Source organism: Lepidochelys kempii, chromosome 20, assembly GCF_965140265.1.
Source record: "Lepidochelys kempii isolate rLepKem1 chromosome 20, rLepKem1.hap2, whole genome shotgun sequence".
In the NCBI taxonomy this organism is placed as follows: Eukaryota; Metazoa; Chordata; order Testudines; family Cheloniidae; genus Lepidochelys; species Lepidochelys kempii.
The window spans coordinates 12,589,815-12,658,912 of NC_133275.1; the positions used below are offsets into that span (position 1 = coordinate 12,589,815).

At 56.7% G+C, this 69,098-nt stretch overlaps 2 protein-coding genes across 4 annotated transcripts; one reads left to right on the forward strand and one right to left on the reverse strand.

Moving 5' to 3' along the window:
* Positions 1-3,423: 3,423 nt before the first annotated feature.
* Positions 3,424-7,029, reverse strand: RETN (resistin). Its single transcript, XM_073318926.1, has 4 exons — positions 6,977-7,029; positions 5,545-5,682; positions 4,096-4,173; positions 3,424-3,673 (listed from the first exon to the last, which is right to left on the reverse strand). The coding sequence occupies exons 2-4, from the start codon at positions 5,660-5,662 to the stop codon at positions 3,543-3,545; spliced, it is 327 nt and encodes a 108-aa protein (XP_073175027.1). The 5' UTR covers positions 5,663-5,682; positions 6,977-7,029; the 3' UTR covers positions 3,424-3,542.
* Positions 7,030-18,120: 11,091 nt separating this feature from the next.
* Positions 18,121-55,510, forward strand: LOC140900625 (syntaxin-binding protein 2-like). 3 transcript variants are annotated; one of them, XM_073318137.1, is made up of 19 exons: positions 18,121-18,377; positions 37,380-37,429; positions 38,503-38,584; positions 39,183-39,259; positions 40,231-40,309; positions 42,056-42,159; positions 43,571-43,719; positions 44,000-44,084; positions 47,098-47,228; positions 47,372-47,479; positions 48,535-48,592; positions 49,112-49,177; positions 49,587-49,667; positions 49,918-50,056; positions 51,279-51,385; positions 51,921-52,010; positions 54,173-54,258; positions 54,642-54,799; positions 55,339-55,510. In XM_073318137.1, exons 1-19 carry the CDS (start codon positions 18,341-18,343, stop codon positions 55,416-55,418), a joined length of 1,767 nt encoding a protein of 588 aa, XP_073174238.1. In that variant the 5' UTR covers positions 18,121-18,340; the 3' UTR covers positions 55,419-55,510. The 3 variants fall into 3 exon arrangements, 2 of the variants coding, with proteins under 2 accessions (XP_073174238.1, XP_073174237.1); XR_012155684.1 differs by lacking the exons at positions 18,121-18,377; positions 55,339-55,510 and adding exons at positions 27,329-28,141; positions 51,816-51,834 and having other exon boundaries at positions 54,642-54,654; XM_073318136.1 differs by lacking the exon at positions 18,121-18,377 and adding an exon at positions 27,560-28,141.
* The last annotated feature ends 13,588 nt before the right edge of the window (positions 55,511-69,098 follow it).

A 69,098-nucleotide genomic window follows, 5' to 3' on the forward strand; every position in this document is an offset into this window, starting at 1 on the left:
AAAGGCTCTGCGGCGTCGGAGCTGGGAAGGGGGACGTCGGGAACAGACTCTATCGGCATATAGAGATAAGCCCGACTGGTGTGAAGGGCTTTGGAATATTCTTGCTTGGAAACTAACCCCAATAAGTATCACATTGTCTGAGCTTCGGACTTCTGGTCTTTCGCTGCTTGCTGTCTGCGTGACTAGAACCAGGGAAGTGGGAGGGTTGAGGGAAAGCCCTCTAATATCTTGGTGCCGTGACTGGGATGCATCACCCTGGACAGGTAAGTAGCAGCCACGTAAGACCCCCTCCCCAATTGTCCGCACAGCTGCTTGGAGGGGGCATGGCAGGCTCTCATGATGGTAGTTGCAGGTCTTTGGAAGCTGGGATAATGTCTTTTTGGGTAAGTGGATACAGAAGAATCAGGGCCTATTCCAGTCACGGGGGTCAACCTGGGATGAGATTAAGAAGGAAATGGGAGCAGACCCAGAGGGATGGGGGCTGGCTGAGGAGTCCACCCTCTTTGGTAAATGGGTAGCGGAAGGAGGTCCCTGTCAATGGGGACAAGATGCCTTCCAGGGAAAGGAGGCACTTCAGTCCGCTTGGAAGAGGTTTGAAGTAAAGGCAGCATTACGGGAAGCTGCCAATAATCAGGCTGCCAGGCTACTGGAGGATTGTAAATTAGAGTTGGGAGTGGTTACAGATGATTTGGCACAACAGGGTTTGGAGTCAAAAGCAGAGTTAGACCACCTTAATAGACAGTAGCTGGGACTTGGTGCTAGGGGAGTGGAGAGAAAAATGTTTCAAAATGAAGGCAGGGTTTGCAGGAGTGGGTAACAACCCCCACTTTTCTCCTAGAGCCAGGATAAAAACCTGGGTTAAGGGTCCCAGCTGTTTAAAGTTAGGGAGCCCTACCCTTTGCTCAGAGCTAACTATATCCTTTTCTTCTTCTTCTTCTTCTCCTCCTCCTCAGTTTACTCAATGTGGTTGGGAGCTGTGGAAATGTTAAAAGGTAACTGTTGTGAAGACGTTAAAGAGAAACAGTTGTGGTGCTGTAAGAAAGAAGGTTTTGATTCGATGATAAAACCCAGTTATGTAAATGTAATTATTTGTGCAACTCGGTACAGTCACATTGGGAGGAACCCTGGTAGTTAAACAAATTATACAAGGGGGTCTGGTGGCTACTACATGTTTTTGTCCCCAGGAGCCTTTATAGCTATTCTGAAGGAAAATGGGCCCTTTTCTCATAGAAATGGTCTGTAAAGAACTGCTGCAGGCAGCCAGATACTCTGATCTATATTATTTAACAATTGGACAAGTTAATCAAAATCACCAAAGGTAGGTGTCATAAATATAAAGGGAAGGGCTCTCCTTCCCCCATGTGTTCTGTGGGGAGTTCGTCAGCCCCTCAGCGCACCCTCTGGAATTGGGCCCCACACCCGCGAGGCCAGCAGCTGACCGCACAGCTGCTCTGGGTTGGTGGCTCACTAGGAGACAGGCACTGCCTTGCAGGCTTAGGCCTGGCCAACACTTCGAAGCTCAGCTGACACAGCCCTGGAGCTCAGGGGGTGAAACATTCATGCCCCAGAGCAGTGGTCCCTAACCTTTCTCGTGGGAATAGCATATTGCTACTCCCAGAAGACCGTGGCGGGCGCCAGACACCCCGTCGCCAAAATGCCGCCACAGAGAAGTGGTAGTGGCAATAAGCACGGCGGCCGAAATGCCGCTGAGAAATGGCCACGCTTCTCGGCAGCATTTTGGCTGCAGGGCATCCTGTGGGCGCACAAAAATGCCCTGGCGGGCGCCATGGCACCCACGAGCACCACATTGGGGACCCCTACCCCAGAGCAACCCAGTTAAGCCGACCTAACTCCCAGCCTAGCCGGCTGCTGTCCTCACTCAGGGAGGAGCAGTTCCTGCAGCGAGGGAAACAGCCCTGCCGCCCACCAGGAAGTGTCCACACCATGAGCTCCTCCACCACTGTGCCTGCAGTGTAGACGTGGCCCTGGGCCCTGACCTCCGGGTAAGGGGCGGGGCTTAGCACACAGCCTTCTCGTTGGCATTTCCCATTGGCTGGCTCCCGCCTAGCTCGCTAGCTCTTGTTACTCCCATTCTCAGGCACCTCTCTCCCCCCTCCATCCAGGGGGCAGCCTGGGCACCTGACTCAGGCCTCGGGGACGACCTCGTTTTTCCAGCAAATGTCTAGGCCCTACAACGCTCAGCGTCCTCACCCCCAGTGCTTGAGCTGGGCCTCAGTTCCCCTCTGTGCACCGGAGCCAACAGCCCTCCCTCGGCTCCTGTCCCGAGCGCAGCCTGTCCCAGCACCACCCAGCGTGCTCTACGGGGGCAGGTGGGTTCTGAACCGTGTCAGGGCAGAGCCTGTGCCTGCCCGGCATGAATGCTGCTGGTCCGCATGGGCTCTCTGGGGCTGGGCTCCTTTTGGTTACCTGCTTCGCTGGGGTCTGTACAGCACCTGGCGTAATGGGGGCCTAGCCCACGACTGGGGCTCCTGGGTGCTACCATAATACCATTCATAACGTCCCCTCTTGATTGAAAGACCTCAACTGATGTCTCTAAACCCAGACATGTGTCGTTCCAGAGGCCCAGATCCTACTGGCCTCTGCCCTAAATCAGATACCTGCATGTGCAAATGGGCCAAATCCTGAGGGTTGTTAATTCGGGATGATCCTCTGTTCTACTACAAATACCCTAGCCACTAGACTGGCTCCCGGGGGGTTGTCTGGGAAAGGGGGTGGCCTGGCCACGAAGGCACCTGGTTGAGGTCTGGGATCACCAGGGGAGACTGAGGCAGGTGATAGCAGGGCTGCAAGGTTACAAAGGGCCGGAGCTGATCTATTTCCGGTCTTTGTACATTTTCACCAGCTAAAGAGGAGGGGCACCCCAGAGCTCCCCCACCCCCAGTCGCTGCAGCATCCCAATGTGGTGAGGAGGAACTCTGCGACCTGAACTCAGACAGACCCCGAAGGACCCCCCAGGGACAGGTGGGCTTAGGAGCAGTGCTGCGGTCGGGGGATGGTTGTTTCCTTTATGATCTGGGCTCTGTTAAGTGAGGAGCAATGGGGCTAGAACCCTGCACGCGGTGTCTGTGTGCTCCGTGCTACGCTGACCACCCAGCCCCTGGAAGAGGGATCCCAGCTGTCCCACACCTTCAGAGGGAATTCTGGCAGACTCCAACACTGCAGCCTGCTGAGACCACGGGAAGCTCAGAGCACCCTGAGGGGCGGGGGATGTTCAGTGTCTGGACCTCCGTAGGGATCTGGAGAGCTGCCAGCAGGGGCAGCCCAACCGATTTGGGACAGGGGCCTTTCTGGGGGAAATAGGAGGGAGGCAGAGTTGTGGCCCCTGCCCATGCTCTGGCCCTAGGTACCAGAGCCCTGGAGTCAGGGGAAGAACTGAGCCAGAGAAGCATCAGCAGATCCAGATCCAAGTTTATTCATTGCACTGGGCACAAGAGGCCCAGCATGGTTCTGTGCCAGGGCCCACGGCAGGGGCAGCAGGCCAGGTGGGGCTCTCCGGTGCCCCAGGCTGGGGCTGGGCATCACTACACCCCTATCTTGCAGCAGCGTGCGGCCGTCCAGTCGATGCCGGCGCACTGGCAGTGGCAGGTGGAGTCGGTGCGAATGTCCCAGGAGCCGCAGCCCATTCCGCAGGCGCAGCCCGTGGGCTTGTACCCTGTGGGGGGATGGGGGATGGGGGGTTAGGGAAGCAGCTTCTGGCAGGATGGGAATCTTGGGCAGCAGTGAGGTGCGCTGCTGTCTCCTCCTCCCCAGCCCCCAGGACATGGCCCTGTGGCTCCCTTGCAGCCAGGCCACTGCCCAAGCAAGGGAGGTCAGGGAGACATCCCAGGGGTCTGATCCAGGGGCCCACACTGGTCCCAGCTCCACAGCATCCAGTGCCCCCAGGGACTCGGGAGTGGTGCGAATGCCATTGCTCCAGGCACCTGGCAGCGTAAGTGCAGGGAGGCCCCAGTCAGGCTGGTGGTCCATCGCTGCCCCAGCTCAACACCCCCCCAAGGACTGCAGAGAGGGTGGGGTCTGGGCCCCAACGGCCCCTCCCTCCTTGGGCCTGCGGGGCACTCGGGAAAGTTCTCTCACCTGCTGGGCAGGAGACAAGTGCCCCACGCGCCGAGACGTCCTGGCAGAGTAGCTTGGCTTTGGCCAGGGTGGCGGACACTGCAAGGCAAGAGGCAGAGTTGTAGCCAGCAGGACCCTGGGTGCAGAAAGGCTGCCCCTCCCCCCTGCTCAGGTGGAGAGACGCTGCCTCTGCCCCAGCTGTTACCTGCACAGGTGGAACCCACCCAGCCCCACTCCATGTGGCGCTCTGCTCCCCCGAGTGGTGGCTGGGCTACATACAGCCGCAGCGCCAGACCAATAGAGGCTCCTGGCCTGAGATCTGGAGGTCTCATGTTCGATGCCGGTTGCCCACAGCCCCCCAGAAGAGTGTTACCTGGAGGAAGCTGCTGGGCATTCAGCAAGACCCCCCCGGGCTGTGAACAAAGGGCAGGGATGGAGGTAGCAGAAATAATTCCTGGCTGCTTCCCACAGCCAAGGCACCCCTAGGTGCTGGAACTGGGGGCGCTACCGTACTCCCTGGCTTGAAGAGGTTTCCATCATATACAGTTTGGTTCTCAGCTCCCCCACTATACAAATACTTCCAGCCCCGCTGAATGCAGCCATATCTGGGTGAGCAGCAGCCAGCTGAGAGAGATGGGCAGAGCCAGCCCTGAGAGACCCCAACCAGCCCCACTCAGCCCCTGGGGTGAGGTGGTGCTCGCTGTGCAGATGGCACCTCCTGGACCCGGTCTCCAGAAACTCCCATGGGGTGACTGACCAATCCAGTGGATCTGTGGCTAAGGTATTGGGCTGGGCTGGGCTGCAGGAGATGTGGGTTTAATTCCTGCCTCTGCCACTGACTCCCTGTGTGACCTTGGGTGAGTCACTTAGTCCCTCTGGGCTTCGGTTCCCCTCTGTGCAATGGGGGTGATGATCCGTCTCTTGGCAGCTCTTTGGGGCAGGGAGCGTCTCACCATGGCCTGTGCAGCGCCTGGCATGACGGGGCTCAGAGTGCAGCCACTGGAACAGAACTAACACAAACGCCGGCTCCGTGCTGTGCTCAAGACGGAACCGACACGGAGGAACAGCAGGGAGTCCCAAGGGTTCCAGCTCCCCCTCGCCCTGTTTACACACTGAACGGGGCTGGCTGGGAGCAGAGCTGGGACGGGCAGTCAGAGAGCTGCACCCGGTGGGTTCGCAGGAGCAGGAATCGAACCTGGGACCCCTGGAGTCTCTGTTGCATAAGTCAAAGCCCCAGGCCTAGCGGCTCAGAATCACTAGCAGAAACTATGTGGGCCAACCACTAGGGGACGATAGAGAGCCACAGTGTGAGATACAGATAATGTTGCTCTTGTATGTGGGCTGGTTCCACATCCCCCTCATTTACACGCTGTATTGTACCTGTCTGACCTGCCCCCCCCCCCGCTACAACCACGCAGAATCTGACACACACACCCCCATCTCTGGGGGAGGCGCCTCCGGGTCGGTTACCTATGGAAGTAATCGCTGCCTGCACCTTCAGATCAACCACATTGTCAATGGTGCACTGAGCCTCTGTGTGGCACGCGGGCAACAGGAGGGCGAGCAGCAGGGACACGGCAGCCTTCATCCCGCTGGGTGCTGAGCTACCTGCGGGGGAGAGACCCGGCCAACACGTCAGACCCCAGGACAGGAGCCCTCTGGAACCCGTGGTAGGAGCTGAGGTGCACACAAGGCAGCGCAGTGGGGCACAGGCAAGAGGGAAAGCCACATTGCCAGGGAAGGGGATGAGGGTCAAAGCGGGAACAGGTGAGCCCATGGGTGCAGGGGATGTGGGGAGGAGAATGTGGGCAGCTGGAAGGGATACTGAGGGGTGGGGGAATGTAACGGCAGCAGATGGGGGAAAGGGAGGAAGGATTTGGAGCAGGAGACTGGGAGCGGTGGGTGGGTGGGGAGGCAGCAGGATGGTAATGAGGGGGTTATTGGGGAGGGCTGGAATGGCACCTCCATCCTAGGGGCTAGCAGAGCAGGACTGCCTCCATGCTGCCAGTGGGGACCATGTTCACTGGTGGTTGCATTTTCAGGCTGAAATCCACACACACACACACACACGTACATGGGGGAAGGGGGTTCCCATTAAAGGTTTGAGCCCTTAGAATTAGCTCCTTAGTGAACTGATTCCCCCCCCCACCAACCCCTCCCCAAAGCAAAATTAAAAAGCACCCACAAAAAGAGCCTCATCTCTCTGCTCCAAGCTGCACCTGTTTCACTCAGGGCATGACTGTAAACCAGTTTGGTGAAAGCCGTGCGAGTTGCAGTATGGATGCTCTTACTCCAATGGAATCGCCATTTGGTAAGGGATCGACTTAAGCTAAACTGAGAGACGCCTGGTGTGGATCAGGTTAGGGCTGGGCTACATTGTTACCATACATTAGTGTGTATGGTAACAACCATTGTTTCACATTCTCTGTGTATATAAAAGCTCCCCACTGTGTTTTCCACTGTATGCATCCGATGAAGTGAGCTGTAGCTCACAAAAGCTTTTGCTGAAATAAATGTGTTAGTCTCTAAGGTGCCACAAGTCCTCCTGTTCTTTTAAAGGTATTTAGGTGCCTAATGATGCACATAGGCACCTAAGTCACTTTTGAAAATAGAACACTGGCTCCTAAACTCCTTAGCTGCTTTTCAAATCTTTATCCCAAGTCGATCCCTTGCTAAATGGAGAGAAGCTCAGTTCACATTAGATTAAGAGAGTCCCCACTGTGCCTGGAACCAGATTAAATCCATCAAATTAAATCCATTAAATCCATCAAATCCTGAAAGCCATTGAAAGTTACACCACCGCCAAGGCCCCAGGGAGCTGGGCACACACAGGAGCTGTGCCCCAAATCCTGCCCCAAGGCTGAGTCTGGAGAATCCCGCCCAACCAACGGTACAAACTCACCTTCTGGCACAATCTTGCAAGATGCTGCTCCCCAATTCACAAGCTGCCCTTTAAATAGGAGCCAGCTGGAGCAGAGGTGGCAAAATCTCCCATCAAATTGGCCACTTGACAATTGAGTCTCCCATTACACAAGTGTGGGGAAACCCCAGGGCTGTTCCTAACAAAGAATGTTTGTTTTGCAACTTCCTTGTTTGCTCAACCCCTGCCCAGCTCTTCAGTGCCAGGGCCAAATTCTCCCCTGGTGGAACTCCATTATATTGGTGGCGTTACAACAGCGTAGGCTTTGGCTCTGAGGGTCTGGACAGCCCAGGGGCTCCCCCTCTGTGGGAATTTCCTGGGTATGTGAGGGGGTTGCTGGAAGGCAGGGCCACTCTAGGTTTGGCACCAGCTACCTGCAGATTGGAGACTAAGGGGCGGGCTGCGCTGCAGCCTGGAGGTGTAATTAACTTTGCTGGAGCTAGCGAAGTGAAAATAGCAGTGTAGCCTGGGTGGTGCAGGAGGTGGGATGGGCCAGCTGCCCCGTGCATGCACCCTGGGTCCCGGACAGGATCATACTCTGCGTGGCCAGCCCATCCCGCCTCCCGTGCAGCCATGACTACACAGCTGCTCTAGCCCGCTAGCTCAGTCGGTTCCTGAGCTGGAAATTACACCTCTGGCTACCGCGTAGAGGCAAGTGCCAGAGATGGGCTGGAAATGCACCGGCAGGAATTGTAGCCCAGCACGGGGCTGGGCAGAGAAGGCAGATATGCAATCAGAGCCCAGCTTTCTGACCTCTCTAGTTGCTAGTGTGAGCCCCGTCTCACAGAGCTTCAGCCAGGAGGGACCATCAGAGCAGCCAGTCTGTGTAGCACAGGCCATTGCACCTCACCCACGTGTCCCTAATACTGAGCCCAGTGACTCCTGTTAGACAAAAGCATTTCAGCCCTCGGGTAACTCAACTGGTGCAGAAAACAGGACAGATCGAGGCTCTGCCAACAACAGGGAATTGATTAGGGGAGGCGCCCAGCTGCTCCCAGCAGGCGATCCACGCGACATGCTGCAGTACAAGCAAAACCACTCCAAGATCCCTGCCAATCTGACCTGGGGGAATTGTCCTGAATAACCCCAAACCTGGGCTCAGCGTGACCTTGAGCATGAAAGCAAGAGCCACCAGCCAAAGACCCGAGTGCCATCCTCCCAGCCCTGGAGTGACGGGCACCTCTATGCACCACTGCACAAATCACAGCCATTTCCACATAGCGCTGGGCCGCTGGCACACAAAGCCACTAGCCTGAGCTCTCATGGTCTAATGCACTGTACTGGCCTGTGTGCAGACACGGAAGGAGAGACAGTCCCTGCCTCAGAGAGCTCACAGTCTAAAGAGACAAAAGCCTGGGACAGGAAACTGAGGTAAAGAAAGGAGAAGTGACTGACACAAGGTCACCCAGCAGGGCAGTGTCAGAACAAAGAAGAGAACACAAATCGCCAGAGTCTCAGCCTGGTGCTCTAGCCATGAGACCACAGGGCCTCTAAACATAGAGAAATGAATGATGAGGTAGAGATCTTCCAAAGGTCACACAGTGCAACTCAGGGAGACAACACCGGCATAGGGGTGCACAGCACATTTCATTAGGGTGTGCACCGAGGGGATTTTATTTATTTATTTATTTTTAAGGTGAACATTTATTGAATACTCAATCATAAAGGATATTATTTGTATTAATCAAACAAACTAAAGAAACTAAAACTGAACTAAACTTATTTTTTTTTAAATTAACAACTAAACTTTACTTTAAAAATGAGACACAAAACACTAAATTTTTGCTGTTGTGATAACCAGGTGTATACAAAGATACAGTCAATTTTCATGATCTTTATCTTTAACCACATAACGAGCTAACCCAAGTTGACCAAAACAGATTAAGGTTTCTTCATCTTCCTGTCCTAGAGAATGAGACGTCGCTTACCAGGTGTTATGGACTTAAATTCCTCAATCACATCATTGTAATTAACTGATGAAGCCAATTCTTGTTCAATGTACAAAATCATGAGCGAGTCGAGGCGCTGTTGAGACATTGTACTTCTTCATTTGTTTTTTACATGTGCTAGTTTCAAAAAGGCTCTTTCACATGAACAGCTTGTCTGCTCCTTTTCTTATCTTAACAACGAACCGATCCATATTTTAAAATTAAAAGGGGGTACCGTACAACTGAATTAAAATGTAAAGCCATGGGCTTGTTATTCTAACCCCCGTTCTGCGTCCCCTGACTGTCCCCGGGATTCCCTGCCCCAACGTCCCTGGAGCTCAGGCAGGCCGGGCAGGACGAGCTTGCCCACCCCTGCATTAGGGTGTGCTTGGGCATACCCAGCACACCCCGTACGCACGCCTATGATCACCGGCCTGACAAGCCGGACAGATGGTGTCTAGTGACTGCCATTCTCGCTAAACAAGTACCTCAGAGGTAATATAGAAGTGTTGTAATAGTGAGCTTGCAGCAAAGCAGGAAATAGAACCCAGGGGTCCTTACTCCCTGCCCCACCTAACAGACCCCACTTTTCTCCCAAAGGGGGAAATAGAACCCAGGAGTCCTGACACCCTGCCCCCCTGCTCTAAACCTGTAAAAAAGGGGAATTTTCTGTAATATTTTTATATTTCCTAGGCAAGCCTCAGTTTCCCTCAGTACTTTGCATTGCTCCCCAGTGAGTGCAGAAGGGTTAAATCTGCTCTTGGGGCCGAGCAGAAGCCATGAGGTGATGGGTCACGGAGCTGTCTGGGGTGGAATGAGTGGGACGTTAAAGGACTGGCTGAAACTGACCGTATCAATGGAGGATCCAGAAACACAATGGGACCCCAAAGCCAGAACAACTGACACCACTCTGCAGGCAGAACATGTGAACTCAGCATGGGCCTGGGGGAGGAGGAGAATGGACTGAGGGGTGGCAGGAGGTGCCAAGCCTAGAGTGGCCCTGCCTTCCAGCAGCTCCCTTACATACCCGGGAAATTCCCACAGAGGGGGAACCCCTAGGCTGTCCAGACCCTCAGAGCCAAAGCCTATGCTGTTGTAACACCACAAATATAATGGAGTACCACCAGGGGAGAATTTGGCCCTGGCAAGGAAGAGCTAAGGAGATGCAGAGCTCTCACCTGGGACTGACAAGGAGAGAGGGCCAAAAGTGGATTGGCTGGGTGGCTAGCTGGCATGGCCGGGATGGACGGTGTCTTGGCCTTTGCTTCTCTGAGCTAACCTGGGGATTTCTTGGGCTGGGTTCTAGCTAATAAACCTGACGGGTTGTAAAGGCTCCTTGTGTCACTGCAAATCCTTGCCGAGGTGCGTTGGGGCCTGAGGAGTGGACAAGAGTCTAACCAGGTGTCTGTCTCAGCTGGATTCACTCCAGCCCCAGAGGCTCAGTCGCAGAGGCATTGAGGATTCGTGGCCTATGCTTGAGGAAGAGCCTGCAGGACCCCTTGGGGGACTGGCCCACTGCAGGGATTCCTTTGAGGGATTGTTTAAAAGCTGGGGCATAGCACAGATCCTGTGGACCAGTGACAGATCCCCACTCCTCACACAGAGCTGGGAATGGAACCACAGGGCACTGACTACCATCCTCTCCAGTGCACAGCTGCCCTGAACCTTGGCACAGGGGAAATCCCAGGAGCAGAAGCCTGCCAGGATTGACACAATAAGCAGATCCCCCTTCACCCAATCCACAATGTCCTTCCTGAGAGCAGTGGGTGTGTGCAGGGGAAGCTCCTGCATGGAGCTGGGGTGGGGTGGGGGGGCAGAGGGCAGGGGGAAGGTAGGTTCCCCAGGGCCCCCCTTCACTAGTGCTGAATTCACACATCTCATTGACACTGACGGGGCTCCTGCTGGGCGCGCCCAGCCCCTCTTGGCAAGGCACAATCCTTCCATTGTCCCCAGCCCCAGGGCAGCTGCTCACCCAGCCCCGCTCCCTCAGCAAACAGACTTCACCCACATCAGAGCAGCCACGGACTGGTTGGTGCAGACTTGGCACTGTTTCTGCTAAGAGCCAGGGTCAACCAGCCAGGGGACCGTGTTAAAACTGACACACGCCAGGCTCCCCCAGGGACCTGGGAAAACTGAACATTTCCCCTGGACCCCCCAGTCAGCAATTGTTCCTCACCCACAGCACTGAGTCCGTGTGAAAAACACTGAAAACTTCATTAAGGGGGCCAGGGACAGAGCTGGCACCCGGGAAAGCAGCAACCACAACTCATCTCAATACGTGCACTCCTCCTCCTCCCCGTCCCCTGCTCTGCGGACCGTGCGGGGCCTTGGCTCTCTCACAATTTGCCCCATACAAAGGACGTCTATAACTAAAAACTAAACCACCCACCCCTGCAGTGCCTTTGGCAGTGCCCTTCCCTGCAGGGGTTAATGTCCAATTAACCCCCATTCTGCTTTACACCATCCCAGAGCCCTGGAAAACACTGGGCCAGCCCCCTTCCAGCTGCCAGGGGAACCTGCCTGCTCCCACACAGAGACCCACAGGCTGGCCCAGCGATAGTGATTTCAGCTATGCTGGTGCTGGCAGGGGGTGTTGCCTCGAACCACACCACCATCGCCACAATGCCACCTCTGTACACCAGCTACAGAGCCAGCTAGAGCAATTACAGTGCCAGTGGCACTGGGGAAAGGGGCCCTTATCAGAGTCACTCAGCGCGGTCAGTGCTCTCAGCAGCTTCAGCAAACAGCTACCAGGGATGGGGGCCCATTAGCAGATAAAATACCCATGCACAGAATCCATGTCACCACACTCTCACACCCCCCCGTCCCCCGCCTTAAAATGAATCTGGGTGGTTTGTGCCCATGCTCTACTCAACTGTGCAAGACGAAGGCTCTGGTTATGGTGACTCCTCACTCAGGGTTTGCTGATGCACTTCTGCTGCAGTCTTGTCGTACAACAAGGAGCCCCACCTTTCATCAGCCCTGAGCCCACAACGTAAATGAATGTTAAACCAAATGGCCAAAATGGTCCCAGTGGGCAACAAACATGCAAATAAGGTCCAGCTCATTCTGTCTCTTCCTCCAGTTTACCACTAGATGGCGGCAGAGAGCCCCTCTCCTCTACATTTTAGACCACAGGGCTTATTGAGGTGCCCTGTGTACATTGGGCAGGGAGGGGGGTTGACTGGGTTGAGGCCACAGGGCTGGTGCTGTGTTTGCTGCTTTGTTGTTGCCCTAGAGGGGTTCTCACAATAAACGTTTTTGGTGGCCTCAGAGTGTGGCCACCAACTCTCACTGGTGCCTGCTCTGACACTTTTTCCTAAAATACTTAATTAACTTTAGGAAAAACAATTAAATGTGCACAGATTCACATCCAAATCAGTGTGATTTATATTTGTAGGGTTTTTTGGCAGACTCAATAACAAAAATAATGCTGCCTCCCCTTCCCCTCCCTCCCCCCACCAATCCAGGGCTTAAGTGAAAAGTGATATTTGTATATTTGTTAATATCACAGCACACTTAGTAGCTACCTGGGAGGCTATGGAAAGTGATAAGTGATATTAACAAACCTACAGGCATCACTTTTCCATAGATAGCTAGTAAGTCTGCTGTGAAAAGTGACACTTGCATGTTTGTTAATATCACTTTTCTCAGCAAGCCCCAGGACCCATTAAGCCCTGGATGGGGGCGGTCGGGGGGGGGGGGGGAGGAGGGCGGAGGCAAAGGGAAGGCAGCAGGGGCCAGAGGCAATGGTGGGATGGATGCAAGGCCTGGGGAAGCAGCAGGGGCTGGGGGAATGGATGCGAAGCAAGGAAGGCAGCTGTGTCCTGGCGGGGTGAGGGGGTATGGCCAAAGGGCTGTGGAAGGCAGCGGGGGCCCAGGGCAATGGGGTTGTGTGATGAGCTTCACTGTCTCATAGCCAGAGCCAGGGCCTGATGTCTACTGCCATGCGGCCAGGACCAGGGGAACTCAGTGCCCCTGGCTAGAACCTGGAGCCAGGGATTGCAGCCTGCTGCCATGCAGCCGGAGCTGTGGGTCAGTGCCTGGGGCCAGTGACTCCTGCTGCATGGCCAGAGCCTGGAGCTGGATGCTGGAGCCCAGGGGTGCAGGGCTGGAGCCAGGAGTCAGCGCCTGCCTCTGCATGGCTTAAGCTAACACTCGCTGCTATACAGCCAGGACCAGGGGTCAGCATCTGGAGCCAGCTCCCACCACTGCATGGTGGGACCCTGGGGACAGAGCTGTAGGTCGGCACCTGCTGCTATGCAGGTGGGGAAGGGGATCAGCACCAGGGGCTGGGGCCACATGGCTGGAGCCCAGGGCCAGTGCCTGCCACCACACAGCTGGAACTGGGGGCCAGAGGCTGACTTAAGCTCCTTGGCCGGAGCCAGGGGTCAGCACCAGAGCCAGAGGTTGGTGCCCAAAGCCCTGTGCTTGGAGCCCGCTGCCCTGTGGCTGAGGCTGGGGGTCAGTGCCTGTGGCCAGCGCCTGCCACTGCGTGGTCGGAGCCTGGGACTAGAGCCAGGAGCCAGCGCCTACTGCCACCCAGGTGGAACCAGGGGCAGGAGGCTGAAGCCCTGCAGCTGGACGCCAGGGTTGCATGGCCAGAGCCAGGGGGATGGTTCAGTACCTGCTGCCCTGTGGTCAGAGCCCTGGGCCACATTGCCAGGTCCCTGAAGTCCCGCCACTGGATCCTGCCGCCCAACCCTCCCGGGTTAAGAACTCAGCTGGCTCCTGCAGCGTTGTGCCCCACCTCTCTCCAGAGGCGGTGCAGGGCGGTGCATCCAGGAGCAACAAGGAAAAAGGGGGCAGGGCGGAGACTTCCCCCTGCCCCCCGCCCCAGCCCATCACTGCCTAGGAGGCTGTCAAGGCCTCACGAAAAGCCTCTGGTGGCCTCATTTGAGAAACGTTGCCCTAGAGTACAAGGCAGAATATACTGCTCTGTTCCTGTCAATGTGGGGCTAGGTATGCTGGTTTGTTATTGTAGGGTCACACAGGAGTGCTGGGGACTGCATACACTCGTCATTATAGGGTTGCTCAGTAGAGCAGGGAGCTGCATACACTGGTTTGTTATTGCAGGGTTGCTCCTGAGTGCAAGGTGGAACCACCTTCCCCGCCCCCAAGTCTGGGGCCTCATAGGCTTTCCCATCGGCCACTTGATTTCACCAGCATCAGTGGGGGATAAAGCCCAGAGTCTGAGCTATTCTGACTGTAGCCAGCAGGGGAAAGCAGAGGACTGCAGATCCCCTGCCTCCTCATGACCATACGGACACTGGCAATAAGATTTTGAACGGCTCCTAAGGTTGGGTGCCCACGTTGAGACACCTGGGGCCTAGATTTCAGAGGTGCTAAACACCCGCAGCTCCCAGCGGGGCTCGTGGGCACTTAGGGTGTGTCTACACTGCAGTTACGTGCCCACAGCTGGCCCAGGCCAGCTGACTCCGGCTCACAGGGCTCGAGCTGAGCAGCTGTTTACTTGCAGTGCAGATGTTCTGGCTTGGGCTGGAGCCCGAGCTCTGGGAACCTCCCACCTCGCAGGGTCCTAGAGCCAAAGCTCCAGCCTGAGCCCCAAAGGCTACACCGCAGTTAAACAGCCCCTTAGCCCGAGGCCCGGGAGCTGGAGTCAGCTGGCCTGGGCCAGCCGCAGGTGTGTAATTGAAAATCAGCCCCCAACCGTCTCTCGGTGGGCACCAAAACCTGAAGCATCCAGTGCTGGCCATTTACTCCCTACTGAATCCCTGGATCTGAACTCCGTGGGTGAGGCCACCTTGCCTGGCCTGCATTTGGCTCTAGGCTGCATCTACTGGGAGCTGAACAGGTTCTCTAGGTTTCATGTATCGTGAGGGCAGCACCTGGCTGTGGGAAGGCTCAGTAATTGGATGAGTCTGTTCAATTACACGGATCTGCTTCTAGCCAGGCCAGCATGAAGCGGTTGCCGGTTGCATTTTGCTTGGGTCTGTAAAACAAAATGAAGTCAAAGTGGCTGTTGGAAGCAGCACAATGAACGTTTAAAAAGAATCAGTGGCAGAGCTAATAGCGGGCCGGGGGGCAACCGTCCCCTTCGGCAGCCATTAGATATTCGTGTGGTGCCTTTTCAAGCCAATAGGTATAACTGAAGGTGGAACCACCAATGACCCAGCTGCCTCCTGGTTCCACCACGGCTCAAAATGTAGCTCCGCTGATGCTAAGAATCCAGAGTCTATTGAGCAGGAACATGGGACAGACAGCACCCTTGCTTGGAGAACCCATGCTTTGCAAAATGAGACATGGGCTTTCATTCACCCTGCGCTGAATTGCAGCCACTTCTGGGGTGGAGCACAACAGCTGCATAACAACACACAGCAACACTGCTCAGGGATTGCTCACCCAGCACTGAAATGCAGATACCTCTGGGGTGGAGCGCAGCAGCTGTTGAACAGCCACAGAGCGACACTACTCACAGTTTAGAGCAGGATGTGAAGAAGACTCTCCACTTCCATTCAAAAGCTCTGGGGGAGTTCACAGAAACAGACCATGCTGTTAACCTGAGCTGAACAGCAGCCAGGACACAATAGATTGGGTCTGCACTGCAGGTAACCAGACAACAGCTCCTGCCATGAGGGCATTTGTTCTGATTGACTAAGGGAGGGATGGGGCAGGGAGGCAGTCAAGCCTGGGGAACAAATTCCTTCTCCAGGACGCTTTGCTCCAGGATTTTGCAGCCCAGGCTCTACGGCCATTAATTACTGCACCACCCAGCAGGAAAGGAAGGGCTGAGGCAAGCCTCTGTGCTCCACATGTCACAAGCGGACAAGGCAGAATGAACCATATCACAGAATGCATCAATTGCATAGCCTGGAATAAAACTCAGGAATCCTAACTGCCAGCTCTCTGCTCTAACCGTTAGACCCCCACTCCACTTGCAGTCAGGATAAAACCCAGGAGTCCTGATTCCTAGACCCCCCCACCCAGTTTGTCTAACCTAGTGGTTCTCAACTAGGGTTACGTGTGTCTTTGGGGGTACGCAGAGGTCTTCCAGGGGGTACACCAACAGGAGACATAAAAAGCATTAGCAAAGTCAGGACAAACTAAAATTTCATACAGACAATGACTTGTTTATACTGCTCTATTTACCATACACTGAAATGAAAGTACAATAGTCATATTCCAATTGATTTATTTTATAATTATATGGTAAAAATGAGAGAAAGCAATTTGTCAGTAATACTGTACTGGGGTACAGTAGTCTGGAAAGGTTGAGAGCCACATCTCTAACCCACTAGGCCTCCCACTGCACCCACAGCTCCGGATAGAACCCAGGAGTCCTGACACCCAGCTCCCTGCTCTAACCATTAGACCCCACTCCTTTCCAGAAGCTGGTGATAGAATCCTGGAATCCAGACTCACAGCTCTGTACGTTGTGTGGAGGTGATGTGTAATTGGACAGAGATACTTTGCAGTGTGCAGCTTTGCTTGGCTCATGGGGCCTTAATGGAGAAATTCTGTAGCCACTGGGTGCCATCTGGTGGCTGGAGGTGGCTCAGTGGGACTTAGACGTACAGTCCGTGCTGTGATAGCCAGTGCTGGTGGAGGCCCTTACTCAGGCAGAGCTCGCTCAGGGCAGCTGGACAGCCAGCCTCAAGGGCACACCCTGTGCCCGCGGAAGGTGAGCTGCGGACTCTGGTCATCGGGATTGGGTGCCTACAGGGAAAGGTGACCAGGAGTTAATGAGGCTGGGAGTGACCTTAGCTCCAGAAGCATCCCCTCTCCTGCTGCTAATGAGCAGCAGCAAGGGGCAAGACTAACAACTGAGCCACGTGTGGATCAAACCTACGGCCTTCAGCTGCTGAGACCCAGGCCTCTCTCTTGAGCCAAAGGAGGAGATCCCTTGGCTGGAATCAGTAGCAGGTTGTTATCCTTAAATTGGCCACTAGGGGGACACATGCACCAAGCCAGAGCAGCCTTAGGCCAGCCCAGGGTAGAGGTCCATGTAGGATTTGCCCCAACCCCGGTAGAGTTGCATCAGGGGCTGCCATGTAGCTGCCAGCTCCCAGTAGCCATGATGCCCAGCAAGGCACTGGGCAGTGCATTGCTAGTGCCCTTTGCAGCTGTTCACTAGGCTATTGGGGAGGGAGGGAAGGGTGAGGACGAGTCCCGCACCAGGGGAAGTGCTGGGCCAGCTGGAGGGGCCTGGTTGGTGAAGTTCTGGTTGAAATGATTGATGGTTTCAATTCTCCTGGGATTTTCTCGGATTAGAAATGATGGCCCAGGTGCCTGGAGCCTCATTACGGGAGGCTCCCACACAGTGGATGTGACCAGAATCCATAGAGCTCGGATCAGAGTGAGGCGAGCAAGGGCCCTGGCTTGGGGGCTGGAGTTAGAGGGTGAGCAGCCTGGGGGTGGGGAGCTAGTTGGAGTTGGGGACGAGGGGCCTGGCGAGGGCAGTGAGAGTTGGCCAAAAAGGGGCGGGGGGGGGGGTGTAAGAGACCTAGGAAAGGTCTGCTGGTTAGAGTGGTGGGGGTGAGGGGCCCGGGTGATGGGGCAAGGGGACCAGCGAGGGTGCGAGGGGAGGCTGGCTGGAGGTGGGGGGCCAGAGGCCTGGCAGCGGGAGAGGGGAGGTTCGTTGGAGGTGGGGGGCAAGGGGCCCAGCTGAGGGAGTGGGGAAGCTGGTTGGAGGTGGGGGGCAAATCGCCTGGCAGGGGGAGGGGAGGCTGGGTGGAGTTGGGGGGCAAGGGGCCCTGTTGAGGGGGGTGGGTGGAGGTGGGGGGCGAGGGACACTGCTGAGGGGGAGATGCTGGTTGGAGGGGGGACTTGCAGCTCACTGGGGGGCCCTGACTGGAGTGGGCTGAGGCCCCACTACCCCAACCCAGTCCTCGCTTTAACCCTGCCCGAGGCCCCCGCCTCCCTCTGCGCCCCACGTGACCAGGTGGGGGTTCAGTGGGGACCTGCGTGGCCCTGTCACTGGGCGCCCGCCCCTTGGTGCCCAGGCCCAGCCCTCGCAGCGCCAGAAGTGGGGGGCTGCGGCGTTCGGCCGTCTTCAGCCTTGCAGACATCGACCCGCCAGCACCCCAGTTGCTTTATACTGAAATCAGTCACTGGGGGGGCTGGGCCCGTCCATCAGTGACACTGGGGGGGGCCGGGCCCGTCCACCAGTGACTGATTTCAGCGTCACTAGGGGCCGTCGTCCAGCGTCACAGACACTCCCCAGAGCAGGCCAGGGAGAGGCCAGGGCGCGCCCAGGGGCAGGAGCAGCCGGGGCAGAACCCAGGAGTCCTGACTCCAGCCCCGCCCCCCGCGCAGTTGAGTCCCACTTCCACCCCCACGCTGGGGGGGGGGGGCGTGTCCCCACGCTCGGGGGGCGGGGCACGGGCGGGGCGAGCTCCTTGCCCCTGCCCCCGCGCGGAGCCGGAAGCGGCGGCGGCCCGAGCAGCAGGAAGCGGAGATGGCCCCGGCAGGGCTGAAGGCGGTGGTGGGCGACAGTGAGTGCGCGGCCGCGGGGGGCAGGGCCCGGTCGCGTGTGGGTCTGGGGGGGAGCAGGGCCCTGGGTCTGCCCCACCCCCCAGGGCCGCCCCTTCCCTTGGGCTGGGGGGGCGGCGGCGGCGTCTCCTCCTCCTCCTCCTCTTTCCATCGGGGCGACTCCCGCCCTCGCATCTCCCCGGCACCCCGGCTGCGTCTCCGGCCCCGGCCCCGGCCCCCAGCCCGGCCGCTCAGCCTCTGGCAGAGGGCAGGGCTCCCTAGTGGCCAATGCTGCCTGATGCCCTGTGTGTGTGAGGGCCCCAGGGCCGTTTGTGGTTTCCCCCTACCTCCGCCCCCCCCCAAGGATGATCCGGGAGCCCCCCAACGACACCCAACCAAGTATTGGGTGAAAGCCACCCCAGCCCAAAGCCGAGTTGCCCCAGATCCTCTAGCAGTGCCCAGGAGCGCCCCTGCGCCTGGAGGGGCACTTCCTGCTTCGCAGCTCACCTTAAGTCAAAACAAAAAGGAGGACTTGTGGCACCTTAGAGACTAACACATTCATTGGAGCGTAAGCTTTCGTGCGCGACAGCTCACTTCATCGGATGCACTTTAAGTCAGCTTCTTAAACTCTGACCCGCCCCAGTGACGGGTCAAGCTGCTGAGCTGGAGGGATCTCAGCAATAGTTAGGCAGGATCCAGGAACTGAAATCCGCTTCTGTGCACTGTTGTGTTCCTTGGTCCAGACCTCTGTGTCTTAGATTGGTGGCTGGCCCCCATGCTGTGGTATCTGGGCATCTCTCACTCTTTAGTATATTTGCCTCACCATCCCCTAGTTATTATCTCCTTTGTGCAGAGGGGCAATTGAGGCACAGAGACATGCAGCAACTTGCTCAGGGTCACACACGGAGTCGGTGGCAGAGCAAGGAATTGAATCCATGGTCTCTCAGATCCAAAGCTTGCACCCTCAAATCGACACCGCTGGGCCATCTTTCTTCTCTTGCAGCTGCCTAAATCCTGTCTGCTCTGTGTGGATGTTAAATGTCCTGCTGCTCTTTGTGAGGTTTTGTCCTGGTGTGCTGTGTGGAGGTGGTTGTGCTGATCCCCAGAAGTGGCTGCATTTTACTTAGTTCATAAAGAAATGTAGCCACATTTATAATTATTATTAACGTCTCCGTTGCGCCAGGCCAAGAGGCAAGTGAGCCATAGGCTCTGTGTTTTGCATTGCTCAAGGCTGCACACAGGCACACTAAACTCTGCCAATTTCCCCATTGCTGAAGGGGAGATGGTGGAGATTTGATCAGCTGCTGCCTCAGTCTGTGTAGCGTTTTCCATATGCAGGATCCTTTACAAGTGCTGGTTCTTGTTGCTTTCACTTCCACTTGGTAGTGCCTGTCCATGATGGATCAGCCAGGTGTGGTTTCCCATTGACATAACATCCAGGATACAGGAGGGATAAAGATCTGTCCTCCTTATGTCGTCTCCTTAAGCTCTCCTGCAAACCGTGTCCTGCTTGGCTTTGGACTGGGGAAGCTCCCCAGGGCTCCAGACACAGGTAGAGGGAGACATCTGGTGCTTTTTGCAGGCTTTGACCTGGTTTAAAGCACCACTTAGGGGGAAAGAGGAGAAACTGGCAAGAAGTTATAGGTTATAGGCTAGCACTTATCCCATAGTCGATCATGCAACAGATGCCTGAACAACTCATTGGTTCATCTGACACCTCTGTGAGGGAGGTGGATAGAGATGAGAGCTAGGCTGGGCAGGCTATGCAGAGAAACCACCAGGTGAAGTTAGGATTTGTGTTATATTGGAAGCTGTGTGAGGCAGGGATTGTCTCTCTTGTTCTGCGTCCAGCGCCTAGCACAATGAGGGCCTGAGCCAGCTCTGCGGCTCCTGGGCTAGGTGCTACTGTAATGTATGTAGTAGGTATACCAGGCAAGGCAGCTCCAGCTGCCAGATCTCTTCCGAAGAGTTGATTCTGACATAGCTGTGCAGGCCTCTTTCCAAAGGCTTTGCACTGCGGTCACCTTGTGTTTCCTCTGTAAAGATCCAGTAAGATCAGCACCAGATTCTCCAGTTAAACAGCCATCTGGGGAATGCTTGAAGGCAGAACTTTGCTGTCTTGCGTGCTTTATCACCGGCATGAAATCCAGCGACCTCTCCTTGCTTCTCATTAGAGACGGAATAGCTGAGATTATGTGCCCTATGTTGATGTAGAGAGGTGTCATGTCACTAAGGCCTTGTCTGTGGTTGGGATTCAGTTCAGCAGCTAGGAGCCGGTGTAGTGGTCCTGGTATAAGTCTCAGAAATGAGGAGGAAAGCTGTAATTTGCACTGCTGGAAACACCGGTATAGCACAGTTTGCTCCCATACAACTTTTCTTGGCTACTTTTGTATGTTACCCCCTTTTCCCTTCACCAGCTGTCTTGTCTCCTTAGGCTGTCAGCTCTCTGGAGCAGGGACTGTCTACTACTGTCTTTGTACAGTGCCTAGCACAGCACCAGTTCTTGGTTGGTCCCCAGGCACTACAGTACTCACGATCCCTAGCTCTCGTCTAGTGTTTTTTGTGAGTAGAGGTCAAAGCGCTTTGCAGAGGAGATTAGTATCATTATCTGCCTGTTACTAATAGGGAAACTGAGGCACAAAGAGGGGGACGTGACCTGCCCAGGGTCACCCAGCAGGCTAGTGACAGAGCCAGGAATAGAACCTGTGTCTCCTGAGTCCCATCCTGTGCTTTCTCCCCTTGACCACACTGCCTGTACTTGGTCTTTGCACCTGTTGCTAGTCACCAGTGGCTGAATCCCAAGGATAAATCAGGCCTAAAACTTTATCTTCCCAAAATGTCGTACAGAGCATTTACTGAACCCCTGACCAGTTGAAATAAGCAAAGAGTAAATGATGGGATGCTGTGGGCTTCAAATGTAGGGTCTCTGTAATGTTGATCTTGTGCAGTGTAACAATTAAGCATGGTACAATTTGCTTCTTGTTTATAACGGGTTAAGGAGAAATGGGTCACACTTTGTTTTAGGAATCCATTTTGAAAGGGTTATAAATAAGATATTTGAATGAATGGGTAATCAATTACAGAGTCTACTGGATGGGTAACACCTTTCACTGGTGCACTTAGCCATCTGACAAGTGCTACTCATGTCTAACATGCTTATAACTTCTGTTAACCCATTGTACGTAGAACCTTAAAATCCAGCCTGTCTGATAGGATAATTTGCAGTTAGCTGTTATGTCCTTCTAGGTTTTGCTCTAACTACGTTACTGTAGAAGAAAGAAGGGTTTAGTCAGAAGCATTAACATTAAGTGTATCAGTGAAAACTGCTGCTAAGAAATGCAGAATTCAGCTGGAGAAAAAGCAGACAAAGTAGTCCACATAGCTTAGGTTCTTGAATAACGAGAATGGGCTGTAACTTTATATTCTCTCTGTTGGGGGGAGGCTCGGCAGTTCTTGTAGAGCTGGGGAAAATCTTTGTTTTTTCAGTTGTCTGTTCCCTTTGGAAAATTCCATAACTTGCAAACTCTGCTGTGTTTGCTTCCAGCAGCTATTATCAGAACTAGGTTGCAAAGGGAAGGAGGGGAATGGAGGGAGAGTTTTGGAGAGAACGTTCCATCCAGGCCGGGGGTTGGGTTCGGCATAGCCCTGCCTGCCCTTCAGTAGTATCACGTTGTGATGCAGGATGTAATCGGCGCCTCCAGGCCTAGGATCAGTGACTGTGCTGGCACACTCTGGCTCATCCTTTCCCATCCCTGCTGCTCTTCTCTGCAACGGGAGATGGTTTGGGGTGAACTTAAACATGGCTAGAGAGTGCAGAACTGGGAGTGTTAGAGGAGTCTGGAGGCACAAAACCAAATCCCCAACCAGGGCAGGGTCAGGTGTGTGGCCTGTTTCCATTCCATGGCACTGAGATCACAGTATATCAAAGGCATCAGTGCTGTCCCATCCCTATTGACGTGCAAGGTCCACCTTGTTATGCTGAGAATAAAGGAGGCATGAATGGCAGGTAGATACAGAACAAATTACAAAAGATGTTCCTGTGGCTAGCAAGCAGCGAGCCTGCGGGATTCCTAGCAGCACTAGACCCTGGAGTCGGGAGCACGGGCTGGGTATCTGCACAAGGAAGAACATTTGTAGCCAGCTGCTGACAGAGGACGATGTGGAAGTCAACAAATGGCTACGCAGGTGGTGTAGGAGAGAAGGCTTTGGATTCTTTGACCATGGGATGGTGTTCCAAGAAGGAGGAGTGCTGGGCAGAGATGGGCTCCACCTAACAAAGAGAGGGAAGAGCATCTTTGCAAGCAGGCTGGCTAACCTAGTGAGAAGGGCTTTAAACTATGTTCACCAGGAGAAGGAGACCAAAGCCCTGAGGTAAGTGGGGATGTGGGATACCGGAAGGAGACACGAGCAGGAGAGCGTGAGAGGGGAGGGCTCCTGCTTCATACTAAGAGAGCAGGACAAACAGCAAGTTATCTCAAGTGCCTATACACAAATACAAGAAGCCTGGGGAACAAGCAGGGAGAACTGGAAGTCCTGGCACTGTCAAGGAATTATGATGTGATTAGAATAACAGAGACTTGGTGGGATAACTCACATGACTGGAGTACTGTCATGGATGGATATAAACTGTTCAGGAAGGACAGGCAGGGCAGAAAAGGTGGGGGAGTTGCATTGTATGTAAGGGAGCAGTATGACTGCTCAGAGCTCCGGTATGAAACTGCAGAAAAACCTGAGAGTCTCTGGATTAAGTTTAGAAGCGTGAGCAACAAGGGTGATATCGTGGTGGGAGTCTGCTATAGACCACCGGACCAGGGGGATGAGGTGGATGAGGCTTTCCTCCGGCAACTCACGGAAGTTACTGGATCACAGGCCCTGGTTCTCATGGGAGACTTCAATCACCCTGATATCTGCTGGGAGAGCTTAGAATCATAGAATATCAGGGTTGGAAGGGACCTCAGGAGGTCATCTAGTCCAATCCCCTGCTCAAAGCAAGACCAACACCAACTAAATCATCCAAGCCAAGGCTTTGTCAAGCCGGGCCTTAAAAACCTCTAAGGATGGAGGCATTAAGTGGGGGGATGCCAGGGACAGGCAGAGCTAGTGAAGCTGATGGACCATGTTGGCCCAAGAACTAATGGAGATAACCTGGCCAGGAGTAAACCGGCTGAGCTTCCACCAGGCCCTGGAGAGGCCAGGCTGCAGCCTGCTCCGTCTAACATGGAGGTCAGCCCATTTCTCCTGCTATCTGGTGGTAGCAGCACATCCCCAGCTTTACCAGGTGCCCCACCCCCCCCAGATGCCATGGCCCCATGGCACACTGCTGCCTTTCTGCATGGCAGCAGGCAGAGAAACCTGACCTCCTCTCAGCCCAGACTGTAGCACTGTATTCACTGAATGCTAGTCCCAGGCTGCCTTTCCCTGGAGTGTCTGGAGCTGAAGACAGAGCCTGACTGGCAGCATCTGAGCTCATCAAATCCTGCATCATGACATGATACAAACAGACTGAACCCAGCTCCTCCAAGCCCTGGGCCTGGGTGGAAAGAGCTCTCCAGACTCACTCAATTCCCCTTCTCCCCTTTGCGACAGCCGCTCTGAGAAATCCATTTTCAGCAGAACCCCAGACAGGTTCCCCCTTTGCGAATTACACAGGAACATCAGAGAGGCAGGAGCCGCCTGGCTCCAGGAGTCCAGTCCTGGCTATTGCAGGCTGCCCCATCATACAGTCTTCTTCTGAAACTGATATTGCTCCATCTCCAAGCTAGCTAGGTTCTCTCCCCCCATTGCATCAACTGGGAGGCTGCTCAAGCCATCAAATCCTTAAAAAATGGGCAGGCTCCTGGCAAGGATAACTTGAATGGAGAATTGTTCAAGGTAAATCCTAAATTAGCAGCATCTATCCAGGCCCCTCAATTTACATCAGTCTGGGAAAGGGAAAAAGTGCCAGATGAGTGAACCAATGTGGTTATAATGAAGATACCAAAGAAAGGAATAATAGAAACACAGACTATTAGGGCTGGAAAAAAACCTTGGAGGTCATCTAGTCCAATCCCCCGCTCAAATCAGGACCAACACCACCTAAATCATCCCAGCCAGGGCTTTGTCAAGCTTGACCTTAAAAACCTCTAAGGATGGAGATTGCATCACCTCCCTTGGTAACGCATTTCCTCCACCCTCCTAGTGAAATAGTGTTTCCTAATATCCAACCTAGACCTCCCCCACTGCAGCTTGAGACCATTATTCCTTGTTCTGTCAGCTGCCACCACTGAGAAAAGCCAAACTCCATCTTCTTTGGAACCCCCCTTCAGGTAGTTGAAGGCTGCTATCAAATCCCCCCCCCCCCTTCTGCAAACTAAATAAGCCCAGTTCTCTCAGCCTCTCCTCGTAAGTCATGTGACCCAGCCCCCTAATCCTTTTTTGTTGCCCTCCACTGGACACGCTCCAATTTTTTAACATCCCTCCTGTAGTGTGTGTGTGTGGGTGGGGGGGGGGGGGGACTAAAACTGGACACAGTACTCCAGATGAGGCCTCACCAATGTTGAATAGTGGGGAACAATCATGTCCCTCGATCTGCTGGCAGTGCCCCTACTCATACATCCCAATATGCCTTCTTAGCAACAAGGGCACACTGCTGACTCGTATCCAGCTTCTCATCCACTGTAATCCCCAGGTCCTTTTCTGTAGAACTGCTGCTTAGCCAGTCGGTCCCCAGTCTGTAGTGGTGCATGGGATTCTTCCGTCCTAAGTGCAGGACTCTGCACTTGTCCTTGTTGAACCTCATTAGATTTCTTTTGGCCCAATCCTCCAATTTGTCTAGTTTATTCTGGACCCTTTCCCTACCCTCCAGCATATCCATCTCTCCCTCCATTTTAGTGTCATCTGCGAACTTGCTGAGGGTGCGATTCATCCCGTCGTCCAGATCATTAATGAAGATGTTGAACAAAACAAGCCCCAAGACCTACCCCTGGGGCACTCCGCTTGATACTGGCTGCCAACTAGACATGGAGCCATTGATCACTACCCATTGAGCCCGACAATTTAGCCAGCTTTCTGTCCACCTTATAGTCCATTCATCCAGCCCATACTTCTTTAACCTGCTGGCAAGAACACTGTGGGAGAGACGGTATCAAAAGTTTTGCTAAAGTCAAGATATATCACATTCACTGCTTTCCCCATATCCACAGAGCCAGTTGTCTCATCATACTCTCAGTGACTGTAATAACTGTCGTGGTATCACACTTTTATCTGTGCCAAGCAAAGTATTGTATAAGATCATAGTCCGTGTATATCGGGGCTGTTGTTAGAGTTCTCAGAAAAGAGCAAGTTGGTTTTGAGAAAGGGTGTAGATGCACAGACCAGATCTTCACTATATGAAACATTAACAGAACAGTGCTTAGAATGGCAACAGCAACTCTACATAAATTTCATAGACTTTGAGAAGGCTTTTGATAGCCTTCACAGGACCAGCCTGTGACGGGTTCAGTCACAGAGATTCCCTTGGGACTGTCACCTGATGTGCAGAAATTACCTCTGAGCCCGTTTTCTGTGACCGCTTGGGACTCCAGAACCCTGCCTTGTTGAGCCAGACACACTAGCCTGCTATAACACAGACCCAGGGTCTGGGCCCCGCCCCCAAAGCTGTGGACTGTAACTAAAAACAGCTCAGCAGCTTACCTGTCTTCAGGACCCAGACACCCAGCTCCCAATGGGATCCAAACCCCAAATAAATCTGTTTTGCTCTGTATAAAGCTTATACAGGGTAAATTTGTAAATTGTTTGCCTTCTATATCACTGATAGAGAGAGATGCACAGCTGTTTGCTCCCCCAGGTATTAATCACTTACTCTGGGTTTATTAATAAACAAAAGTGATTTTATTAAGTATAAAAAATAGGATTTAATTGGTTTCAAGTAATAGCCACAATGAAGTAAATCTCAAAGCAAAGTAACACAAGTCTAAGCCTAATACTACCTGCAATCAGTTTCTTATTGTATCTCGCCCTCAGAGATGTTCCAATAAGCTTCTTTCCCAGACTAGTATCAGAGGGGTAGCCGTGTTAGTCTGGATCTGTAAAAGCGGCAAAGAGTTCTGTGGCACCTTATAGACTAACTGACGTATTGGAGCATAAGCTTTTCGTGGGTGGGTATTTCATCCATGAAAAGCTTATGCTCCAATACGTCTGTTAGTCTATAAGGTGCCACAGGACTCTTTGCCGCTTTTACAGATCCAGACTCCTTCCTAGTCTGGACCCAGTTACTTCCCCTGGTACAGTCTTTGTTAGATCCGGCAGACATCGCAGGTGGTAAGCAGGGGTTTTCTCATGACTGGCACCCCCTTTGTCCTGCTCCACCCCGTTTTTATAGCTTTGGCACAAGGCAGGAATCTTTTGTCTAAGCTTGTCCCCACCCCCGCCTCATCAATGGAAAAGTACAAGGATTAAGATGGATTCCAGTAGCATGTGACATGGTGACATGTCACTGTAAGACCCCTCGTCTACATTCTTCCTGGGTTGGTTCACAGGTACACAGGAAGGTTTGCCGGTAAATAAATCATTTACAACCAGTTGTCCTAGTCGGTGGGAGCCATCAAGATTCTAAACCACCATTAATGGCCCACACTTTGCATAATTACAATAGGACCTCAGAATTATATTTCATATTTCTAGCTTCAGATAAAAGAATGATCTATGCATACAAATAGGAGGAATATATACAGTAGGTTATAACCTTTGTTATGATACCTTACAAGAGACCTTTTGCATAAAACATATTCCAGTTACATCATATTCACACTCATAAGCATACTTCTATAAAACACATGGAGCACAATGTCACACAGCCTATGGTGCATTCTGCAGACACATGGACTTCCTTTCCGTATAATCAACGTCCTTAAAAGCTTCTATTTCAACTTTATATGCAGTGTTGATCAGTGACCTCAGTTTTGAAGTCAAAACAGGAGTACGTCAGAGGTGTGTCATTGCCATCGTCTGGGTAATGCGGCGTACAACAGAAGACATGCCAAGAGGCATTAAATGGACACTCTTGAAGACCTGGACTTCGCAGATGATGTCGCTCTCCTATCACATACCCAACACCATATACAAGAAAAAACAACTCCACTCAACGCATTCAGCCAGCAAATTGGACTGAAAATCCATCGCAATAAGACAGATATCATGACCTAGCCTGCTACACCCAGGGTTGTGAGTTCAATCCTTGAGGGGGCCATTTAGGGAACTGGGGCAAAAATTGGGGATTGGTCCTGCTTTGAGCAGGGGGTTGGACTAGATGACCTCCTGAGGTCCCTTCCAACCCTGATATTCTATGATATCTATATCTACCTTTAATATTGCCTCACCATCACCAGTATGGATAGAGAATTATGTTCTCACCAGTGTAGAAACATTCACGTACTTGGGCAGCACCATCAGACAGGACGGTGGAACAAGCCTGGACATCCGGAACAAAATCAAAGCCAGGAACACCTTCAGGAGCTTAAATACGGTCTGGAAATCATCAAAATACAAAACCAAAACCAAACTCAAAATTTATCAGAGCTGCGTACTTTCTCATTCCCCAGCATTCTGCACTATAAAGTTGTGTTGAAAGTATGACATGTCCAAACTCTCTTTTGGCCCAGAACAATCTTAAACCAAGATCTGTTGACACAGTGCAGCTAAGAGGATCTGAGCACCATCATTGCCTGGAGGCGCTGGAGACGAATCCTTCATGTGCTTCGGATGGAAACTGATTCCATCATCAGAGTAACAATAACACGGACACATGAAGGCAAGTGGGGGGAGGGATAGCTCAGTGGTTTGAGCATTGGCCTGCTAAACCCAGGGTTGTGGGTTCAATCCTTGAGGGGGCCATTTGGGTCAAAAATTGGGGATCGGTCCTGCTTTGAGCAGGGGGTTGGACTAGATGACCTCCTGAGGTCCCTTCCAACCCTGATATTCTATGATTCTATGATTCTAAGTGAAACGAGTTCGCCCAAAAAAATATGGCAAAGAGATATGGAAGCAGAGCTGAAAAACCTGGGGCTTAGCTGGGGAACCATTGAAAGACTTGCCAGAAACAGACAGGAGTGGAGGAGCTTGGTCACTGCCCTAAATGCTAGAGGCGTAATAGGAACATGATGATGATAACATGCTACCAGCGTGATGCGGTGGCAGGAGGCCAGTTCTGTGTGTACAGAGGCAGCACGTTGCAGAGTAAGAGGGGGCAAGTTCTTTCTGTCTGCAGCTAGCTAGCTTTGGTGTGGCCACTATGGGAATGCCACAGGCAGTTTTCTGGGATCCAGGTACAAGGGGGCTCTTGGCAAAATGGCAGAGGAGAGCTAACCAAATGGCACTGCCTACCACCAGGGTGAAGCTGGTCTGTGCAGGAGATGGAACTGTTAGGATATAGATATTTAGGCCTGTCTGTAAAGGCCTATACTCTAAGAATTTAGGGGTATTCTTATCACTTAGCTAGTTATAGAGGTATAAAAGAGAGAATCAAAATCACTGTGTGACTGTATAAGGCCTTTGGCTAAGCAGCAGAGGCATCCATAAGCTGGAAATTGAATGGTCACATCCTCACATTCTAAACTAGTCACATTGAAATAAGGTGCTGTTGGGCTGTTAAGAATACAATCCTGTCCTATCACCTCCAGAGAAAGGGAAGTGCCTAGAAGATGTAAAAGGAAACTTAGTTTGATAGCATCCTGTCTGGCAAGAACTCACTTATCAATAGCTGGGATGTGAAATCCTCACTTTTGTATTGTTTTGTCATTATAGTTCCCACTTCGTTATTGTTTGTCTGTATAATCTCTGTCTGGTTCTGTGATTGTTTCTGTCTGCTGTATAATTAATTTTTGCTGGGTGTAAACTAATTAAGGTGGTGGGATATAATTGGTTACATAATCATATTACAATAGGTTAGGATTGGTTAGTTAAATTTCAGGAAAATGATTGGTTAAGGTATAGCTAAGCAGAACTCAAGTTCTACTATATAGTCTGCAGTCAATCAGGAAGTGGGTGGGTTTGTGGGGGGGAAGTGGGAACAGGGAATGGGGTTGGGAATGGGGTTGGGGAATCATGTTTTGTTAAGGGGGGTGCGGAATGGGAACAGGGACACAGGCAAGGCTCTGTGGTGTCAGAGCTGGGAAGGGGGACAACTAAGGAAGGAAACTGGAATCATGCTTGCTGGAAGTTCACCCCAATAAACATCGAATTGTTTGCACCTTTGGACTTCAGGTATTGTTGCTCTCTGTTCATGCGAGAAGGACCAGGGAAGTAAGCCGGTGAAGAAATAAGCCCCTAACAGGAACTTCCTCAGGGGCTGGTCCCAGACTGGGGAACTGCCTGCCACATGAACTAGGGACTATCCCAAACCTCCCTACCTCCTGCTTCAAATGCCAGGCATCCTTCTCTGATTGGCCTTCTCCAATATAAACACGGAGCAGAACCCTATCAAAACAAAACCCTCCTGGGAACACCCAGTTCTCCCCTGGGGAGGGAGGGAGAGGATGAACGACACGTGACCATTGTTAGTCGCAGCTCATGCAGGTGCTGTGGTGATGAGGGTGGGATAAGAGCCTGAATAGAACAAAGGTGCATGAGGATATGGAGTGGAGCTGGCCTGTGCTATCACTAATGGCTGATGCTCATGGCTGTTTACCGGCTTGCTGGGCTGTGCGAGAGGGATCAGAACAAAGCTGGGGAGATCATTATATACATTGCAGTCAGAATGAGAGCTGAAAAGGGCCTGCTCAAAGGACAAAGGGAGCTGCACTCCAGCAGCCGGAAGAGAGCTATTAGCTGGGGCTAGTTACTGGAGGTGGAAATGGTTCAATTGTACCTGTCGCGGCGCCGGCGGGTGCAGGGAGGAGGGGAAAGTAGTGCCTGCCAGCCCCTTGTGCACAACATCCTGAGCCGTGAGTGAGAACCGAGGGATAGTTCTGGGCCTCTCTCCTCCAAGCTGCCTAGCATTTGGGAACCTTTGTAAACTCCCATTCCCCTGGCCTTGCTTTGATGGGAACCGCGGATAGCATCACTAGCGGGAGGGTGGGGCCTGGGGACAGTGCCCTAGAGGGAATCCCAGCCCCACTGCTGCCCTGGAAGAGGGAGGGTGCTAGGATTTATGCGGACGCCTGGCAGATCAGCGGCTGATATGTTTGAGCCTCTGGGACGCAGAGCGAATGTTCAGAGAGCTCTGCTGTGTCTGTCCTCCCCCGCAAACAGCCCCGGGTGTAGGGGTATGAAACTGACTGGGTCTGCGATGGTCTCCCTGATTCCCACAGGCTGCCTAATAGCATTGGTGAAACTGGAATCCAGCAGCAGCGTAGCAAAGCCCTGAGCAGCTGTGGAGGTGTTAAGAACTGTCTCTGCAGGCTCAGGAAGATGGCTCTGCCTCAGGATCGGTGTTTGGGATGGGACATCTTTATCACCGTGAGAGCACAACCTGCAAGGCTACAGAAATTCATGGCTCAGGCCCCAGGTTTTCTGGGGAAAGTGTCCCCTCCCCTGCTGGAGAAGGGGGTTTTCAGGCTCTGCCTTAGACATTGATCAGGCCCTGGCTGTGATGATGATCAGAGACCATATCATTATCCCCATTTTACAGATGAGGGAAGCTGAGGCATGAGGGGGGGTGCACAGGGTCACCCAGCTGGCGAACACACGAGCTGGGTCTAAAATCCGGGTCTCCCAAGTCCCAGCCAAGCACCGTATCCACTAGGCCACGCGGTACTGGCGATTTCCTGAAAACGTCCCACTGGAGCAGGTTTTAGCGCAGGTTGGCCACTGGCACTTCACCACAGAGCTGCGCAGACCTGCCCTGAGCAGGAGAAATGCAGCTGCAGGCTACGCTCGTACTCCCGCCATCGGTGCTCCCTTTCGGATGCCTTCAGCAGGGCAGGCAGAGCCTGCATCACGCAGCTCATGACAGGGCTCACAAAGGCCCTGTGACCACGTCCCATCTCCAGTGCGATCATGCCTTGGCCGGGCTGGTGTGGGGGACGCTCACAGAAGAGCAGCAGTTTAGGGAGGCTGATGGCTCCGGGGACAAGAGGGGTGCAGAACGTTGCAGTTAGTTCAGCGAGTCTCCCACGGAAACAGCTCTTGGATCTAGAAATGATGTGCCACCTGCGTGGCGAGCCAGCTGCCTGTGCTCCTTTAACTCACCTTCCGGAGTGGAGCAAGGCTATTGAGAGGGCTGATGCATACGATCAGAGGACAGCTGCTCTCTCCTGAGTGCTGCCAAGGGACCCAAGCCCTGGCTTCCCTTCCCGCAGAGCCTGGTCAGCCTGAGGATTAAGGCTGGAGCTGAGAGAACGGTGCTCTGGAGTTCGAGCAGCAGGATGTTGTTTTCCCCCGTTATTGACGTGGCCGCTCCGGACAATGTGGATGGGATGCCTGCTTGCTTGCTCGGTGCAGGGGACCCTCTTGCACACGCTGCTCGGGTGATTTCCCAGAAGGCCCCTGGAAGGAACAAAGGTGGCTGGTGTAGAGACGATGAAGGTACAATTTGAACTTGAGCCCCTTACCAGGCTGGGTCAAATTGTTCCTCCCATTAGAGTTGCTCCCTGGAGCCAGTCTGTGCTAGCACGAGGAGATGCTGTCATTTGGTAGCTCTGCCTGCGCTGATTGCTGGGTCCACCCTGTGTTCCAACCGGGTGGTGCTCAGGACACCTGGGTTCTATTCTCAGCTTTGCCACCAACCTGCCATGTGACCCTGGGCAAGCCCCTTCCTCGCTCTGTGCCTTAGTTTCCTCTCCTGCCCTTTGGCTGTTTGGGGAGGCACTGTCTCCTTGTGTGTAACGGGACCCTCCATCTGAAGTGGGGACTTGGGGGCTACTAATAGCTGCCTGGTAGGAGACACTCTTTAGCTGATCCTGTCCACGCTGTGAGGGCAGAGGGGTCCTGTGCAGAATGACCCAGGTCAGATATGATAGCGAGAATTCCCGTCATTAGCTGCGTGATGCTACTTTGCTCCCGCCCCCGACTGACACGTGGTGGTGTTTGTAAAGGCCACAGGATAGCAGAAAAGTCCCCGGTGGGTGCCATGGGGCCAGCAAGTGGTTGCTCCCTAGGCATGTGTACAGGGCTTGGTCCCATGTCCTGATGCTCAGGTTCCATTTCCATCTCGGCCTTGGGCAGCAACAGCCCCTGTGTTTGATCCCAGAGCAATGAGGGCCATGTAGATACCTAAGAGAGCTGGGACTAGAACAGAACCCAGGAGTCCGGACTCCCAGGCTGGTGTTCATCCCTCTGGAGGCTGCTTTGCAGCCTGCTGGGTCTAAGTGGAAAGTTCTGGATCTGATATGAACCCTGTTGCTCCTTCTCATTGGCGATTTCCTCCTGCTGCTTTGTCTCCTTAGTGTTTTCCCGTCGCCCTAGAACATTCTATGAGCTGGGCTGTGCAGAGCCAGTCATTCCATCTGCTAGGAGCTGAGTTTGCTAGGGCTCAGGTCAGTCCACAGTGGAGAGGGGTGTCATGTGGCATGTTCTGTTCTCATCTTTGCAGTATTTCAGCACCTCCCAGTCGTTCACCAAGCTCTGTGACTAACCTCCGTCTTGTGAGGTTCATTCTTTCATCGCTCTCCTTCCGAGGAGAATTGTGTGTGCTGTGGAGGGTTGTTTAACTGTCCACACTGCTCCGTGTTTATATCAGAGAAGGGCACCTGGCACTTGGAGCAGGAAATGGGGAGGTTTGGGATGGTCTCTAGTTCATGTGGCGGGTAGTTCCACTGTCTGGGACTAGCCCCTAGGGAAGCTCTGTCTCTTGCACAGCTTCACCCTCATGGCAGAAAGCGACCTGGGGCCTGACAAGCTGTGCTGTCGACCATGGTCCCCATCTCGGGGCTTTAGGCTCTGGTAGGCATCCTGGGCAAGGGAGTGCCTTGGAGAGAAGGACCGAGCCCTGGACCTTGACTCGCTTAACCCCCAACCTCTGGGGTGGACAGCAACAGCCTGGAGGAGAGGAGGGGAGATTCAGGCTGATTGGTACTGGTACTCTGCATAGGTGCCCACGCTGTGGGTGCTCTGGGGCTGGAGCACCCATGCAAAAAAATACAGTGGGTGCTCAGCAGCGCTGCCAATCAGCTGTTTGGCGGCTGGGGGAGAGGCTTGGGGGAGGGCAGTGAGCAGCGGCGGGTGAGGACCTTGGGGAAGGGTGGAGTGGGGCGGGAAGAGGCGAGGCATGGGTGGGGCATTTGGGGCAGGGCCAGAGTGGGGGTGGGGCCTATGGTACTCTGGGACTTCTGGCGTCCATGCAGAATGGACGGGGTGTCAGGGTAGCGTCTAATCCAGGAGACGCTGTCGGTGGCAAGGAACTCTGTGTTCATAACAGCGATGTTCCTGATTCCTGGTTACAAATCTGCAAAATTCCACAAGTGATCTAGGCGCCTAAAGCCCGTGGCCTGAGGCTCCTGAATGACTTGGGCTCTGTAGTCACAAAGTGCTTTCAAGATGCGTGCCCCTCCTGGTCATGCTGGTCTCTGTGAGCTGGGGGCCTGGCTGGCCCAGAGCGGTGGGACGGGAGGCAGAGAGTTGTGGAGAGGAGTCTGAACCCAGGCAGGGGTGGCAGTGCCTAGGAGGTTTCCCTGCACATGGCTCTTGGCTGGCCTGAGTGAATGCATTGGTGGGGGCAGTTCAGTGGCTCTCAGCAAGAGATCCAGGGAGTCAGGCTTTGGTGGGGCTGAGGCACCAGATCCTTGGCAGCAAGTACAGGCCTAGGCGAGCCAAAATCCGGTGAGCCAGGGTGTTCCTGACAGATGACGGGGTGGCTGGAAGAAGCAGCGGGGCTGGTCGCTAATCCCCGGCCCAGTCCTGTGCCAAGGCCATTAGTGCATTAGCAGCTTCGCTCTTCTGTACACAGCATCTGCGTGGCATGACGCGTGGGCTGGCCTTGGCACCGGCACTTGGCATGCCCCAAGTGCCAGGTGCCCCAGGGACTCGCCAAGAATGAACCCGTTCAGCCGACAGCCTCGGGGTGACACTCTGGAGACCAGCACCAGTGTGCTCTTCCAAACCCTCTCCTTCCTGCACAGCTAGCTGGCGGCTGCTCTCCTTCCCAGAGGTGACTGCATTTTGCCCAGGCAGAGAGTACACGCTGAGATCTTAGTGGCTGTAGAAAGAGATGTGGGGGGATAGCCAATGATTGTGTGTATTCAGGGGCTTCTCTCACGAGAGGGGGGGCCCAAGGGAATTAGATGCTGATCTCTGTGCATTGTGGAGGTGACTTTTGGCAGGGCGGATGTTACCCTGGAACTTGTGGTTAAGTCCCTGTTTTCATGTGTCCCCTCCGGGCTGTGGCGAGAATTGTGCCAGTCCCATGCCTATCTCGGGGTGTCAGAGAGTGCGTCCGCTTCCAGCAGGCGGTGGGGGCCTGGCTGACTCGGGGCAGGACTGGTCATCAATCAATCAATCTAGACTAGTAATGATTAGTGAGTTCTGTTCTGTTCTGCTGACAGCACCTTCTCTTGGGAGCTCCCTGGAGATCTGGGGAGCATGGTGAGGGGGCAGCAAATGATCTCATCGGGTGCCTGAATATGGCCAAAATGGATATACTGCATCGTTGTGTGACCTCAGTGAGTCCCCACCCACCCCCTGCCTCAGTTTCCCTATATGGAAAAATGGGTTCTACCTCTTTCCCAGGGGCTGGGTGAGACATTCTCTGAGCGAACCCTCCCCCCTTCCCTGTTCTCCAACCTTGTGTTGAGGGATTCAGGCTGAGCTGAAAACTCAGGGAAGGGAATGGGCCCACCGGTCTCTGGCTCCTGCTAGGTTGCATCAGGGTTCCAGGAAGTCCCTCTGGATCCCACTGGATCACTGAGCATGGCCCCTGCCATCCCAGGTGTGTGTGTGGTGGGGGAAGAGGTTGCAGCTCTGGGACACTCCAGTAGCATCCATGAACCTGTCCATGGAGCATGCAACTGCTGGCCCCTCTCCTCTGCCTAGTGGTGCTGCCCCCACTGTTGGTCTGGGTCTGTTCTGTGACCGATCTCCCACCACCTCTGTGCTGCAGCAACTGGTTGCTGATCAGTGCCTGGGCTTACAGGGCTGAGCCATCTGCCCCCTCCCTGGGACCTTCCCCAGAGGTCTGCATGGTTGCAGGGCCAGGGGGCAGCTTGTTAGATCTTAGCTTCCCATGACTCTGGAAACCATGGCCATAGGCAGTTGCCTGCTGCCTTTATCTCTGCTCTGCCCAGCCACGAGTCACCCCCGCGCAGGAAATGACTTGCCGATACAAACATGGGTTGTGCTGCAAAAGATAATTTGTTCCCGGGACGGGTGCAGCTCTATAGCCACAGCCCCAGGCCAGCCCTGCGAGCGCTGGTGGCTCCAGTGCCAAGGCTGCCTCTGCCATAGAAGAGCAAACCCAGTCCTCTCGTCTCCTCAAGTGGGACAGGCCGGAAGCCCAGGCCAGGGGTGGCTGCAGCTCCTTTGGGCTTACACTTGATGAGCATGGCCTCCGCTGCCTTGTGCATGCTGGACTCTGCTGTGTTAGTTGCTATGTGTTAGTCATTGTCTTCTGGCATGACCCTGACCCGCTGTGAGGGCTGCGGGTCAGGAGTGAGGGGCACTGGTGGAGCTGGGAATGGGGGGGAGGGGGGAAGCAAAGGGCTGGGATAGCAGGGGGCTGCAGTCAGGAGTGAGGGGCATCTGCAGAGCCGTGAGGCAGGGATCCCAGGACTGGAATAGCTGCAGGTCAGGAGTGAGGCAGAGCTGGGGGGGACAGACCAGGGCTGGCATAGCAGGGGGCTGTGGACAGGAGTGAGGGGCACTGGCGGAGCTGGGAGTGGGTGGGAACCCAGGGCTGGGATAGCAAGGGCTCCAGTCAGTAGTGAGGGGCACTGGCACAGCTGGTGGGGGCAGTCCAAGGCTGGCGTGTGGGGGGGGTGTAGCTGCAGTTCAGGGTCGAAATGCGTGGAGAAAGCAGGTTCGTGTCTGCCTTCGCCATGTCTGGATCCAGTCTGTGCTGCCAGCCCCTTACCTTGCACTCGAGCCCCACGTACCCCAGTGAACGGGGCGTCCGCATGCCGCAGGTGTAAAGGAACTGCAGGAAAGCAGCAGGGAGGCCAGCGCGTCCTGGTGCAGAATAGCCCCTGGAGCCTCATTAGGGCCGAGCAGCCAAGTCCTGATGGGCTAGAGGTGGGGTAGGGAGAGGCATTGCTTGAGTTATGGGGGAAACATAGTGTGTTGGGCAGTGCACTCACGCACACCAGCTACCGGGAGTGGGAGTGAGAGTGAGAGCACAGGTCAGGGTCTCGGGGCTATTGCCCTACGGGGCCAGCCAGAATCAGGTGCTTCGTAGGGGTAAAACAAACAGATGTATTATGGTAGCACCCAGGAGCCCCAGTCATGGACCAAGGCCCCATTTTGCAAGGCGTTGTACATTATTCATTAGGTGTATTATGGTAGTGCCCAGGAGCACCAGTCGTGGGCCAGGACCCCATTGTGCTAGGTGCTGTACATGATTTATTAGGTGTATTACGGTAGCACCCAGGAGCGCCAGTCATGGGTCAGGGTACCATTGTGCTGAGCACAACAAAAAGATGGTGCTTGGCCCGAAGAGCTGACTATCTAATTGCTTCGCTTGGCCGTGGAAGGTGCCCAGGAGACAGGCCGGCAGTTCCCTGAGCGGGGCATGCCTTGGAGGGGTTCTATGTGCAGGACTCAGGATTTGAAGTCTTTGTCATGTTGCTGTTCCCCACATGCAGTAGAGGGTCCCTGGATCCCCTCCAGTCGAGAGGTGCTAGGCAGGATCTGTTCTCTTGCTGCACGGGGCCAGATCCTTAGTTCAGCTGCGCTCGTATCCAGCCTGGCAGAAAGGAAGGGGGATCAGACCCATGGCCTATCTAGCCTGTCACCCCACCACGATCGCTGACTGGGGGCTCTGCTAGGAGCACAACGCTATCTGGCCTGAAAGCAGCCTCTGAGCCACTTCCCGAAGGGGTCCTTCCACCAGCCAGTGGGTCCTGGCTCAGGGCACAGCCATCCTGTCCGAGCCCACCACTAATCCCCGTCTCTTTTCCTCGCAGAGATCCTCAGCGGCGTCATTCGCAGCGTGAAGAAGGAAGGAGAATGGAAGGTAAGCAGGCCGATTCTGCTGCCCTGGGGATATGCTGTATCCATATATCGTGCTCCTCCCCCTCCAGTCTCTTGAGATTCACACCTGAGTTTTTCCAGGCTGGATCAGATCCCTGCTCTGTCTAGCCCATCATCCGTCCCCAGCTAGGCTTGGGTATGTCTGCCTTCCCACCGCGCTGGATCAGACCCAGCTTGTCCAGCTAGCCCCATATCTCCCCAAACACACACCCTGGATCAGACCACTGGGCCCAGTGAGCCCAGTAACTTCCTGCCTCCCCTTTCCCCCTCCTTACACCGGATCAGACCACTTGGCCCAGCAAGCTAGCCTGGGTGGGAGGAGGAGGAGCATGGGGGCAGTATGCACCATTGGGCAGGCAGGTTATTGAGCCCCTGGCATGGACTCGGCTGGGGTGTGTGGAGCACGGGGCGAGGCCGGTACAGCAGGGGGAGCACAGGGAACTAGCTTGCCCAGTGGCCAGATCTGGTGCAGTGGGATGCTGGGCTGTGTGGAGCAGTAGGGCCATTTGGCATGGCAGGAAGGTGGTGGAGATGTTGGGCCAATGGCCTACAGGGCTTTCCGAGGGGAACATGGAGACTCCCCTGGTTCCATTTCTCCGTGCCCTGATCCTGTTCTGCCCGAGGGCAGGGGAGCAGGTATCTGGTGGATCAGAGCAGGAGACTGGGAGCTAGGACTCCTGGGTTCTGTCCCTGCCTCTTGCACTCACCCTGTCACCTGGGCGAAGAGGCTGATCTCCTCCAGTCTAGGAGGATGGAACCATTCTGAATGGCCGGGTGTCCCAGGTTTGTCTCCTACATCTCGTACCAGCCACTCTGCTCGGAGCCACTCTCCCTGTAGCTCCTCACGCAGTCCTTAGCACGGTCAGCTCAGCAAAGTGCAGGTTTGGTACCGGCCCTGCTTCTCTGCTGTAGAAGGGCTGGGCCGGGAGCCGTCAGCTCTGCCGTTAGCAGTCGCTCTGCTCCCTTGGCTGTGCCGCGGATGATGATGGTGGGCGGCTGTGCTCAGGGCAGTGACTAGCTCATCTGAAGTGGTGCGCTCCCCTCTCACTGCCCCAGGTGCTGATTATGGACCACCCTAGCATGCGCATCCTCTCGTCGTGCTGCAAGATGTCCGACATCCTGGCTGAAGGCATCACGAGTGAGTGGCCCTTCCCTCCCATCTGCTCCCCCTACCAGGGCTCCCCTCCCCTTGCATACACTTCGCACTCGGGGAGTTGACTTGTCTACATTCACGTTTGCATCTAGTTTCCCTCCTTTGCAGCCTCCTAGACGCCCTCCTTGCTATTGGTACCTTCCCAGCCAGGTCTAGTTCCCTTAGCCCGGCACTTTCAGCCCATGGAGCCTCTTCACCGCTTTTCTCAAACTCCTGTTAACTCCTCACTGCTCCTCCCCCATGCTGTGGGCAGGGTCCTGGCTGGGGAGGGGGAATGCTGGCTCCCTGCTCTAGGGTGGAGGAGCCCTGGGGTTGAGGGGCACAGAGCTGAGCCAGCACTCTAGCGGGGTGCCCCCAGCACAGTACAGAGGGACGTTCCCTCGCTGCTCCGTACTGTGGCAGCATCGCAGCCCACGGCCCAACATCGAAGCAGCTGCTGCATTGTAGCCTGTGGAATGCCCTGGCCTGCTGCCAGCGAACATCACTGTGCCCCTTGGCTTCCCCTCCCCCCATCCCAGTGGAGAGCAGCTGGGGTGGGTGGCTAGGACACACTGACCCGCGCCCAGTGTCTGCTCTCTCCTAGTTGTGGAAGATATTAACAAGCGCCGGGAGCCAATCCCCAGCCTGGAGGCCATCTACCTGCTCAGCCCAGTGGAGAAGGTAGGAGCTCGGGCCTGGGGCAGCTGGATGGGGAGCAGGGGAGACCCCGGGGACAGCTCCTAGTGCTGCCTGGAGGTGGCGCTGTCCAGGGGGATGCGCAGCACAACGTCAGGATGGGAATGGGGCCAGTAGGGGCTCCCCAGGAGGCTGCTTCCCCGGAGCTGGGCTTCATGTTCTTTGCCACGTGAGGCACAGACTGTCCCCCAGACCTCTCCGCAGTGCAATCCTGTGGGGGTTGGATGGGCAGGTGCAGCAGGCGGAGAGAGGCGACCTCAGCTGAGACTCAAAGCGAAGGAGACTCTATGAGGCAGAGGCTCAGGGAGCAGGGGCTGTTGGGGAGGAGGCTCCTGCATCTGCAGCAGCGAGGCGAGTGGAGGGAGACCAGGGGCAGGGGGCGCTGGCAGAGCAGGGTGAAGCCCAGAACCCGCAGGGGCTGCCCGCGGAGGGAGCACTGTAGGAGAGGACTGCGAGCTGGGGCCTGGGGCTTGGGACAGGGCAGCCAGGTTCTCACCTGTCACAATGGCTGGTCGAGGGGTCTAAACAGGTTCCAAATACCCTGCCAAGCTAGCTGGCGTGGCGAAGCTGCAGGTGCCCAGCATGGCGCCAGGGGAGGGAGGGGGCCCTGATGGCAGCTGCCTGGGATTGCTGCTCGGCCGGCTGTTCCCTGGGCACTGCTCAGAGCCCACTTAGTTCAGCAGCAAGGCAATGCCAGGCCCCATCTGTGGCCGGGCACGGACACTTCTGTGGCAGCGAGAGATATGACTGGGCCCTAAGGATGTCCCGGGCACATGGGCACATGCCCTGCTCCAGGCAGGGAGGGAGCCCAGAGCCAGGGGGGTGAAAACCAGCCCACCTCCCGATGGCATCGTGCTGGGTCCTGAGTCCCCAGGTGCTGGGGATGGGATGGGACCTTCGGGCAGCAGGGAGGGGCCTCGACTGATGCTGACAACCCCCCTCTTCCCCCTTTGCAGTCGGTGCAGGCTCTGATCGGTGACTTCCAGGGCACCCCCACCTTCACCTACAAGGCAGCTCACGTCTTCTTCATCGACAGTGAGTATCAGGGGTCGGGGGATCCCCAAGCTGGGAGCCTGGCCAGCGGTTCACTGGCGCCTGGGGGTGGGGGTGTCTCTCTGCCGGCAGGCCAGTGTGCAGCCCCCTGATTTCGCTCTGCCCTCCTGCAGGGGGTTGCAGCCCCAGCAGGCCAGACCGAATGACCCCACCTATTCCTTCCCCCACTTCTCCCCCACGGGCCTGCCTCATAGAATCATAGAATCATAGAATATCAGGGTTGGAAGGGACCCCAGAAGGTCATCTAGTCCAACCCCCTGCTCAAAGCAGGACCAATTCCCAGTTAAATCATCCCAGCCAGGGCTTTGTCAAGCCTGACCTTAAAAACCTCTAAGGAAGGAGATTCTACCACCTCCCTAGGTAACGCATTCCAGTGTTTCACCACCCTCTTAGTGAAAAAGTTTTTCCTAATATCCAACCTAAACCTCCCCCACTGCAACTTGAGACCATTACTCCTCGTTCTGTCATCTGCTACCATTGAGAACAGTCTAGAGCCATCCTCTTTGGAACCCCCTTTCAGGTAGTTGAAAGCAGCTATCAAATCCCCCCTCATTCTTCTCTTCTGCAGGCTAAACAATCCCAGCTCCCTCAGCCTCTCCTCATAACTCATGTGTTCCAGTCCCCTAATCATTTTTGTTGCCCTTCGCTGGACTCTCTCCAATTTATCCACATCCTTCTTGAAGTGTGGGGCCCAAAACTGGACACAGTACTCCAGATGAGGCCTCACCAATGTCGAATAGAGGGGAACGATCACGTCCCTCGATCTGCTCGCTATGCCCCTACTTATACATCCCAAAATGCCATTGGCCTTCTTGGCAACAAGGGCACACTGCTGACTCATATCCAGCTTCTCGTCCACTGTCACCCCTAGGTCCTTTTCTGCAGAACTGCTGCCTAGCCATTCGGTCCCTAGTCTGTAGCTGTGCATTGGGTTCTTCCGTCCTAAGTGCAGGACCCTGCACTTATCCTTATTGAACCTCATCAGATTCCTTTTGGCCCAATCTTCCAATTGGTCTAGGTCCTTCTGTATCCTATCCCTCCCCTCCAGCGTATCTACCACTCCTCCCAGTTTAGTATCATCCGCAAATTTGCTGAGAGTGCAATCCACACCATCTTCCAGATCATTTATGAAGATATTGAATAAAACCGGCCCCAGGACCGACCCTTGGGGCACTCCACTTGATACCGGCTGCCAACTAGACATGGAGCCATTGATCACTACCCAGCACGGCTCACAGACACCTGCAGCGTGCGCCCAGAAAGGCGGCCTCTGGCTACCATTCCCAGCATGCATTGCTCCATCAGTCCCAACTCGGGTGGGGGGATGGGACAGCACCAGAATACCCAGTGTGTCAGGGTCAGATCTGCTTCTCCCCATTACAGCGGCAGGGGGAGCCCAAGTCCTCGTTCCTCCTTGTGCATCATCCTGAGTTGTAGACTCCAGTTACTCAGCCCTGCGGGGGCGCTGAGGACAGGGTGTGAGACAGGAGGGGCTGTGTCGGAGAGATTGTGGCTCCCCCTCGCTGCTGATGCTGCAGAAGGCAAGAACCCAGCATGACTCTGGTTCGGGGGGGCTGGACTCATCGTTGACTCCTGTGTGGCCCTGCTGGCTTGCCCAGGTTCCCCACAGGCGTGCAGCACTACTGCCCCTGCTGTGCCTGGTCTGGCCCCGTCCGTGGGGGCTGGCGCTGTGCCGGGGGTACTGAGCCCTGTGCCTGTCACTCGCAGCCTGTCCTGAGCCTCTGTTCAACGAGCTGAGCAAGTCACGGATCATCAAGGCCATCAAAACCCTCAAGGAGATCAACATGGCCTTCCTGCCCTACGAGAGCCAGGTGAGGGGTGGCTGGGTTTTGGAGGAGCAGGCCCCCGGGGTGGATGGTGACGTACAACACCCCATCCTTAGTGTTCCACGTGGCTCCGGGGCGGGGGGGGGGACCTTTCCCTTCTAGGGCCCCGGTTTTGACGCCAGCACAGGGCAGCAGGGACTAGCTGGCTGCTCACACCCTGTGAGACATGGAATCGCTGGCTTGCACCTGGTGGGGATGGTAGATGTATGGGGGAGGAGGGTCCTGCCTCTTTGGCTTTACCAGCTCTTACTGATGGTTTATACCAGGCCTGCAAGACACAGGCCGATACTCCACACGCCTGCCCTTTGCCCAACCACCCTATCCCCTCCTTGTGTCATCAGTGGATTTCCCCCCTCACGCTCCTGAGGGGCAGGGCTGTGTTGTCAGCCCCATTGCATTGATGGGGAAACTGAGGCACAGAGAGACATGAGCCTGGTCTACACACAAAAGCTTTGTTGGTATGGGTTTGTTACGGGGACATGAGAGAAAAAATCCCCCCTGCAACTGATGCTGGCAGAGCCCCGGGTAGATGCCGTTACGCTGGCAAAGCAGTCCTTTCGCCACTCTAGCTGATTTCATCTGGGGTACCGGTGCCAGCTGTGCCAAGAGAAGCTTTGGCTGGTATAAGCTGAGTGTCCGTCAGGAGGCTTTGCTGGCTCACCCGTCCCGTTGCGCCAGCAAACCCTTTGTGGGCCGATACTGTTTTATTGGTGTCCAAGCACATTTGCCCCAGTGGCTCGTTCTGTTCGGCTAGTGAAATAAGCGACAGCGGCAGACGTGCCTTGATGCCGGGTTTGCCCATGGCTATGCTGGGGCTTTCGCCAGACTAGAAGTGTGGCCAAGCCCCCTTCCACAACATTGACTTCTCCAGGGCAGAGACACACCCCTGAGGGCACCCGGGAGTCTGCAGCCACGTAAGGACCTGAAACTGGGGCATCTTCATCCCAGGCTGGTGCATGAATCTCTGGGCCGCTATCCCTCTACTACAACAGGAGTGGCACTGGCAAAAGGATCTTTCCCTCACTAGGGGCTTGCTACGGCTCCGCCAGGCTGGCCTGGTCAATTGCCCATCTTAAGGGCGTGGTGTGAGGCACAGCTGGCCTGGCTGCCAGCAGGTGGCACCAGCCCAGTCTTGACCACTGAGCAAGTGAAGGGCACTACTATGGGGGATGGCATGCCTGGCAGGGCTAGTGCCATGGGGAGGAGGGTCAGAGCTGTGCCATCATTCGAGGGCAGTCAGGCCAGGAAGAGCATATCTGGGGTGAAGGCTGCTTTTCGCTGCCCATGGTCCCTCCCTGGCACCCCAGGCCCTGGAGGTTATGGGGTAAGTTAGCTGGAGTGTGGGGGGAACGCAAGGTGCCAGGGTCTGATCTCTGCCTCACCCCCAAACCTGCAGGTGTACTCCCTGGATGGGCCCCAGACCTTCCACAACTGCTTCAGCCCCTTCCGCTCCTTGGACAAGAACAAGCAGATCGAGATGCTGGCAGAGCAGATTGCCACATTGTGTGAAACCCTGAAGGAGTATCCAGCCATCCGCTACAGGAAGTGAGTGTGCCCAGGGGGAGGGAAGGGTACCTGGCCATCTGCTACAGGAGGTGAGTGTGCCCAAGGGGAGGGGTTACCTGGCCATCCCCTACAGAAAGTGAGAAGGGGTACCTAGCTATCCCCTATAGGAAGTGAGTGTGCCATGGGGAGGTACCTAGCTATACCCTATTGGAAGTGTGTGTGCCCAGAGGGAGGGGGTACCTGGTCATCCCTTAATGGAAGTGCAGGTGCCCCTGCAGGAGAGGCTGTTTCTCACCCTTAGGGTTGGTCTTTGCTGCAGGGGCCATGAAGATAACTTCCACCTGGCACACGCTGTGCTGGCCAAACTCAACGCATTCAAGGCAGACAACCCCAGCATGGGCGAGGTGAGCAAGCTGTGCCGGCCACACCCTTGGGGGTGGGGGGAGCGCATGAGAAGTAGAAGGAAGGAGGAGTGATTTAGAACGTCCTTGGAGATCCTGGCAGGGGGAAGGGTGGGGATCTAGACCTCCGTTGGAGATCCTGAGGGGCTGGCAGAACAATAGCATTCCCTGTGTGGCTGGACTAATGGCCCCAGCCCTTCTCTAATGCTGGCCATGAGCACATCTCAAAGTGCTCTACAAAGGCCAGTGTCATTATCCTCTCGGTACAGATGGGGAAACTGAGGCACCAAACAGGGAAGTGTGTGCCCAGCACAGTCTCTTTGTTTATAAACAGGGCAGTTCAATCACAGAACTAAGCTTTGCACACAGGGCTTCTTCCACACCTGGACACTCCTGTCTGTGTGTGCTCCTACACCCATCACCATGAATTCAGCCTCCCAGGGGAGGCAGGTTGGCCTGTGTTACAGATGGGGAAACTGAGGCACACAGGGAGTCTGTCAGAGCAAAAATAGAACCCAGCTCTCCCGAGCCTTAGCCATAGTCAACCCTCACCTTAGGCTTCCCCCAGCTCCTGCCATCCCTGTCCCACCCCCAGCAGAAGGGAGCTGCAAACACGCCCTTCCCTGGATTCTCACATGGGAAACACAGTAGCTCCTGCCCCCCTAGGAGAAGCAAAGTGATGTAAAATCCAAGGCTTGCCCAGATCTCTCCATCCTGTTGCCTCTGCTCTTGCCTCCAGCCTTTGCCGAGCTGCTGGGAGACTGTGCACCTGTGACCAACTGGGAATGTTTGTAATATCTTTTATGAATCTGATGCGTGCCTCCATTTCCCTATATATTTCATGGCTTCTCTGGCAGGGGTGGAGGGGAAGGTAAGAGTCATGCCGGGGGTGGGGTGTGTCACCTCCCTGTCTTGGTGAAATGAAGAGATTCCAACCCACATCAGCCTAGGGGCCAGAAAGACCGTGGCGGCTCCAATGGCTCCTGGCTGGATGCTCCCAGCAGGGAATTGGAGCAGGGCCCCCAGCTCGAGAACACAGGGTTGGGAAGGTTTGAGCTGGGGGATAAGTGGGGGAAGCTGGGAGCTCTCGCCTGAGAACTGACCAAGATCAGGCCGAGGCCTGGTCTACATGAGGAATTGGGTCCGTGCAACTGCGTGGCTCGGGGGTATGGGAAAGGCATAGCCACTGAAGCAGTGCAGCTGCTGTAGTTTTGAGTGGAGCCTGGCACACACCTGGCTGCCCAAACCATCTACACAGGGAAGGGATTGACAGCATGCTTGTTAACCACTGGAGCTCCAGCCTCCAGCCCCCGTCTGCCCTCCCCACCTGCGATTAGCAAAGATCAAAGTCCTGCTCTGTGCACACCCTGCTGCTGTTACTCCCGTGAGTCCCCCCAGGGATATTCCTGAGGCTCTTGCCAAGCCTCCCTGTCACAGGTGTAAGCACTATCCCCATGTTACAGGGGGGAAACTGAGGCATGGAGCAGCGTGCCAGGAGTAGGTGGCAGAGGCAGGAATAGGAGCCAGGAGTCCTGCCTGCCCAGCCCCCTTCAATAGAATCCAGACAGCACGCCCACTGCAGGGCTGGGAGTGCTGACTCAAGCCCCTGCTCTCAATGCAATGCTGGCTCCATGCAGCACAATCCCGGCTGGCCAGTCCAATGTGCCCCTGCCTTGCCAGCTGGCGCAGAAAGAACCCCAGGGTCTCTTGTAGCATGGCTTCTAGCAGTCAGGTCTCCAAAGCCACCCAGCCTGCAGTCCCAGAAGGGTGGGGGTGGGGGCTGGGCATAGCAACCCATCCAGGCTGGGTAGGGCTAGAGGGGAATGATGGTGCCAGCTCTGGGTTCATGTCCCTGCTCTGCCACAGACTCCCTGTGTGACCTTGGGTGAGTCACCCAGCCCCTCTGGGCCTCCGTCCCCCTCTGCAATGGGGTGACAGCCCTGTCCAGCCCCATGTGCATGGGGGGGCAGGATGCAGTAATGATAGTGCTACAGTGGTGGGGGCCAGATACTCCTCCAAGAGAGGCGCTCCCCCGTCAGCCTCAAGCCATTTACCCAGAGGCTGTGGAGACCTGCCAGACGGGTGGGTGGTGGCCGGTCCGACGTTCTGCTCCCGAGCGTGGCTGAAAATCGGGCCACGTACTGAGGTGGGACAGTTGGGATAGCATCAGGGGCTGTACGTCCCCACCCCACCCACCCACCCCCGACTGTCTGTGCTACCCAGCAAAGAGCAGACGCAGCCCCCCCCTTGCCGAGGTGCTCCTGGGTGGGCTTGGGTTCCACTGGGGCTGCTGGAGCCGGTTTCAGAGCCGTCTGCCATGAGAGCGCAGGGCTGGTCTCCTATCGCCACCTGCTGCGCAAAGAGGGCAGTGCATGCTGATCAGGCAGGAAGCGGGCGCTGGGCCAGCCCCCCCATGATGTGGGTCTGAGATGCTGTCCATTTGAGTGGTCTCTGTCCCACTGGATGCTGGAGGGCCACACACCTGGGACTGGGGAGCTAGAGCTTCATATGGGGTCCCAGTTCAGATGCAAGGTGGGGCATAGGGATAATGTCCTGTCGTCCCCCTCTGGGACCTTGTATCAAAGAGTCTCTGGGCCTGGTGTTGGTTCATGATAGACTAGCCAGGCCCTTCTGGTGTAGTTCCCCACCGTCCCCATGCACCCATGCAGCATAGGGGGCAGTGAGGGGGCTGCCTTGTAAGGGGCATGCTCCCGTTGGTGGAGAGGCACGAGCAGAGAGTGTGCTTGGGGGAGGGGGGCATTGCTATTTGCACAAGGGGGCGTTGCAGCGCAGCTGGGTGGGGAGCTCTCCCCACCAGTCAGGGCAGGACCCCAGGGCACGTCCCAGCTAGCTTGGGGGGTGTCTCTTGGCTTCCCCCGGGGTTGGGGGCTGGCCACAGAGAGGGCAGGTGGTAATGTTTCAAGCCACCAGGGCCCATTGGATTGTGCCGTGTAAGCCAGGCCAGGAACCCTCCGCCAGAGCAGGGGGTGACGGGTTTCTCTCTCCTTTGCCCCAGGGCCCCGACAAAGCCCGTTCTCAGCTGCTGATCGTGGACCGAAGCTTCGACCTGGTGTCCCCGCTGCTGCACGAGCTCACCTACCAGGCCATGGCCTACGACCTGCTCAGCATCGAGAAAGACACCTACAAGTAGGGCCTGGCTGCCAGCAGGGGGCGCCCCGCACCCCTCCTCAGGCGGGCTGGGGGGGATGTGGCCCAGGCACCCGCACTGCTCCGCAGCCCCCACACTGGGGGGAGGGGTGCCGCAGCCTGACCCCATCTTCCCCCTGCAGGTACGAGACGACGGGCATCAGCGACTCGCGGGAGAAAGTGGCGCTGCTGGACGAAGACGACGAACTCTGGGTGCAGCTACGCCACATGCACATCGCTGACGTCTCCAAGTGAGCGCGCTCGGCCCTGCCCATGGACACACCCCTCTGTCCCCCACCCAGGGCCGGGACCTTTGGACATGCCCCTCCATGCCCTGCCTAGTGCCGGGACCCGCTACGCACCCTCCCCCCTTTCGGCACACCTCTCCCCTCCCTGCCCACTGGTGGGACCTTCTATCCCCACTTTGGCACAGCCCTCCCCACCCGCTGCCAGGACCTCCCCCCTTGGACACACCTCTCCTACTCAGTGCCAGGACCCTCTACCCCGTTGCTACACCCCTCCCCCTCTTTTCCAGTGCTGGGACTTCCCTGTCCTCCCCTTCAGACACACCCCTCCCCACCCTGGGGCTCCCTCGGACACACCACTCCCCCTTGGATACACTCCTCTCTCACCCCGTGCAGGGACACCCCCCCGCAACACACCCCTCTCCTGCTCAGTGCCAGGACTCCCCCTCCCCCTCCCACCCAGTGCTGGAGCTTGTCCCTCAGACATACTCCTCTCTGGCTGCTGAGAGCCCCTGGACTCAGCCCCTCTGCCCAAAGGACCCCTGGGTGCTCCCTTCCAGAGCCACTGTCCACATCTCCTCTCGGGGATCCCCCTGGACGCTGTCTTCCCCTGATCCCGGGGTCTCCCCATGCACCTCACAGCCCCCTTGAGTGAGTCCCTCACAGACCTGCTGGGGCTGCCACTGCCCCCAGGCCCCCCCCAGCAGGGCGCCGGGAGCCCCCAGAGGTGCACTGAACTGTCTGCCTTGGGATAATCTCCTTCCTTAGAGGTTTTTAAGGTCAGGCTTGACAAAGCCCTGGCTGGGATGATTTAACTGGGAATTGGTCCTGCTTCGAGCAGGGGGTTGGACTAGATGACCTTCTGGGGTCCCTTCCAACCCTGATATTCTATGATTCTATAACTTGGGAAGAGGCACCACCCCATGCCCCATCTGAGGCTCTCGAGGCAGAGAACCCTGGTGCCCGTGGGGAGGGGGCTCCATCCCCTGTAGCATAGGACAGGGTACCCCCTACCTCCAAGGCAGTGCCTGGCTCTGGCCTGACCCCTCTCCCTGCTGCAGGAAGGTGACGGAGCTGCTGCGCACGTTCTGTGAGAGCAAGAGGCTGACCACGGACAAGGTGCGGAGGAGGCTGGGGGGAGCGATTGGGGAGTTCAGGCAGGAGGGAGGGGGGGACCCATCCCACTGCCACTGATGGGGAGAGGAGGCTGCCCTGCTGCCCCAGGAGGGGTTGGTGGGGGGGTTTGCCTGTAAAGGGCTAAGAGGTGTATGTGGAGCCCCCTGCCCCCCAGCCAGAGCTCTGGAGCTCCCCACAGTGGGGGAAGGCAGAGGCCCATGGGGCAGGGTCAGACAGCAGGATCGGGTCCGCGCAGGGCGAGCTGCAGGGAGCCAACGTTGGCATCTCCCCAGCCCGCTGTCACTTTGCACCTTGAGGGGCGCTCGGGTTGCAGGGCTCCCATCTCGTTCCAGCTGGCCTGGGAAGGGCAGGTCTAACCCAAGCTGCAGCCACATGTGGCCTGAGTGACCCGCCCTGGCACACGTGGCTGGGCTGCTGCGGCTGTCCCCAGGTGAGGCTTCTGCCCTGCAGGGGGCTCCGTGCACTGGGAGGGGCCAGGATCTCACCACCACCTCCCTCCAGGCCAACATCAAGGACCTGTCCCAGATCCTGAAGAAGATGCCCCAGTATCAGAAGGAGCTGAACAAGGTAACGGGGCTGGGGCTTTTAGTGGGCGGGGGCAGGGCATTCAGTGGGGCTGATGGGGGTGCAGGGTGTTCTGTGGGGCTGGTGAGGGACAGTAGGGACTCTCCTGGGGGGCAGGGCACTCTGGGGGGCTCTGTGCAGGTCTAGGCAGGAGCCCTGCCCCAGTGATGGGACTGCCTTACTGCCTGATGACAGCTGCTGACTTGTCCCTCCAGCTGCCCCACTCCACCCCACCCCAGATGTGGCTGCACGTCAGTGCTGGGCAAAACAATCCCTATATACTCTGCTTATACAGCCTATTGGGGTTGCTCCTCTAGCTGAGGGGTTCTCCTTGGGGACTGGGGGGGTGTGGGTGCTCTGGACCAGTCGGTGATGCAGTAAACTCCCCCCATGCCCTGGTCTCTCCCCACAGTACTCCACGCACCTGAACCTGGCTGAGCACTGCATGCGGCACTTCAAAGGGACGGTGGAGAAGCTGTGCAGCGTGGAGCAGGTGGGTCTGTGGGCAGAGCCTGGCTGGGGGGCAGAGTCTGGCTCATGGACTCAGCTTGGAGAGAGGGGTCTCAGACCCGCAGGCTCGATGGAGCCAGGGTCAGCCCCCCCATGCAGCACCGGGGGTGCAGAAGGGGGACATGCGGCTCGGGTTACTCCCTGGGGGCCCGTTGCTCCCATCCTGCTGCGGGGGCGGGAGGAAGCAGAGTGGCCTGACCTGGGCCTTGTGTGTGCGCCCTCTCCCCCCATAGGACCTGGCCATGGGAACGGACGTGGACGGGGAGAAGATTAAGGACCCCATGAAGATCATCGTGCCCGTCCTGCTGGACCCCAGCGTGCAGGCCTACGACAAGATCCGCATCATCCTGCTCTACATCTTCCTGAAGAATGGTAACGCCACAGGCCTGCAGGGGGAGCACTGGGGGGCCTGCTGCTGCAGGGGGGTGCTCCTGGAGGCAGGGCCCAGGCCTGTGGGGCTGGGGGGGAATAGCAATGCTCAGACTGGCACGTCCCCCAGCCATATAGGGCACCTCCCGGCCAGCCACTTCCCAGGGCCTGTGTCCAGCTTGGCTCTACGGCCCTGTCTCCCCTCTGCCCACCTCTTGGTGCCTGCGAGCCTGCCAGTGCGCTGTGCCCACGCTCCGCACTGCCCCCTGGGCTCAGACCTGGCGGCCTTTGCTCCCTGCTGCTGCCTTCCGAGCAGTGTCCGCCCTCCATGCTCCTCCAAGCCCGTTCTCTGCAGGGAGGGGAAATGGAGACACACACCCAGAGCGGCCCCCCAGCCTGTTCTCTGCGGGGAGGGGGGATGGAGAAACACACCCGGAGCAGCCCCCCGGCCCATTCTCTGCAGGGAGGAGGGACATCTCTCTCCTCCTGCAGGCTGCTCAGATACCATGTTCTGTCTCTGAGCGTCCTGCGACCAGTCCCCTGCCCGCCCCTTGTGTCATCCCTGTACCAGCTCCCTGCTTCTTGCTGCATCCAGCCCCTTCCCCCAGCTCACCAGGGCCTGGGGAACCTCCCTGACACTTGGCACAGTCCCTCTTCCCCCATCCGTTCCTGCCCCATGCTGGCTCGGTGGGGCAGGGCCCTGCTCCGAGGCCCTTCCTGTAACCCTGCTCAGGCACTGCCCCTGGGCCCATTGCTCAGGCCAGTGTGCCCTCATGTGGCTCCTCTGGCTGCCCGGCTGCCCAGTTTCCTGGCCAGGGGGTGCTGTGGAGTTGCCAGGCCTCCCCGTCTGCACTAAGCAGCAGTAAATGGTTTGGGGGGGCAGGAGGGGGAGGGAGCGTGTTGCACCTGACTGGCCGCAGGAGGGAGAGCCCACTGCACTGTCGGGGAGTTAGAGAGACCCCTCCGCCAGCGCCCGAGGGAACCTGTGGAGGGAAGAGCAGCAAGAACCAAAATTCGATCATTAACTGCGTGGGGTCCAGTGGGTTAGCGCGGATGGTGCTGGGAGCCAGGACTCCTGGGTTTACCCCCAGCTGTGAGAGGGGTGGGAAGAGCAGGATCTCAGGATCTGATCGGGGAACTAGGACTCCTGGGGCCACGGACTCGTGTGCCTGGGCTGTGGGTGCGTCCCAGGGGTGCTAGGGCTGACCTGTCTGTCCCCGTGCAGGTGTGAGCGAGGAGAACCTCACCAAGCTGATCCAGCATGCCAACATCCAGCAGCAGAGAGACATCATCCACAACATACAGCTCCTGGGCATTTCTCTCACGCCTGGGGTAAGGGACTGGGGCCAGCAGCTGTACCCATGCCAGGGGGCAGATCTGTGCTGCACAGGGGAGCCCAGGCCATCCTGGAGGTGCCCCCCTATGGCAGTGACCTACTCCCAGCACAGAGGTGGCCTCTGTCCCTATACAGTGGGGTGACGCCCTCCCCATATGAGGGTGACCCCCGAGTTACTCCCCATCTGGGGTGACTTCTTTTGCCCCTGCAGAGGACTCTGGGGATCAGGACCTCAGATCGCCAGGGAGCTGGAGCTGGTGACCACTGCATGGGGTGGCCATGTGGCAAATGGGGGGAAGCAGCTCTGTTCTCCCGTCAGTCTCTCTTCACTCCTCTGTCTGTTTTTCTGTCTGTGTCTGTCTGTCTCTCTCTCTCACTCTCACTCAGTGATCCATTCCGTTCTTTTCTCTGCCTCTCCCCTGCCAGCCCGGCTGGAGCGACTCAGGTAGGCCACGCTCTCCCTGTCTGCCCCCGTTCCCACCCCGCACCTCCTCCCTGCTGCCTCTCACCCCCTCTCCCTTCCTCCCCCAGAGCGGGCAGCTGCGACCGGAGAGGAAGGTGCGGCTGGAATCCACCTACCAGCTCTCCCGCTGGACCCCCATGCTCAAGGACATCATGGAGGTACCGGGCCATCTGCTTCCTGGCCTTGGGGGTGGGGTTGCAACCGGCAGGCTGGGCCCAAGGGGGAGGGGTCGGTTTGGGGTCAATCATATGTAGAGCCCTGCATATCCGTGCCCCGTTTCTGCGGATAGTGGATTGGCTGCAGATACAACCGTGCAGGGCTGTACTCCCCAGCAGCGCCTGGCCCGCGGCATCTGGCTCAGGCAGCCCGGGGGACGCAGGGCACTCGGGGCCGCCGGCCCACAGCCAGTGGCTAGGCAACACGTCGGAGTTGGGGCTGTCCGGCACCCACTCGCCCCACCGCGCGGCTTCCTGTCCAGCAGCTCGAGCAGCACCAGTGTCCCCACCAGCTCCTGAGCAGCAGGATTTGGGATTGGAGAGGGTGAGGCCCCGGCACCCCACCCCTCCACCCCACTGTGATGCAACATGCTCTGCTGCTGCCGTGTACACTCGTGACCCCCCAGGAGCGGCACGTGATGAGAAACCCCTTCCCCCCAGCCCCCACCCCCTCCACACTGCCCCTTCTCCTCAAGACCCCGCCCCCACACTGCCCCTTCTCGAGACCCCGCCCCCTCCAAGCTGCCCCTTCTCCTAGAGACCCTGCCCCCTCCACACTGCCTCTTCCCTGCAAGACCCCTTCCCCACCCTCGCTAGCTGCTGCCGGTGTGGATGCAGATACAGGTAAAAGGCGGCTTGTAGATCGCAGGCTGATGCACATCCACACTTTTTTGTATCTGTGCAGGGCTCTAGCCATGAGGGGCTCATCAGTGAGTCCTCTCCTGCTGCTGTCCTTAGGGGTCTTCAACCATAGACACGAGTGCAGGGGAGTTGTCTTACCCGGTGCTGAGATGCTGCCACCTCTGGGGTGGGGCATGGGCGGTTTATACAGCGGTCCCTCACCGGGGCTGAATTCTTCCTAAGGAGTGGCAGGCAGCTATTAACAACGGCCCAGCAGCGCTGCATGAGAGTCTAGGGCAGGAGATGATCAGTGTGTGGGGCTGGAAGTGCAGGGGATCCAGGCAGCACACTGTCGTGACTGGCACTGGAATCTGAATGGCTGGCAGGGTCCTTGGTCTAACCTCCAGTGAGGAGCAGCTGTGTGACGTTCATCTAAAGGATGAACTCCTGCAGCACAGTACTGGTCACGCCCCCTGCAGGACCCCCCCCCCCCCCCAACTCCCTGCAGTACAGCACCCCCTAGCGCCACACTGGGGTCATAGAGCACCCTCTGCCGACTCACTTGCACCCCCCAGCACCCAGTGGCTTTTCCTTAGAGGTCTCCTATCCAAGCACTGCCTGGGCCCAAACCTGCTTAGCTTGTGAGAGGTGACATAGTCACTCCTTCCCCCCACCTTTGCTGGGGGCTGAGCCCCTCATCACCCTGTCCTGTGGGGCACTCCTCAAGGGGGTGGGGGGCACACTTAGTTGCCTTCAACCTACTGGCTTGGGGCTCCTCCAGACCAAGAATTAACCCCCCCGCCCGAGCTCCTGTCCTGGCAGATCAGAGGTGGGAGGCTCCCAGGCCCCTGTTCCAGCATTGTGATGGTTCCTTCTGTGGGATTTTGGGACAGGTAGTTGTGGTAACCTCAGTCCCATGCCTAATCCAATCAGGGGTGCCCCCCTCTGCGCCAGCCGCAGCTTGGCAGGCCTTAAGCTTCCCTGTACAAGTCAATGCAGCGGACTAATGTAAACGCCCCTATTATGTGGCATTAGGATGTATCATTGCTTGGGCCCCCTGCGTGCCTGGGACACACCTCATGGAGCAAGAGGCAGAGCCTGGATCTGCCCGCAGCAGGGAAGGGGCACTGAGGGCAACCCCCTGCTTCCCCCCCACCCAAGTGTGGGGCCCTGGATCCGGCTGTAGGAGGTCTCTGCCCTCCCCATAACGGTGGATGGGTGAGGAGTTCACAGCAGGGCACTGAGCAGCTGAGGGGGATGTGGGGAGTTGGGGGGCATCACTGGAGGAGTCAGCGTGCTCTTTGCTGGCTCCCCATGCCCCACCCTGGAAAGGGGGCCCCAAGCTGCTCCCCCCAGGGACTGTCAATCATTCAGTGAGGAGCCTTCCCAGCTCCTCCCCACCAGTGGGGCCTGGCTTGGCCACCAGGTCCGAGGTTCCTGCTGCTTGGCCCCTGCTGATCTGTCCTCCCTCAACTCCCCGCCAGGACATCATTGAGGACAAACTGGACAAGAAGCTGTGGCCCTTCGTGTCAGACCCTGTCCCGACCACCAGCTCCCAGGCTGCTGTCAGGTAAGGCTGAGCCTGGCTGGGCTGTGGGGGGCAGAGCCCTGACACCCCCGCCCCTCCTGGCTTATAGCCTCTGTGCCTGGGAGTGTGTGGAGAGGACCCTGCTCTCTATGAGGTGGGGGGTGACCAATAGCTGGAGCTCTGGACCCCTCTTACCATGTCCCCCGCACCCCAGCAGTCCCTCAACACACCAGGGCCCAGGATGGAGGAAAGGGACTGGCTGAGCTCTAGACACCACCCTCCCCTACTTCCTCTTGCCTGCTTTGGGACTCCTGTCCCACGCCCTTGGGCAGGGCCTGGAGGAGGCTGGGGGGTAGGCCCTGCGCCTCCGCCTGGCATCCCCTCAGCAAGCCCCTGGTATCCACACAGCCCCTCTCTCCCCCCAGCGCCCGCTTCGGGCATTGGCACAAGAACAAGCCAGCAGCTGAGTACCGGACCGGTCCACGCCTCATCATCTACGTGCTGGGTGGGGTGTCCATGTCTGAGATGCGCTGCGCCTATGAAGTGACCCGGGCCACCGAGGGCAAGTGGGAGGTGGTGATCGGTGAGTGGGGCAAGTCCTGGGGGGAAGGGTGACTGGAATGCCCAGGTCAGGGACAGTCGGGAACCCCTGGAAGGGGGAGACCCTATAACTGCACGCCCAGCACCCACAGGGACCTCTGTCCTCCCGCACCCAGGGGCATGGGAACAGATGCGCTTTCCCCAACTGCCAGCAGCCCCACATGGCCTGTATCTAGCCACCTCATCTCCTGGTCTTGGGCTCCCCAGGTCTCTCCTTGCCCAGGGACCTTGTGTGGGGGCCCAGTCAGACACCCCCAGTAACACCGCTAGGGATATGGCTCACTCCCTGCACACACCCCTCTAAGACCCAAGGATGAGGAACCCTGTCAGCGCGTGGATTCTTGCCTGGCCGTGCAGGGTACAGCGGGACTAGGGGTGCAGTGCCAGGCCATGGGGGGGGTAGGAGACAGCCTCACCCCGCACTAGAGCAAGGTCCAGCTGCAAGGATGGGGGAGATGGTGTTGTTAGCCTCATGCCCGCCCCACTGTGCCCACTGCTGCCAACCACCTCTCTCTCCCCCAGGTTCCAGTCACATCCTGACTCCCAAGTGCTTCCTGGATGATGTCCAAGCCCTCGACCATGAGGCACCTGGGGAGGCCTAGAAGGAGCCCCCTCCCCCCAGAGACTCTGCCCCCCCACAGATCGCTTTCCCCAGCTCAACCTGCTCTTCTTAACAAGGCACTTTCCCCCCCTACTCCTGGCAGTGGTGTCGGTTCTTGGGGGAGGGACGGGAGAGGGGACGGGCCCCCCAGGCTGCTTGGCTGTTAGGGCAGGGTCAGGCCAGGCTCCCTCCCTCTGACACAGCGTCTATGGTTGTCGCCCTCTGTGCCCTATGGCTACCCTCCCCCCGATGGGATAGGGGAAGAGTCAGGCTCCATTATCTACAGCTTCAGCCATTCCTACCTCCCCTGCCTCTGACCCAAAGCACAGCACCTCCCCCTCCCCCTCCTGTCACCCTTCTGCCAGTGATGTGGGGCATGCAGAGGCTGCTACCAGCATCTGGCTTTGGGGGGGATGTGATCCAGCCACTGAGCCCCAGGCTGTGTCTGTCCAGTCTGCAAAGGGTTAAAGAGAATCCCCCTTCTGCCCCCCTATCATCCCCATTCACCGCCTTGGGGTGCTGGCCCAGCCCTGGCTCCCTGCACCCCTCCCATCACAGCCTGGCACCCTGGCCTCTTGGCCCTGTCCCCCAGTGGGGACCTTGGCTCCCGAAGGGGGGAGGGGTCCTAGCAGGAGTTGCAGTCAAAGTGCCCAAGTAAGTGGGGGTGGAGCCAGGACTGCGTAGAAGGCGCGTCCAGGGTTGGTCAGCGGCAGGTAGGGTGACCAGATGTCCCGATTTTATAGGGACAGTCCTGATATTCGGAGCTTTCTTATCTAGGCTCTTATTACCCCCCACCCCTTGTCCCAGTTTTTCACACTTGCTGTCTGGTCACCCTAGCAGCAGGGCAGAGCGGGCTCGCCACCTGATGGGCCTGGATCAAATGCCCCTGCCCAGAGGCAGACACCTCCCCACTGCCTTTTCCTGGGCACCTGGAGCCCCAGCTCCATCTGAGGCAGCCAGCTCCAGCCCCCTTGGGTCTGATCAAGCCCTGAGCCAAGCCTCACCCCCTGAATCCCACGGGCCCTAGAGATCCTCTCCCTCTTGCCTGCCAGCAGGGCTGTGCTGGGCCAAGCGCTGGCAGGAGTGATCCCAGATAAAGGCAGTGACCTCCTTTACCGGGAGTGTCCTCCGGGGGGGTGGGGGGCGCAGGGGGAGAGTGAGTTTGTTCGCAGCTCTGAGGCCCGCCCCCCCCTCCCATTATCACAAAGTCAGTGCTGGCCCTGCCCCCGCCCCCGGCTACTGCCCTGCTGGGCATGTGCCTGGGCCAATGAAGTGCATTGCCAAAGGCTGGCCGAGGTCTCTGCTGCTGTTCACGGACGGGGTGGGGTGGGTGGCTGTGGGCCCAGGGCGCCAGAGAGTGGGATCTCCCCAGCTCCCCCTCCAGCCCTGCTGCAGGTCCCTGGCTCTGAGTCACCTGGCCACCCCTGCCTCCTCCCTCCCCTCCCGGCCGCCGGGAGGAGGGTGGGGCAGTGGCTGGAGTGTTTGGACCAGGGCCTGGGGCTCTGCTCTGGCCTGTGGTTGCCCCCTGCTGGTGCAGTGCTGGCTCACCCAGCCGTGCCCCATGTCCCGCTGCCCCTATTGTGTGAGCAGCTGCTGTAGGCTTGTCCCACAGGCCAAGCCAGGCCTCCCCTCTGGCACCCTCTAGTCTGTGCCAACAGCTGGGGGTGCAGTGGCAGTGTCCCCAACCCCCCCCTCATTGGAGGGAGAAAGGAGACAAGGAGGGGCTGTGAAAGAGCCCCATTCTCCTACCCTTCCTGCACCCTGCTCCCCTGGCTCAGCTCGGAGCCTCGTCCTGCCTCTGTAGTCACTGGGCATGGGGGTTAGCGCCATCAGCAACCCCACCCCCCACCAGCTGGAAACAGTGAGCGACCAGTGCCAGGTCAAGGACCTGCCCCAGGACCCGGAGGAGTATGGGGGATCAGGGCCTAGACCAGGCGTGACCGTAGTGGGGGATCAGACCCATCACTCATGAGGGTTGGGGTTGTCTAACATCTCCTCTCATCCTGCTCGCAGGTGTGGCCCCTACTGCCCTCTCCCAGCCCATCCCCTGCTCCCTTGGTGCCCAGGGGGCACTCAGCCAGCCGCACATGGTCGTGCACCCCATGAGGTGGGAGGGAGGCTCCAAGCCTGGGAGCTGTGCTGTGCTAAGGACCAAACCCGCCTTACCCAGGTCCTGGGAGATTTTCGTGATGCGCAGTCACTGCTCTGGTTGCCTGTGACCCCTCCCGCCCTGACCTGCAGGGTCCCAGCCAGGCCAGCGGGGGGGAGAGCAGCACGGCTATTGCAGGCAGTTGTGTGAGAGGGAGGGAGGGAGGGAGGAAGCGGGGGTCTGGAGGGCACTGACTTGGCCATGCAGCCAGGGGTTGGGACCTGGGCTGAGCCAGGTTTGGCGCAGGGATGGCCTGTGGGCGTGCCCTGTTTGTGATCAGCTGGGCCTAGCCTTGGCCATGTCAGGCTAGCACCCCTTCAAGCCCAGTGCCCCTGGCTGGTTCACGGAAAGGGTGGGGAGGGCAGGCGACTGCTTTCCAGCCCAGGTAGGGGATCCCCTGGGTAGGAGACAGGCAGAGAGAGAAAAATGACATGAAACCTCAATAAAGGGCACCAAGAGCAGGAGTGACTCGCATGGAACCCAGGAGTCCTGCCTCCCAGCCACTGATCTAACCCTTGGACCCTGCTCCCCTCCCAGAGCTCAGCACAGAACCCAGGAGTCCTGCCTCCCAGCCCCCCCTGCTCTGCCCATCCTTCTCTCCCCTCATACTCCTGCTAATAATGGCACACGCAGCCTGCTGGGAACATGCCCCGGCACAGGTCAGTCCCGTAGAGCCCAGCAGGCCCCGTTTCCCCTCCCCCTGGGCCAGCTCCTGTCTCCCTGCTGGGCAAACGAGCCCTGCCAGCCCTGCGTGCCTGCTGTGGACGGGGTGAGAGACCCTGGCACCTCGGATCTGCTGCTCGGGCCCAGCCCCAATCTGCTCAGCTGCGGAGCTTTCCACCCCTGATACCCGTGGGGAATTGTCAGCTCCAATTAACAGCCATTTGGATAATTGCTGCGCAGCTGCCAGGCAGGTGGGTGGCGGATTGGGGGCCTGGAATGAAAACGCTCCAGCAGAGACACCTGCCCAACTGTGGGCTCGCCAGCTCCCCCTATGGCTGCCCTTACAGCTGGGCTGCCACCGGGGCTCTGTGTGCACCCCCAGCCTGCACCTTGAGCAAGGGGGACCCCAGCCACACACGCTGTACCCCTCAGCCTGCCCCCAGAAGCATGAGGGGGGTGCAGGCATGAGACAGCCGGCCATGGTCCTGGTCGCTGCTAGGCAGGAGGGTGGGTCCGGCAGACAGGCTCAGCCTGCAGAGACCTGCATGCAGACCCTGCTGGAGGGAGAGTGTTTGGGGCAGAGCGGGATGACTGGGGGGCTTACAGCAGGGCTGGGGGGAGGCAGTGGGGGTAGCAGGGAGGGGGAGAGGTTTACAGTAACTGCAAGCTGCATACACTGCATGGGTCGGGGGGCCAGGGGGTGATTTGGGGTGGGGCAGTGGGAGGCAGGAGGTGCGGGTGGGTGATACCCCCATGCAGTGGCAGTGCCCCCTGTAGGCAGCACTGGTGCATCCACTGGGCCCTAGAGCAAATATTGTCTACAGATCGGAGTTCACCAAACCCAGGCTGAGCCAGCCCTGCCCCCAACCTGCCCATCCCTTGTGGGTGTGGACTGCAGCCCAGTGCCCCCTGCCCTGGGCCTGGCCATGCTGGGGGCTGAGCGATCCCAGAATGATGCCCAGCGCACACCCCTTCTCCTGGGCAGGGACTCAGTATCTCGTCCCCCAGCCCTCCCCAGAATCGGCCCCCAACCTCCGGGGCTGGGCGGGAGGCAGGGAAGGCAACCGGCCTGAGCCAAGTTCACAATTATGCAACCAGCCCGTGTGATGCTGCTTATCATCTTACCGCACAGCCCAAAGCTGGCTCACCCGCCACTTTCATGGCATTTCATTGCCTGAAATTAAATTTCATTTCCTAATTACTGGGTGGACTCCAGCTGCTGGGCTGGGCTTTAAGAAGGGGGCAGCGTAGTGTGATCAGCATCAGTTACAGAGACAGCCTGTTGGAGAGAACCCCCCCAAAGCCCGAGACCCCCCTCACCACAGCCAGCCCCCCCAGGCTGCATCTAACGAGGCCCACTCACCTCCCTCTGCCCTGCAGGAAACTCAGCCTGGCTGATTCCTACAGGGCCCATCCAGCCCAGTATCCCCTCTCCCTGCTACGCTGGCTCTGCCCAGTGGAATTAGGGTGACCAGACAGCAAGTGTGAAAAATTGGAACGGGGTGGGAGGTAATAGGAGCCTATATAAGAAAAAGATCCAAATATCGGGACTGTGCCTATAAAATTGGGACATCTGGTCACCCTAAGTTCATGTGCTGTGGAGCAGCTCACAACATGGGTGCCAACCTCAGGGCAGCCCCGAAACTGGCTGGGTGTTCTCAAAAGAGCTTACAGCAACCAGGTACTGGCTGTGAATTCCTCCAGCCCTGCAACAGCCGCAGACAGTCCCCTGAGGCACCCCGGTCTAGCAAGCCGGCCTCAGTGATAGACAGGCCCAGGGTTAGGTTCCAAAAGGCAATAGAAGCTGCTGTCACCTCCAAGATCTGTTTCTCTTTCCGGGATAACCCCAGCTGAGCTGCTTGGGGATCCCTTGCTTACGCTTCGAAATCTTGCCCTCCCCAGGTGCCAAGCTCGGCAGTGCTACAGCTCCTTCTGGCCAGGCATTTTATTCCTTGTTCCCAGAGCTCAAACTGATGGAACGAGTGTCGGCACCTGGTTCCCCTTCAAGGGCGTGGGGGCTGCAGTAGGAAGACAGCCTAAAATAGGAGCCCTTGTATTAAAGGCCTGGTACAAGGCCTAAGCTAAAGTATGGGCAAACTTTGCTAATAGAAAACAAAAGTCAGGCTGTGAGCGAACGTCAGTCCCTGCCCGCTGGCACATTCCCAGGGTCTGGTGAGCCCAGCGCTGATCATGTAGAAACGTGCAGTCCTGGACCGTGCTTGGCACAAAGGACTCAGACAAACCCATTCCAGAAGCTTGGTACGAAAACCACAATATAAAGAATGGCGCAAAAACATTCCCCAAGGATAACTGGAACACACTGAGCCCTCCTAAAAGATAAGGTCAAATAGCAACTTAATAAATAAAAATGTTTTAATCAAACCAACATGTACAAAAAAGTGGACAATAACTAGTCAGGTCAGAGGGCAGTATCTAAGTCAGAGGCAGCTTGTTTGTATCAGGGTATCTCTGAGAGAATGTATTAGTCCAGCCAAGGGGGCAAGGGAAAGTCCCGCCATTCACTGAGCTGCATCCGTTGTCACAGGCATACATGTCTTAGTATCCTCGTAGAGTCTTCCAGGTGCTATTACCATGCCTTGTCAACAATAAACCTGGCGGGGTGCCTTCGTCCCTTAACGGATCCTGTGGTCATTGGGCGGTTCACTCAAGGTCTGCTGTGCTGGCTGTCTGCGCAGAGCTGGGGCAGCACACAGGGAGAACACACACACGCAGTGAAATATCTAACAACAGAAGCAATCAGTAAGGATGTTTCGCAATGGCTCTTTTGGTTTCGATGGGCAGGCCCAACACTTTACACTAATTCATGCTTCTCCCCTGTTGGGGGAGTTACACAGGCCATGGCTACACTACAAAATCAAATCGCCCTGCGTGCAGCCGCCACAGTAGTTACAGCACTTGTGTGTGTGTACACCTGGCTCCTTGTGTCTGTGGTGTGTGGTATCGATTATACTGTCAGTGTGGGGCATTGCGGGACAGTCGATGTGAGCAACGCAGTATGTACACTGACACTGCATTGACCTAACTACGCTGGCTGGGGGAAGTGGCGTGATTAAGTCGGCAAAGCAGGTGAGTTACATCAGCGGGAGCCAAATTTTAGTGTAGACGCAGTGTTAGGTGGACATAAGCTGCCTTGCAAACTCAGTGGTGTGGAGCAGTTACAGAGGTTTATGATGCAAACGTTCATTCTAACTTTATACCACGGGCTACAGAGGTTATGGGAGAGATCAATCCTGCAAGCAATTCCACAAGTCGAAACACTCCACACACGCTGATCAGCAGCTGTTGTCACACGGCTAACACACAGGCTGGGTCAAGCTCCGCATTTGTCAGTGTTCAGTGAGGCCTAAGGGCCTGGGCATGAGCTGGCACCTGGTCTGCTAGCGTCACAGGACCCATCTAGCCCAGTACCCCGCCCTCTCCCTGCTGCCTCCTTCCCCAAATTAGATCAATGGGGCCAGCCACTCCAGCTAGTTCAGAGGAAGGTGCAAGAACCCCCTCCTAGTGGCTAATGATGACATAACCAGTCGGGGGAGGGGGGAAGGGGGGCATATCCCCCTCATCCTGACAGTCAGCAATGGTCTTGTGCCCTGTTTTCTAAATTCTGTCCTGACACCATTGCTCCCCCACCCCCCACCATCCTTGTCTGAATCCTGCCAGGCTCGCAATGTCAGTGTCATATAGTGGCAGTGAGTTCTCCTGGCTAATTATGTAACTTCCCTTGACATTTGCTTTCACAGAGCGTCCCATTGCTCTTGCAACACTGGGGCAGGTGAAGCGGGGGGCAAATGGGAGCACCCCCCTCCTTTCATTATATTCTGTACCTATTTCAGCCCTGCTTCTTTTGCTCCTCTTTAAACTAAAGCCTGAGCTTTTTTGTTGGTAAATTGACCTTTTTCTTGACAGTGTTGTGGAAAAAATTTGCTTCTTTCTAAACATTTCAGGTTTTTGATGAGCAATTTAAAAAAAGCCTTCGAAAAATTATCCCTCCCTCCCCCATTTCTCTACCCTTTGTCCTTTTCTCATTTGCCACTGGAAAGTGGATGGGAGGGGATGAAAAAACCCACACACGTACACACACACGCTCATTTTGGGCTTTTGAAAATTTTTTGCAAGGGGTGAAAACATAAGGGTTCCATGCACCCCCCCAAATTTCCAAGGCAGCTCAATTGTGGGGCTGCTGCTCTTCCTGCTGCCCTTCTAGTGCCAAGGTAGACCAACGCCCTGTCACACTTTAACCCTTAAATGGCCAGCGTTGCCAACGCCCATCACTGAGCCCAGCAGTGGGTGGGTGGGTGAGTTGGAATGGGATCAGTAACGAAGAAACTTCACTTTCGTTCGATAAAGTGCCCACCCTCGGCGTGGCGGAGAAGCCCCAGACCTCGCTCCTCCCAAACACAGCCATGCCAGAATGCAAACAAATATTAAAATCTTGTGATTTTTAAAGCAAATCTCATGATTTTGAGGCCTGACTAGTGACTTCTGAGTGTTGGGGCGCAAGAGGGGCACCAAAGCTGATGGGCCCGCTCGGCCTTCTTGCCATCTGGACAGAGGCACCTGTGTGGGACCCGGGGTGGCTCGTGCCTCCCCACACTTGGGACAGACAATACTAAACATCTCATGGCTCCCCCTGGCAGTGCTTGGAGGGAAAGCCGTTCCTGAGCTATGGCCACAGAGTCAAGGGAGGCAGTGTGGCCTAGTGATAAAGCACTGAACTGGGATGCAGCGGACTGGTGGGGTCGATGTCTGGCTCTGCCACTGGGTGACCTTGGGCAAATCTCTTCCCTGCCCTCTGCCTCAGTTTCCCCATGTGTACAGTGGGGATGATGACACTGACCTCCTTTGGGAAGTGTTTTGCTGGACAGTGCTATGTAAGATGAATAATAATATTCTGGGCTGGCGGGGTAGGGGGCGTCTCTCCTCTCTGGGGCATGGGTTCGAATCTGTCCCTGGGGAGCAGTGTCTGACAGTGGGGGTGGCTGTGGAGAGGGGCTCAGTCCAGTTCCTCTTGGGACAGCACCCGCGTTGCCTGCCGGCTGTGGGACCGGCACGCTGGGGCTACAGAGCCTGAGCTCCGCTCTGCCCCTAGATGGGTCCCTTCAGGGCAGGGCCGTTGGCGTGGGAGATGGGGGTGTGACGCAAGCCTTGGGCTCTGGGGCAGTCGAGCTGGCCCTTTCCCCAGTGCTGGAGTCCCCTCCACAAGGCCCAAAGCTCCCCAGGCCTGAATCCTGGCCCCACGGAGCCCGGCTCGAGGGCGGGGGGGGGGGGGGCGTTTCCTGCAGCCGTACTGCCTCTCCGGTACAGCCAGTGGCCTTGGCACTCTGGAGCAAGGCAAGTCACTTTCCAGCCCCCACCCCTGGGGCCAGGGGGCACAGGCCAGCCCAGGGCTCTGAGGAAGATGGGGCGCGCCCTCCGCCCCTCTGGTTTAAACGTCTCTCTGTCCCTTCCCCCCGCTCCATGGCCCCGTGCACAGCTCTCCTCTTTCTGCATCTTCCCCTCCTGCTCTTTAGGATCTGGCCCCCTGGGGTACCCAGGTGTCAAGGAAACCCGCTCCCGGCTGGGGAGCCATGGTTGGCTTTTGGGCCCCAGGCTTCTGCATGGCCCTGGCTAACGAGCCCCCTGGGAGGGCAGCGCTGCCCGGCCTGGGCCCTGGGGCCTCGGCAGGAGCTGCCACAGAGCGCCAGCGGCAAAGCTGCCAGTGGAGGCTTCTCCAGTGCCCTGCAGAGTGGGGGAACTGGGCTGAACTGGGGCCAGCGTCAAGGCCATGGGAGGTGCTAGCCAGGTAAGGGGCTGGGTTCCCCACTGTTGGGCCCTATGGGGATGCTGGCTGAGGGTCCTTGTGCCCATGGCATTAGAGGGATCACAGGGATGAGGCTCTGGGAGTTTGGAGAGGGGTCCGTGTTCAGCTCCCATCTCCCCACACACGCTTCTGATCCAGAATGGCCTGGGTGCGAGACCTTCCCCTGGCTGGTGCCGAATGGCCAGTGTTTGCTGGGATGCTTTGGACCCGGCAGCTGCTCCCTGCCCCTGGGGGAGGTTCATCGCTGGGGCAGTGCTGCCAGCCCCAGAGACTGAGGGCCTGGGCCCCACAGCAGATCACTCTGTACTCCACCCCTTGCCCTGCCTGAGAAGGCGGGGAGGGCACTCTTTGCCAGTCCTTGGCTGTCAACTAATGCCCGTCAGAGCATGGACCCATCCCCCTAGGGACGGAGTTGAGACCCCCAAAGTCATGTCACACATAGGCCTGCTGGGCACTGGCAGTGGAGCAATCCCTTCTCTGGCAGGGACTGTGGGGGGAGGCTCTTGGGGCAGAGATGGGACCAGTGGGGCATCCCTGTCACAGCGGGGGAGCAGGTCTGTAGTCCTGGCCTGGAGAATCCGTTATCCACCGCTCCTTACCCGCTGCCCAGTCGAGGCACCGAAAAGAAACCGTGTGATTGTAGGTGACCTATCGAGTGGCACCTAGTGCGACTCAGAGCGACATGGCTGGCACAAAGGGCTCGGTGAATGGGGAGGACTGGCTGGGAGCGGGGCACTGACTGAGTCACTGGGCTCCCACGGCCAGAAGAATCTCGGCCCCGGCCTTGCACCACCCCAGGGCCCCAATCTCTGGTGAGGCCTTGCCCAGCTCCCTGGCAAGAGGCCCAGCAGCCCTGGTCACTCCCAGGACTAGAGTCACTTGTATTCCAGTCACTCAGTTCATCCCTGGGGTTGAGATGTAGCCACCTCTGGGGTGGGGTGCAGGGGCTATTTATACAGGGATCCTTTGCCCAGCACTGAGATGCAGCCACCTCTGGGGTGGGACGGAGCAGCTCTTTAACAGCCACACAGCACAGTAGATTAGGGCAAGTGAAGAATCCCACACCTAGTTGCACTGCACTGCACAGAGCGTGGGGAGCTGGGCCAGGGAGCCTTTGGGGAGGGATAGCTCAGTGGTTTGAGCATTGGTCTGCTAAACCCAGGGTTGTGAGTTCAATCCTTGAGGGGGCCATTTAGGGATCTGGGGCAAAAATTGGGGATTGGCCCTGCTTTGAGCAGGGGGTTGGACTAGATGACCTCCTGAGGTCGCTTCCAATCCTGATATTCTATGATTCTATGACCAGGCTGCACTGCACATGGGCTCCTTAGTGACAAGCGCTCAGAAACTTAGATTTACAACCCCCAAAATAGCACAAATTGAGCACTATGCTGGGGCCGGCACAGACTAGAAGGGGCAAGTGCCCCCTACTGGGTCCTCCCACCCCACTCACTGCAGCCCCTAGCACCCCATAAGCTCCATCCATGCAGAGTAAGGGGACTGGCACATGGAATTGCAAGCCCAATAGCAAGGATTTCTGATGGCTCTGTAAACTCGGGGCGGGGGAGTGGAGAATTGCTAATATACTTCCTATTTTTAAGAAATGGAAAAAAACGTGGTCCAGGTATCTACAGGCCTTTTAATTTGACCTCAACTGTCTGCAGGGTCTTGGGACAAATTTTGAGTGAGAAAGTAATGAAGGACAAAGAGGTGAACTGGGATAAAATACCACCTGGTTTTACAATCGGTAAGTCCTGCCAGGCCAACCTGATCTGTTTCTCTGTGAAGATAACTGAGGTTTTACACAAAGGAAATGCAGTAGATCTAATCCAGTGGTTCTCAAACTTTTTGTATTGGTGACCCCTTTCGAACACCAAACCTCTGAGTGCGACCCCCCCTTAAAAATTAAAAACACATTTTTGATATTTAACACTATGTTAAATACTAAATTTAAACCCTATTGCTTAAAATGAATTTACCTTTACTCACTGCTTTTAAATTAAGACTAAAACACAGCGGGTGGCGGGGCCTGGGGCTGACAACCCTGTGTGTGCTCCCGGCTGATAACCCTCAGCATGGCCGGGCTGCGCCTGAAACCCCATTACAGGGGTGGGGCTCACAGCGTCCTGGAGGCCCCAGCTCAGGGCTCACAGCCCCACTCCTGGTTGGGGTCAGCACTTGCAACCCCATGTGGCAGTCGGACTCAGGGATCACAGCCCCGCTCCTGGCCAGGGTTGGGGTCTGGGCTTGCAGCCCTGTGTGGGGGTTGGAGTCGGGGCTCGCAACCACGATTCCCTGTTGGGGTCGGGGCTCACAGCCCGGCCCAGGGGTTGGGGTCAGGGCTCACAGCCTAGCACAGGGGTCGGGACCCACAGCCGTGTGCCCGGGTTGGGGCTTGTAGCCCTGCAGCTCCACACAGGGGTCAGGGCTGCCAGCCTGGTGCAGGGGTCGGGGCTCGCAACTTACAGCCGCACGCTGGGGTCAGGGCTCGTGACCCCCCCACTTAAGCGGGTGGTGACCCCCAGTTTGAGAACCAATGATCTAATCTACCTGGATGTCAGTGAGGCATTTGATACAATTGGGAAATTATTAGTTCAATTGGAGAAGATGGGCTTTAATCTGAGAATTGAAAGGTGGATAAGGAACTGGTGAAAAGGACGTGCAGAAAAGGACCTGGGGTTACAGCAGATGAGAAGCTGGAGGTGAGTCAGCAGTGTGCCCGTGTTGCCAAAAAGGCTAACAGCATATTGGGCTGCATTAGTAGGAGCATTGCCCACAGATCGAGGGAAGTGATTATTCCCCTCTATTCAGCACTGGTGAGGGCCTCATCTGGAGTATTGCGTCCAGTTTTGGGCCCCCACTACAGAAAGGATGCGGACAAATTGGAGAGAGTCCAGCGGAGGGCAATGAAAATGAGTAGGGAGCTGGGGCACGTGACTTATGGGGAGAGGCTGAGGGAACTGTGGTTATTTTGTCTGCAGAAGAGAAGAGGGAGGGGGGATTTGATAGCTGTCATGGAGTCCCCAGGCGATGCTCTGGAACTGCTCCCCATGAAGCCAGTCAGGACTCTGGGGAAGTCTCCTGTCTGTGAGCAGACTGTCTGCAGGACACACAGCTCACACAGCTTCCTGGGTCTGACCTCGGAGCATTCAGCATCCTCTGCCCCTCCGTGCGCTTCCCACAGCGAGTCTGCTCTGGCAGGGCTCCTGGGGAAGCCAGAGGGTCCTGCACCCCAACTTCGCAGTCAGATGTGACTCTCAGCCAGCCAGTAAAACAGAGGTTTATTAAACGACAGGAACATGGTCTAAAACAGAGCTGGTAGGTGCAGAGAACAGGACTCCTCAGCTGGGTCCATTTTGGGGGGCAGTGAGCCAGACAACCACGTCTGCCCTTCACTCCATGTCTCAGCCAGCCCCAAACTGAAACTCCCTCCAGCCCCTCCTCCTCTGGGCTTTGTTCCTTTCCCGGGCCAGGAGGTCACCTGATTCCCTTGTTCTCCAACCCTTTAGCTCTCACCTTGCAGGGGGGAAGGGCCCAGGCCCTCAGTGGCCAGGAAACAGGGTGTCGGCCATTCTCTGTGTCCAGACTCCTGCACACACCTGCCCTCTAGGGCTCTGCAGTGATCAGACACCCTTCTCCCACCACCTAGATACTTAAGAACTGCAAAGGGGAAATTGAGGCACCCCCACACTATTCAGAGGAAACATTAAGAACAGTCCCACTTCGTCAAATCAGCACCCCCCCCAACTTGTCTAGGATTTTATCGGTGGTAGGCATTGGACATGGTGATGGCACTGAACTTCCCATATCCACACAGAACCGGATCGACCTGTCCTTCTTGGGAACCAGCACCATGGGAGAGGCCCAGGGGCTGGAGGACGGCTGGATCACCCCTAAAGCCAGCATGTCTCCAACCTCTCTCTCCAGGTCCTGGGCTGTTTTCCTAGTGACCCTGAATGGGGAACACCTGATGGAAAGATTGGCTCCTGTTTCCACCTGGTGAACAGCCAGGATAGTGAGCCCGGGCCGGCTGGAGAACAGCTGCCGGTGTGAAGGCAGCACCTCTCTGATCTCTGCCTGCTGGGCAGGGGTTAGCTGGTCTGAGAGGAGAATTGATTCCAGCGAGGGGTCAGCCCCCACCTCAGGGAGGAGTCCCACCAGGGGATCCTCTCCCTTCTCCTCCCACTGCCCACACCCAGCCAGCCCCAACTTCTCCCTGGCCCAGTGTGGCTTCATCATGTTGACATGGTGCACCCAGTGGTGGTGTGCCCGGTTGGACAGTTCCACGACATATTTCACTTCATTTACCTGTCTGATGACCTTGAAGGGGCCGTCCCAGGCATCTTGCAGCTTGTGCTTCCTCATGGGGATGAGAAGCATCCCCTGGTCCCTGGTAGCCTAGAAGCAGGCACGTGCTGAGCGGTTGTACCAGACCTTCTGCTTCCCCTGTGCCCTGGCTAGGTTTCCCCTGGCCAAGCCCATGAGCTCCGCGAGCTTTTCCAGACAGGTCAGAACATACTCCATCGGGGGAGGCCTTCCCCCCGCACTCGTCCCTCATCAAGTCGAGGGGTCCCCTCACCCTCCTCCTATTTCCGAAAGGGGAAAACCCTGTGGATTCCTGGGGCACTTCCCTGTATGTGAGCAGCAGGTGGGGTAAATACTTCTCCCAGTCCTGTGGGTGCTGGTCCATAAAGGTTTTCAGCCTCATCTTTAGGGTCCCATTGAACCTCTCCCCCAGCCTGTTGGACTGACGCCGACACCGAGGCCCAGGTGTGTCAGACCCCACACTTCTCCCACAAGCACTGGAGCAGGGTTGACATGAAGTTGGACCTCTGGTCTGTAAGGACCTCCTGGGGGAACCCACTCTGCTGAAAATGGTGAGCAGCGCGTCTGCCACGGTGTCTGCCTCCATAGAGGACATGGCCACTGCCTCGGGGTAGCGCAGAGAGAAATCTACCCCCACCAGAATGTATTTCTTCCCCGACCGGGCTGCCCTGCTGAGGGGCCCCACTATGTTCATGGCCACCCTCTGGAAAGGCTCCTCTACGATGGGC

Coding starts and splice junctions, on each gene's coding strand:
- LOC140900625 (XM_073318136.1), top strand. CDS start 28,093: ATGGAAACTGATTCCATCATCAGAGTAACAATAACACGGACACATGAA. Junction 42,160..43,570: donor TCCTGCCCTACGAGAGCCAG/GTGAGGGGTGGC, acceptor CCAAACCTGCAG/GTGTACTCCCTGGATGGGCC. Junction 47,229..47,371: donor ATCGAGAAAGACACCTACAA/GTAGGGCCTGGC, acceptor TTCCCCCTGCAG/GTACGAGACGACGGGCATCA.
- RETN (XM_073318926.1), bottom strand. CDS start 5,662: ATGAAGGCTGCCGTGTCCCTGCTGCTCGCCCTCCTGTTGCCCGCGTGC. Junction 4,174..5,544: donor GGCAGCGATTACTTCCATAG/GTAACCGACCCG, acceptor CTTGCCTTGCAG/TGTCCGCCACCCTGGCCAAA. Junction 3,674..4,095: donor ACTTGTCTCCTGCCCAGCAG/GTGAGAGAACTT, acceptor ATCCCCCCACAG/GGTACAAGCCCACGGGCTGC.